Source organism: Apium graveolens, chromosome 3, assembly GCF_009905375.1.
Source record: "Apium graveolens cultivar Ventura chromosome 3, ASM990537v1, whole genome shotgun sequence".
Classification (NCBI taxonomy): domain Eukaryota; kingdom Viridiplantae; phylum Streptophyta; class Magnoliopsida; order Apiales; family Apiaceae; genus Apium; species Apium graveolens.
Genome location: NC_133649.1, coordinates 32835915 through 32908003, shown reverse-complemented (window position 1 = coordinate 32908003; position 72089 = coordinate 32835915). Strand labels below are relative to the sequence as shown.

The window sequence follows — 72089 nt, the reverse complement described above, 5'->3', positions numbered from 1 at the left end:
AACCATCTGTTCCCAAGCCTAGGCATGAATGGTCAGATCCTGACATTGAGCAAGTCAGGAAAGACAAGAAGGCCATGAATATATTATTTAATGGAGTTGATGGTGATATGTTTGACAACATCATTAACTGCAAAATAGCCAAGGAGCTTTGGGACACAATTCAGATTATCTGTGATGGTACTGAGCAAGTAAGGGAGAATAAGATGCAGCTGCTAATTCAGCAATATGAGCACTTTCATTGTGAAGATAGTGAGTCTCTCACTGACATTTTTAGTAGATTTTAAAAAATGATAAATGCTCTGAAGTTGGATGGAAGAGTCTATCAGACAAAAGACTCCAATCTCAAGTTCCTTAGATATCTTCCAAATGAATGGAAACCAAAGACAATCTCATTGAGAAACTCTCAAGATTACAAGGAATTTATTTTGGAGAGACTGTATGGCATCTTGAAAACTTATGAGCTTGAAATAGAGCAAGATGAGAGGATGGAGAAAGGAAGGAAGAAAGGAGGGTCCATAGCACTGGTTGCTGAGTTGGAGAAAGAGAAAGAAGTGAAGGTAGAAGCTGTTGAGTCTACTACAAAGGTCTGTGAAAATAAGGGCAAGGGGCTGGTAGCTGATAAAGAAGATTCTTTGAGCCAAGATGACATGGATGATATTGATGAACATCTTGCATTCCTTTACAGAAGATTTTACAAGCTCAAGTTCAAGAAGAACTTTGGAGCAGCTAAGCCAAATAGAAACATGGTGGATAAATCAAAATTCAAATGTTTCAAATGTGGTTTGGTAGGACATTTTGCCAGTGAGTGTAGAAAGTCAGATTCCAGCAAGAAGAAGTTTGAGCCTGTGGATTATAAACAGAAGTATATTGAATTGCTTAAATAAAAGGAAAGGGCTTTTATTACACAAGAAAATGACTGGGCGGGAGATGGTTTGGATGAGGATGAAGATGTCAGCTATGTAAATCTAGCCCTAATGGCCAAATCTGATGAAACAGAAATAAGTTCTTCAAGTAATCAGGAAAACAGAAAGAATTTGTGGTACTTGGATAGTGGTTGTTCAAGACACATGACTGGAGATTCTACCCTGCTCACAGAGTTCAAGGAGAGAGCTGGCCCAAGTATTACTTTTGGAGATGAGAGCAAGGGTTATACTGTGGGATATGGCTTGATTTCTAAAGACAATGTCATCATTGAAGAGGTTGCCTTAGTGGATGGTCTCAAGCACAATTTGTTGAATATCAGCCAGCTTTGTGATAAAGACAATTCAGTAACCTTCAATTCAGAAGCCTGTGTTATGACAAACAAAAGGAGCAACAAAGTGGTTCTCACTAGAGTGAGAAAAGTAAATGTGTACCTAGATGACTTCAACTCATCAAATACATAATCTGTTACTTGTCTTCTCAGTAAAGCAAGTCAAGATGAAAGTTAGCTGTGGCACAAAGAAGCTGTCCCATCTAAACTTCAAGACCATGAATGAGCTTGTCAAGAAAGAACTGGTTATAGGTATTCCTCAAGTGGAGTTTTCTAAGGATGGACTGTGTGATGCCTGCCAGAAAGGAAAGTAGATTAAAGCATCATTCAAGAAGAAGCTTGATTCAACAATTGAAGAACCTCTGCAATTGCTACACATGGATTTGTTTGGACTAGTCAATGTGTTGTCTATCTCAAGGAAAAGATTTTTCCTAGTAATTATAGATGATTTCTCAAAGTTCTCTTGGATATATTTCCTAAAGTCTAAAGATGAGGCTAGTGAAATCATTATCAATCACATAAGGCAAGTCAACAATCATCCATATTTTAAAGTTAGAAGAATCAGGAGTGACAATAGAACTGAGTTCAAGAATTCTGTTATGAAAGTATTTTGTGAAGAGAATGGAATTATGCATGAGTTTTCAGCAGCAAGAACTCCACAACAAAATGGAGTAGTGGAAAGAAAGAACAGATCACTTATTGAAGCTGCAAGGACAATGCTTGAAGAATCAAAGTTACCAACATACTTCTGGGCTGAAGCTGTAAATACTGCATGTTACACTCAGAATATTTCTTTGGTTAATCAAGCAAAGTGTATGGCACCCTACCAATTGTTCAAGAACAAGAAGCCAACTCTAAATTTTCTTCATGTCTTTGGCTGCAAATGTTATATCTTGAGAAATTAAACTGATCAAAATGGAAAGTTTGATGCTAAAGTAGATGAAGGAATTTTTGTTGGATATGCTGTTGGTAAATCATATAGACTCTACAATATAAGAACCAAAATTGTTATGGAATCAATACATGTTGTGTTTGATGATAAGAAGATTGAAGGACTACAAGATGGAGATTACCATGAGAGCCTCAAATTTGATAATGTAGAGATGGTTAGTAATAATAGTGATGATGAAAGTAATCAGAAAATAATGATAAAGGATATTACAGAAAAATCTACTACTAATGAAGCACAAAATTCAACATCTGTCGAGTTGCAAAATACTTCATCCATCGGGAGACAATCTGTTTTATCCGTCGGGAGACAATCAGCTTCATCCGTCGGAACTTAAAATGCACCATCCATCGGGTCATCAAAAGAAGCTGAAAGTCAGAATAGATCACTTATATAAAGTTCCCCTTTCTCAAATCAAAGATCCATAAACTCAGGGGGAGTTTCTACTAATCAAAACTCAGTTACACATCAAGACAACAATAAGGCCTCTTCATCTAGAGCTAATCTACCTCAACAAATAAAATAGACAAAAGATCACCCTTTTGAGCTCATCATTGGTGATGTATCTTCTAGAGTTCAAACAAGGAGAGAAACTCAAGAAAAATGTCTATATAGGAGCTTCCTATCTAAGGAAGAACCAAAGAAGGTAAAAGAAGCTTTGTTGGATCCTGATTGGATTTTAGCTATGTAGGAGGAGCTAAACCAATTTGAAAGGAATAATGTATGGAAGCTGGTACCTAAGCCTAAAGGAAAGAATCCAATAGACACCAAGTGGGTATTCAGAAACAAGATGGATGAAAATGAAATAGTAATCAGGAATAAAGCTAGATTGGTTGCTAAGGGCTATTGTCAACAAGAAGGAATAAATTTTGATGAAACTTTTGCTCCTGTTGCAAGACTTGAAGCCATCAGAATTTTCTTAGCCTATGCAGCCCATGCCAATTTCAAGGTCTATCAAATGGATGTCAAGAGTGCTTTTCTAAATGGAGATTTGGAGGAGGAAGTCTATGTCAGTCATCCTCATGGTTTTGAAGATCCAAATTTCCCAAATTATGTCTACTATCTTTTGAAAGCACTCTATGGACTAAAGCAAGCACCTAGAGCCTGGTATGACACTTTATCAAAGTTCCTTTTGGAAAATCACTTCACAAGAGGTAGTGTGGATAAAACTTTATTATTTAGAAATATTAATGGCTCTAGTATACTTATTCAAATTTATGTAGATGATATTATATTTGGCTCTACAGATGAAAAACTTTGCAAAAAGTTTGCCAAATTGATGCAAATTAAGTATGAAATGAGCATGATGGGAGAACTAACTTACTTTCTTGGTTTACAAGTTAAGCAAGTTAGTGATGGAATATTCATTAGTCAAACTAAATACATTCATGATCTTTTAAAGAAGTTTGATCTAATGGATTGCACATCTGCAAAAATTCCCATGGCCACTGTAACCAAGCTTGAATTAAACACTACTGAAAAGTCTGTGGATATTTCAAGTTATAGGGGCATGGTTGGCTCACTTCTTCACTTAACATCTAGTAGGCCAGATATAATGTTTGCTACTTGTCTTTGTGCTAGATTTCAGGATGATCCTAGAGAATCTCACCTAGTGGCTATTAAGAGAATTTTCAGATATCTCAAGGGAACACCAAAACTTGGCATTTGTTACCCTAGAGATTCTGGTTTTGATCTAACTGGTTATTCAGATGCAGATTATGCAGGTTGTAAAATAGACAAAAAAAATACAACAGAAACCCGTCAATTTCTAGAAAAAAAGCTTGTGTCTTGGTTCAGTAAAAAATAAAATTCAGTTTTTACTTCTACAGCTGAAGCTGAATATATTGCTGCTGGTAGCTGTTGTGCACAAATTTTGTGGATGAAAAACCAATTGTTGGACTATGGTCTACAAGTGGATAGGATTCCTATTTTCTGTGATAACACAAGTGCAATTGCCATCACTGAAAATCCAGTACAGTATTCAAGAACAAAGCACATAGACATCAAGTACCACTTCATAAGGGAACATGTGATGAATGGTACTGTGGAACTGCATTTTATTCCAAGTGAAAAGCAGCTTGCAGATATATTTACCAAACCACTTGATGAATCCACCTTTTCAAGGTTGGTAAGTGAATTAGGTATGCTTAATTTCTCTTGAATTATTTCAGATATCTTTACAAGTGGTTATGTAGTCAGAAATTTAATTGATTTTTCTGTTTTGGATGAAATTTTGGCCAAGTCAAAATTTACATCCCGACGGATGATCATTATCCATCGAGTTTGATCATCCATCAGAATACAATCTGTCAATAAAATTAATTATTTTTCTGGAATATTTTATAACTCGACGGATAACTGATTTATCCTCATCCGTCGAATTGTTTCAATCCTAGCCGTTAATTCCCTGAACATTATCCATCGAGTATACTTACAGCTTGTAAGCATGACACGGCGGATAAGTGACGGAATATTTACTGTTTATTTATTTTTAAACGGCTATTTTGGGTAATTTTTATTGGTTACTTTATTTTACTTTATTATTTTTTACAGTTATTTTCTGATATAGTATATAAGCAAATTCACTATTATTCATTTCTTTTATCATTCTCAAGATTCAATTGCTCTAATTTCCTTCTTCTCAAAAGCAAACTCTCTCTCTCTGTAAATTCCAAATCTTTAACAATGGCACCTGTAGTGAAAATCATGTCTCAAACCGGGTATATCTATGAGAAAAACAACTTCTCAGCTTTGGTGAACAAGGAGATTCAACAGTCTGGTGACTATCACAAAATGATGGATTTTGTGTAGAACTGCAAACTCAACTATGCCATGCTGGAATCACCCACCATTTATTGTGAGGTTGTTGAAGAGATATGGACAACTGCAGTGTACAACTCGACAGACAAGACCATCATATTCACTCTGAAAGGTAAGCAGTTTTGCATAAATAGTGATATTGTTAAAGCATGCTTCAAGATTCCTGATAATACTGTAACTGCTCCACACACAGACACTGACATTGTTAATATGCATAATTCCATGGGCTATGCACTCACTACTTCTAAATTAAGTGAAATTAGAAGGTTGGGTCTTATGAAGGAATGAAGTTATCTGTGTGATGAAGTAACTAAGGTATTTTCTGGTAAAATTAGTAATTTTGACTCTATAAACATCTCTATGCTTAACATGCTCTAGTTACTGATAAGTACTTCCATTTCAGTGATTTGGTTTTGTTTGAGTTAGGCTTTAAGTTAGGAGAGATCAATCAGAGAGGTAAAAATGTCTATTATGCTAGATTCTTTATGATGCTTGCTAACCATCTTATTGAAGATATTGTGATTGAAAACCCAACCAACAAGTTAAATTATTGGGTTCAAGAAAGAAGGATCATTGCATATTTAAACAGAGCAAACCATCACAAGGAGGGTCCCTTATACTACTTTCCAGTAATGGAGGGACCTCAGGTAAGTGAGGTAATTTCTTCTGTCTCCACTCTTTCAACCTCACAAATTTCTTTGCTTTCTAGTGTAGCTATTGCAACTGTGTCAATGACCCAACAGTTGCCTACCCAAGCTACCAAACCAACAAAATTTCCTAAATTCAAAGCTAAGAAAGCCCCTCTGATTTCTTTCAAAAGAAATCAGTTGTAAAATCCACCAAACCTAAAGAGGGGAGTGTGAAGGTGGGCAAGAAAGGTGAGGGACAGGGTGAAAATCAAAGAAGCCCTAAGGATAAGGTTGGAGAGGTGAGTGTTTCCCAGCCTAGCCACACTGCAGTTTCTCAACAAACTGCAGTGCTTAATTAGGATATTAGCTCATTACTGGTTTCATCCTCCCAAAAGGATGTTACCCTTGAAACAAGCTCCCAACCAGGAGCACAGGCCAAAAGGGTAAGGGACACAAGATCACCCCAAACTTATACCAGAAAGAAGAAACCAAAAACCCTTGGGGATGTACAGGGCTCACACACTGTGTAAACTGGTGCAAAAGACCCGGTCACTGTACCTTCTCAAAGTCCAGGTTGATGTGGCTCCAATAAATATGGAGTCACAGCCAAAATCTCTCATAATTGAAGCACCTGAAACACCAAATTCTCCCGCACACTCATTGGATGTTGATATGATTCATACATCTCAACTAAATTCTCCATCTTTAACTCTGTTGGAGAAGCCAAAAATCTATGCAAGTGAGCATCATCTTCTAGATGATTTGTTGGCTCACTTGCCATTTCTTTCTGAGACTGTTGAGACATCTGTGCCAAAATTTTCATCAATCAACACAAAGTCTACAATAGTCTCCACTCCAAACTCAATTATTTATTCTATCTCGATGGATATTCATCATCCGTAGAGTAGTGATTGTATCCCGACGGATAAGCTTAACAGCAGTCATCCGTCGGATAGTCAAACTGCTAACCCGATGGATATTCCTCATCCGTCGGGTGTCTCTGCACAGCTTCAAATGTCATCAATCATTACAAGTGCATACGATTTAGTAGTAGTGCAATCACTCTTAGGACTGAGGGAAGGGAGTGATTTGAATGAGAGTCTGGGTTGCTCCCAGGAAAAAGGAGAGGAAAAGAGTGATCTAATGCAGTCCATTTCTTCAGGACTGGAAAAAGTGAGTGAGAGGAGTCTCACCTTAGATGGTGAAGGTGAGGGTGTGAAGGTGGGAAGCCAATGTGAGAACTTGATGAAAGAAAAGAGAGATAATAAGAGAAATGCAGGTACAGGAGAAATAAGGGTGGATGTCTTTGCAAGTGAGTTAATGAATGTCCAGGATGCAGACAGGGAGGGACTATCTCAGCAAAGTCAAGCTGTTATAGATTTTACCTCCTTGGATGCTGAAACATTTACTCACCATGTCCCAACATATCAACTTCTAGCTGGACATGGCAATGATAATGCAGAAAGAATGCTAAATTTGGTGCACACCATACATTCTATGCAAAGAGCAAAGGATGCAACTCTACAACTAGTGATATTGACTATGAGACTGGTGGTTCAGAAGATTTCTTTGGTGGTAAGGATGAATAAAGTGAAGAAGAGCCATTGGACATAGGGGGAGAAGTAGGCCCTAGTTCTAGATCAGGCATGCCATCGTGGGCCTTCTCCAAGAAATGTGATGAACATCATTTCAAGACCACACTCATCCAACTTATCAGTCAAACACGCTATGCTCTTCAATCTACAACAAATGCCAGCACCAAGAAGCTCCTGCAAGCACATCTTGCTTCTCTCCAACTACAGCAAATCCAAGGCTTCCAACACAATCAGGATATCACTTCTATTCAAACAGAGATCACTCAAGTGATGAAGGATATAGATGATAGATTAGATGCTAAACTTCCAGAAGCTACAATGCTTGACATTAAGAGACAACTCAGAAAGAATTATGATCTTGACACAAAGATAGATTCCTTGGATACCAGAATGACAACAATGGAAGCCTCTCTAACAGCTATACATTTACATCAGGAACAACAAACAGACTTGATTCAAAGGTTAGTGGTAGCACAAATCCCTTCTTCTACTCAACTTACTGATAACAAAAAGGGGGAGAAGGAAACCTCTTCTAAGGGGGAGAAAGCAAGCTCAATTGTCTTATTCAGTCAAGGGGAATCAAGAAGTGAGGGGAAGCAAAAAGTGCTAAACATACAAGTCAGCAAAGTGATTATGCCAACAATTGCTTTCACAAAGCCACCAGTATTGGATAACATTGATCTTATCCAAAGAGCAGCTGAAAAGCTTGAGTTGAAATCAAATCCCAAGATGTTTGATGTTACAGCTCTAGAGAAGGAAATAAAAGAAAAACGGAGAAAAATAGATGCAGATATTCAACAAAAGTTTGGGCCAATTCAAAAGCCAGACAAAGTCTTCAATCATCATTCTAAAGTCATGAAAATTTCTGTGAATGAGATAAGTATGAACTATCTGGAAAGAGGTCAAACTTTCTATATCAAATCTCCAAAGAAAGATCTCATCACGAAGGCCAAAAGGAACTACTCTAAGTTTTTAGACAAGAATCCAATGGATACAGTGTTTGAAACACCTAGGTCAGATGAGAAGAAGCTGTTGGCTATGTCTACTGCATTCTACAAGGATCCAACTGATTAAGCATTGAAAAGAAGAATTGCCAAAATTTACAGAAATGGTAAGGAGATTTGTGTGGTAAATGGACACCCACTGTTTGTGGAAGCTAAGAAGGAAGAGAAAGAAAGAATCAGGCTAGAAAAGAAGCAAGCTGCTTTGGATGCTAAGAAGCAAAAGCAAAAGAAAGAACAAGTTGCTATCTTGGCCAATATTCAAGCTGTAAAAACCACAACCGAACTTCCTGTACAACCAACTGTAATTACTAAACCTAAGGATCTGAAAATGCAAGAAGAATCACAGCAGAAAAGAAGATTTAGATACAAACTTCATTCCAAGAGGAAAATGAACTTTAATGATGAGGAATTGAAAGACCAATTTCCCAAAAAGCCTACAACTACAACTCAGACATCAAAACCCTCAGTGGTATTTGAAGAATTCAAAGTGGTTGATCTAACAAGAAATATTCATGGTGAACCAATTTTTCCTAAGGATGAGCCAGTAGACTGGGATAGTTTACCAATTCCTGAGCTAAATTTACCCATCTTAGAGACAAAGAAGACAAATACTAGAGCTAGCAAGAAAGTGAAGCCTGTATCTCTCAAATTCAAAGCTCTAACCAAATCCCAACCCACAGTCAACATGAGAGATCCCATATACATTTGTGATATCAAGAAATTTTCAGACTTGAATCTCTACTTGGATGAACTGGAAGAAGTAAGAGGAATTGATGCTTACAGACATCTTCCTGAAAGACTGGTATTTAGATACAAGGGAGGGAAAGAGATGACATGGCCTCTTCACAGGATTCTCCAAGAAAGCCAATCTGTTCTGATTAAAGTCTACTCATACTTCAAAAAGAACTTTGGATACAATGTGACTGCAAGAAGAATAGTTCTAAAGAGGATTGAGGAACTAAGGAGTATTAGAGCCAAAGATGTACTTCCAAAAACTCTAATTATTCCCTTTACCGGAAAAAGAGTGCATCTAAGGCCCCATTGGTTGATGGAATTCATGGATGACAAAGGTGTTAGAAGATTCTTCATATTTGAGGACCAATTGAGTATCTCTAGCAATGAGACTCTTTTGGAAATGCAGGAAATGGAGTCATTGTGAAAGAAGATTCTTTCTTTAAACAAAAGAAATAGCAGATTGCTATCTTGGCCAAACTACATGCTGTGAATTCATCTCAACAAATCCCCTCTCAACCATCTGAAGCTGCTGAATCAAAGAAGAAAATTGAAGAACAGAAGAAATCTCCAAGAAAGAAAGAATTGGCTAGAAGAACAAAAAGGAAACTGGATATTGTTGACAAAGGATTGGAAGATCAATTTCCTAAGGTACCCACACCAGTTACAACTCAAGCATTAAAGCCCTCTGTGGTATTTGAAGATATAAGGGTGGTGGATCCCTACAGGAATATTCATGGTGAACCTATTGTGCCCAAGGATGAGCCAATAGAGTGGGATAAAATACCAATTCCTGACTTCAGTTTACCAATCCTTAGCAAACCAAAAAGAACAAAGTCAAGGGCAGTCAAGAAAGTGAAGCTGTCACCTCTCAAATCCAAATCAGTAGTTAAAGTTCAACCCAAAGTCAACAGGGGAGACTACTTGTACTTGTGTGACATCAAGGAATTTTCTGATCTAAACCTCTATCTGGATGAACTAGATGAAGTGAGGGGAATTGATGCATACAGAAACCTACCTGAAAGGTTAGTGTTCAAGTACAAAGGAGGAAAGGAGATTGTGTGGCCACTTCACAGGATTCTTCAAGAAGGCCAAGCTATACTGATTAAAGTTTATTCATCCTTCAAGAAGAACTTTGGGTTCAATGTAACTGCAAGAAGTCTAGTATTGAAGAAGATTGAAGAACTAAGGAGTATTAGAGCTAAAGATGCACTCCCAAAGACTCTAATCATCCCATACACAGGGAGAAGAGTGCATCTAAGGCTCTACTGGCTGATGGAGTTCATAGATGACAAAGGTGTGAGAAGATTCTTCAGGTTAGAAGACCAGTTGAGTATCTCTAGCAATGAGACTCTCTTGGAAATGCAAGAAAAGCTAGATCTCTCAGAATCTGATGAACTGGAATTCCACAGGCAGCTCCGAAATCAGATTGATGAAAACAACAGGAAGCTTGGAAGAAGATCCAAACCTTTAAGAAACTAGAAAAATCTGCTTAGGCTTGAAGAGCATCTTGAAATGACGGTGAGCCAAACTTTGTATATTTTGATTAATTGAAGCACTTTTAGTATTATCTGCTTATCTTTAAAGTTGTATGTTTAGGATGTTTTGTTATCATCAAGTATCTCTTAATTTATGGATACAATTCCAGTAGACATAAATTGGGGGAGATTGTTGTGCATATGTTGTGTACTTGATGATTTCATAAACAAAACATCTAAGTAGATTTTACTTAGTGAAATAATGTAGCACTCGACGGATAAGAATTATAGTCCCGACGGATAACTCATTATAGTCCCGACGGATGTTAACTTATTATCCATCGAGTGAGTAGCTTATATAATAATAAGTCTGTAGCACAGTTCTGTATACATCTTTGTATAGATTCTGTAGTAGCCTATAAGTCATGTTGACTTTAACTAGATATGCAGAATAGGTTGATTAATTGTATATAAATGATGTCTTGTAATTCTGCATAAGTGAAATGAAGTCAAGTGCCAAAATAGCTACCGGCGGATGATTAACAAAGCCATCGACGGATGATCAAATGACTATTAACGGATGTTTAATATAGCAGTCGACAGATGATCAATGAAGCCATCAACGGATGTTCAGAAAGTCGACGGATGATCATATATCCAACGGATATTCATAAAGTCCAACGGATGATCATATAAAGAATTCAAACAACAGTTGAACAGTGAAAACTGAGCACAGCCGTCGAGATGTATACAAATCTACTGTGGAAGCCCATTAACTGGGTAATAGAGGATGAAAAGTAGCAAAGCTTAAGACTGATAGTTTTTATATTTATTTAGTCTTTTTGACTTTGTAATCTTGGTAATATATAAACCAATAACGTAGCAAATAAAAATATAGAGCTGAGATACAAAAATAGAGAAATCTTTGTAAGCAGAATCTTTAGCATTTCCCTGTATTTCTCAGTAGTTCGATTTGTAAGCAGCTGTGAGCATTCTTGCACATAGAGTCTTCTCGATATATAATATATATCTCTGGTGGAATTGTTTAAATCCACCAGAAAGTTTTTAAAGACTCTTGTTTTTAATTACTTATGTTTTGATTCAATTATGTTTCTATTCCGCATTGTGCTAATCAAAACACTTATATCTATATTCAAGTTGAACATTTTTATTTTGGGAAAAAGGTTCAAGAATTCCATTCAACCCCCCTTCTGTAATTCTTGCTATATTGTTAGGGACTAACAAAGTAAACTGATTAATTATTAACTAATTAATCAGTTTAAATAAATAATCACCAAATAAGAAATAAATAAATAAATAAATTTTCGAACTTCTAAAATAAGAAAACAATTTAGATTTATTTACCAAATAAATCAGATAATTAATCAAATTATTTATTTGAGTTTACTAAATAATAAAAATTGATTTTCTGATTTTTATAAAATAAAATAAATTAGAAAATACAGAAACAAGTTTTTAGAATTTAATTCGGCAAAATAGGATCAAAACCGGGTCGACTACCGGGTTGAAACCGGGTCGACTCCGGGTCTTCAAGAACACCGCCGGCTACCGCCTAGAGTCCGGTGCCGGTGGGTTTTCCGGCGAGAGCGAAATGACGACTAAACAACACGATTTTAGGCTGATTTTCCTTCTTTTCAATCAACAACATCAAAGAAACAACACTCCTTCCTTCCCTCGTCGATTCGAAGCCGGAAAATGCAGAAACGCCGCCGGTAACGGCGACTTTCCGGTGAGCTTAAAACCGAAACGAAAATTAACAAAACTAGTACCAAACGACTGCAAACTCGACGATCTACAACCCTATGGTACTCAAAATCATCTCAGCAACATCAATCAAAAACACCCAAATCAAAATTTAAACCCGAAATTACAATTTCAAAATCGAATCATCTAAATACAAAATTGATAACAGGAATATATCGTAGATTTAAAGAGTTTCAGTTTGATTACTTACATGATTGATTTGGTTAACAGAAACACGATAAAACTGCAGATTGATTCCAAGGACTCCAAACCCTAATTGTAGAGAAATTGGGGAATTTCTTGATTTTTCTGATTTTTTTTATAATTTTAATTAATAATTTACTAGAAAATCAGTTATTTATATTTGTAATAAAAATACCCCTAATAAAAATTAAGACCCTAATTATACATCTAATAAATTAACCGGCCCTTAAAATTTATAATTTTTTGGTATTGATTTTGAATTTTTAAATATCCAATAAATATAAAATATATGCCAAAAATTTCCAAAAATTGTGAATAATATAAAAATGCAAAGAAAAATAATATTTGATAATTTCATGATCCTATAAAAATAAAATTGTTATTTTTGTGGGTCTTTTGATACCCGAAGGGGCCTGGAAAAGTCATTTTTCTCGAAACGAGAAAATTTGTAAAACGACTAGATGTTCAAAATATCGCTATGGTATAGGTCATACTAGGAAAAATAGGGCCAATGATTTTGTATGAAGTATCAGCTATTAAAACATTGTTTGGACCTTACAACTTTTGATTTAAAAACATTTAACTTATAATAAAACACCCGATAATTATGTAAAACACATTCTGACCAAAACAGAATACACGCAGCATATAACAGCTAGGGTTTTAAAACCCAACACACTTAATGACATATTAAAACACATAAATCATATTTATTAAAATATAATACAAACGTAATTTCTCAGTCGTTACATGTATGAGGATGGAGAATGATTCCTGATATTATGTGTTTGGTTCAGTGCTGGAATGAATCTGTTTTATTTTAAATATAATCGACATTTTAATTTTGATTTTAATATTATGTGCAAGTATACATTGTACATTGAAATAAATTCTTACACAATTTATAAATAAAAATTTACTAAAAAAGTATATGAATAGTAAAATATAATTTAACCAATTAAATAATAATTTAATATTTTTTAAAAATTTGAATCTTACAAATTGGCATAGATAAATATTATTATAATTTTATTTGAAATTAAATAATATATCAAATTTAAAATATGTGTACATAAATTGTATTTAATCGTAGAAATAAAGATGAATAATAAAAGTAAATCTGATACCTGATACCACTTCTTCATACTCACCTCTCCCCTAAGGTATCAAATCTAATTTCAAGTGGGTTTTAGGCATGAGTTTCAGTGAATACAAATCGTGAACCAAATATGAGGCATGGGTTTGGAATGGACAAAACTCTTGTAGACCCAATACCCAAAATTTTTCAACCAAACGACCCCTAAATTATATCTTGACAGGGTTCTTGGTTTCACCCCTAGATTTTTATTTTAGTTAAAGTTGTATATTGCTTTTTAACAAAATATAGATTATTGGTTAAATGCGGTTTACCTTGGTTTACGTGGTTTGCAGGCCCTTGCTTGAATCCGTGGCGTTTACTCAATGCGCACCCGAAGGGTAGCGGCTGCGGGTTCCCTACAATAAAAAAATATAGATTATTGGAATTGTATTATAATTACGATATCTTTATTTTCTGTAGAATCTTTTTTTAATTTTTTATTAAAATAATAAAATGGAATCATTTATACATTAATAACCTTTATTAATAAGCGAAACTCTTCTTGAGTGGTACTTTGCTTATTTTTTTGTTCTACCACATTTTGGTTTCACCTTGTATGATTCATGTTATAACTCTTTTTTTTTGTTCAACCACCTTTTGATTTCACCTTTAATGATTGATGTTATAACTCTAAGTGTATTATTTTTATTTTTTTTAATTCCTATATGACTTATAATTCTATATGTATTATTTTTACCCGTTTTTTGAATTTTATAAGCAATATTTTTTTTTATTTTTATAGGTTTGAATCATATTTTTAATTATGTTTTAAAACTGAAACCTCTTTTTAAGTGGTATTTTAATTTCACTTATTTTTTGGTGTCACCACCTTTTGGTTTCACCTTTTATGATTATATTATTTTTCTCCTTTTTGATTCCTATATTACTTATAATTTTGTATGTATTATTTTTACCCATTTTTTTGAATTTTATAAGCCTTACTTTTTTATTTTTTTATAGGTTTGAATCCTATTTTTAATTATGTTTTAAAGTAAATAGGTTCATAAATTAGCCCAACTAAATAGGTTCCGAAAAATATAAGCTAGGACCAAGTAAATAGGTCATGTGTTTAAATTCAAATATTTTATTTTTTTTAATTTGTTGGTGCAATTCCATTTTAATAAAATGATATGGATATTATAAATACTGTATTTTGGTTTCACCTCTAGAAAATAATAAAATTGTTCAAACTTTATTATGATTGCAATTCTATTTCCATTGAACTCTGAATTATTTTTTGACAGGGTACTTGGTTTAATCTTAGTACGTTAAGCAGTATTTTGGTTTACCCCTCGATTTCTATTTTATGAAGAATTCCATGTTGTATTTTAAAGAAATACAGATTATTGGAATTATATTATAATTATGATATTTCTCTTTTTTGTGGAATTCTTTTTTATTTTTTTATTAAAATAATAAAATGGAATCATTTATACATCTATACTATATTATAATAACTAGAATGAGTATAATTTCTAGTTTGGTTAACCCTCATTTTGGTTATCCATTTCCATCACGACCGTCAGATATTCTTCATCAAATAATCAGAGCCGTTACATTCAAATACTAAAAAATACACTACACAAGGGGCTTTCAAACGGATAATTCGGATAAAGATATGTCTGTATCCGTATCCGCATCTGCAATCGTCGGATTCGAATACGGATAGGCATATATGTATCCACATCTGCAATCGTCGGATTCGAATACGGATAATATCCGCTTTATTTCGGATACAGATATTATTCTCAGATATGAATGCAAATATTTCGGACGGATATCGGATTTTTAGAATTTTTTGACGGCCCTATCGTATTGACGATAATTTTAGAACATTTTTTACAATTAAACTCAAATGATATATTTATATATATATATATAAAGTATGTGTACAACCATGTAAAATTTGTATAAATGTATTTTTTAATGCATATACACACACTATAAACTAATAAAATAAATTTTCAATTAAATATAATTTATATATTTATATAATTTAAATATCATATACGTATTTGATTTCGGATTCGAATATCCCGGATTCGGATACAGATAATATCCGTTTTATTTCGAATACGGATAATATCCGCTTTTTGTCGAATACGAATGTGAATTTTTTGGACAGATATCGAATTTTTCGAATTTTTTTGACAGCCCTATAATCCCATGTTCGAATCTCGTTAACAACAAACATTTATATTATTATTTATAAAGATAAATATAAGTTATCAGGTTCAAATCTTACAAACAACAAATATTTATATTATTTTTTATAAATAAGATCTCATCAATCATATATTATTTATACTATTTGAACCTAACTTGAAATTATGCACAATGAAATTATAATTATATAATTATTATTTAGTATTTAATTATTTATGTAGAATTTTAATAAAATTATAAAAAATAGAAATGAAAATATATAAATATTAATCAAGACTTGTGCATCCGTAAGCTCGTTGTTACTCCCTCCGTTCCACTGGGATGTTTACGTTAATATTCGGCCGGCACCCATTTCGAGACTTCTATAAAGTATAGTTTCATAATGTTTTTTTTAATTTTTTTTTGAATAAAAGTTTAAAAATAAAACTTTTATTCAAAAAAAATTTTAAAAAAATATTATGAAACTATACCTTATAGAAGTCTTAAAATGCGTGCCGAATAGTAACGTAAACAATCCATGAGACGGATGGAGTATTAATAAGGGAAATATTTTGAGGGATACTTTGGTTTCACCCAATGACTTTTTGTTTCATCTCTTTTTAAATCTTACTACACTTGTATCTTTTTTTTTACTATATGACTTATAATTGTATATGTAATATTTTACCTGTTTTTTTATTCTTATATACCACGTATATATATTATTTTTATATAAATAAAATCGTATATACATTATAATTTCTAAATTCATACCTATAAAATTCTATTTTAGCACCAAATATCAATTTATACATACAAAAATAATATTTTATTAAAAAAAATATGCGATCACAAACTATATAAAAACACAAATCCAGCTAATAATAAGAATCTAATATGTAATTACTTAGTAATGTTGATTTAATATTTTATTAAATTATCCGTTAATCGTGTTGCTGAAATGACAAAAATTTTGATGTAAAATATTAGTTGTCTTTTTAGACTATGAAACATAATAATGTTAAATTTGTTATTCTAATAAAATTTGAGTTAATGAAAACTATATATAATTTCAAAATAATAATTGCAATAGTAGTACAATTTTATTTATTATATTATATATATATATATTTTAATTATAATTTAAAATTATTATTTAATATTAATATCTTAATTTCTAGTCACCGGTTATCAACCGGTAACCCTCCAGTAACACAATCAACTTTGCTCTATAGTCTATTCTTCTATACAATTTTCTTTTAAGGTTTCTAAATTATACACTAACTTAACACATGTTGCGTTGGCGTTGATGCACAAGTTCTGTACAAGATAGTATTATCAGTTTTACAACCTGTTCACTTTCTTATCAGTGACAACTCATAACTAGAAGAATTTGTAGAACTATAAGAATTGTCATTTTCGTTTTTCATTAATGCACTTGAGATCAAGGTGTTAGTGTCAATGTTATAAGAACTTCCAGAGCCAGTGGAGCCTTCCATTTTTGCACTCAGAAAAGGAGGCTGGTTAGGAATTGGAACTTCACAATCTTTACTAATCAGCATATGAACCACTTCATTCATGGACGGCCTTAGAATAGCCGAAGCTTGTGCACATAGAAGCCCAATTTGCAGAATCTTTAATGCATTCCTTACTGGAAATTCATCATGAAGACGGCCATCCACAACTTCAGTCAATTTATCGGCCTTGTAGAGCTTCCAAATCTGATTCCAAACGGAGACACGTCAAGAACAAGTAATTTATTTTCCGTTTTCTAGTCATGTATAAAGATAATGCACTGGGGAAGAAATTGTGGTACAAACTCACAGTATGAATAAGGGAGCCTGCATCATCTGCGAAAGCTGTACTTTTTCTGCCACAGACAATTTCAAAAACTAGCACACCGAAGCTATAAACATCAGCCTTCTCAGTAAGTTGTCCACGTACAAGATATTCAGGGGCCATATAACCTCTGTACCCCGAAATATAGTTCATCAATCATTAATGACTAGTGAGTACGTTTTTTTATGTGTTCAAATTTACGGTCAATTTACAAAGGCAATTGACCTGATAGTGAGAAAACATGCAGGAAGTTTAAAAAAATTTAACAACAAAGAAAAAAGAAAGGAGAATCCTTACAGTGTTCCGGCAATTCCAGTGCTCAGATGAGTCTTATCAGCTCCAAAGCAACGAACAAGTCCAAAATCAGCAATCTTTGGAGTGAAATTCTCGTCGACAAGAACATTGCTACTCTTGATATCTCTGTGAATTATCCTTGTATCAGAACCTTCATGAAGATGTGCGAGCCCTTCAGCAGTTCCAACTATAATGTCAAATCTTTCTTTCCAGCTCAAAACTCGAAAGCCACTCCTATCTGGCGTAGGGAAAGTAAAATAGAACAGTCAACATGACTTCATAGTTCACCAATCTATGTATATTTTACTGAATATCAGAAAAGCATACCAAAAAGGAATTGGTCAAGGCTCCTGTTAGGAACATATTCATAAACTAAAAGGCTCTCAGGACCTTCAATGCTGCAACCCAAAAGTTTCACGAGGTTCTTGTGATGGATTCCACTTATCAAATCAACCTCGTTGAAGACCTCATCTGCCCATGCTCTATTAGTATTGAAAAATAATCTCTTAACTGCGACAATATATCCATCAGGCAGTGTTCCTTTGTAAACAGTACCAGATGCTCCTTCACCTAGTTTCATTGATTGACTAAAATAATCTGTTGCCTTCTCAAGGATGTCGTATTTGTACATTAAACTGGCCTTGCTAAATGTCATTCTATGGTCAAGACTTCTCCTTCCTGCACAAATGCAAATAGAATGGTGTTTATAAACACATTACACTTGCAGCATTGACTTATTGATTTTTTGGAACATGCAGAATTCTACCTCTTTTCAGTGATCTTGTATAGAATAAATAGGCTGCAACAAGTAACAAGATAATGAATGCAGCTGCAGATATAGCAATCCCGGTAATAGCTCCTGTGCTAAGAGCTCCTAAGAGAACAACAAAGACAAACAATGTTTGTTAGAGAGCCTATTTCCGACTCCGTGACAGCAAAGTAACGAACACATGAGGAGAGCTGGAGTCATAGAAAATTTGGCTACATTAAAGAACATAAAAATGCGGGGGGTGGGGGGGGGGGGCAATAAACTATAAAATAAATGGTAATCTGTGGTTGATTAAGTCTTTATATTATTGTAGAAGCATTAAGGCACAATTGAACCTCCCACCAAGAGCCTCAATATCACCAAAGAGCTTGTTGATTCTTCTAGATTTGAGCTGATACCATGTTAGATAACCAACACATCTAAAACCTTGAAGACTCTATAGAGCTTTAAACTTTTTATTATGTACCAAAGAACTGAATCAACATTAAAGAACACAAAGGCAAAGGCAGCATCACAGTCCCAGTCGGAAGGATTACTATTGAATGAGATTAAAGTTCACACCCAGTAAGACAATTTGGAGATCGAGGCTGAATATGAACTCGTAGTGATATAATCATTCTTTTATCTACTTTAAAGGGATGGTAATCGGTAAGTTAACACTAAGTGTCACAATTAACAAATGAAGTAATCAACATAACATTGACAAGAAATTATAAATTGAAACTAACTTACTAGAACTTCCATTGCTATCATTATCACCGTCCTCATTAAAAAACTTATAATCCGAATACCTCAAGTAACAACCAGCATTCATCCCTCTTCCTTCTCTACTTGGCAAACATCCTCTGACCTTTTCTCCAGCATTCTCCAAACACTCCCTACATTTCTCCTTACTCAAACTCTTCCAACACTGAGCCAAACCAAACACGCCCTCAATTTCCGCGACTCTAAAGCCTCTCTTCCAAGTATCAACTCCAACAATCTTATCAATCAACAGTCCAACACTCTCATTAAACTTCACCAACTTTTTTTCATCCTTTACTATATTACCACTACAATTCACTGAGTCTTTAGTATTGTCCAAACTTTCATCATAAAATTCATAAGTATCGTAACGCATGAAACATCCATCAAGGTACAATCTACCTGACAAAGACTGAAGACAACTTGGTAGTCGTGTTCGAATGGCAGCGTAGCAGGACAAACAATCCGACTTAGAAAGATCATGATAACATTGAGCTAAACCATACATCGGTACATTATCAGAAGTGTTCACTGAATAATGTCCCCAGTTGTCATCCTCTATCAGCCTTAAAAGATGTCGTGTTTCTTCTACAAAAATAGGAACGATAGAAACGTTAGGTGTTAATATTTCTCCACACTTCAAAGCTGCCTCTGTGATCCGAGGATCGCAAAAACATAGCGCCGGAAGATTTAAGAAAAAGATTAGGACGAGCCACGTGAGATACCGGAAGTGCATGGTGCATCAGTGCATGTGAGTTGAATTTTCTTGAAAAATCGGTGATAAATTTAGGTTGAGAAATGTGAAACAAGATAGACTTATCTGTTTCTTGAAGGTTAATGTTTCAACTAAGGTAAAACGCTTACTTATTCAAACTTAATGCACTGAAAAAACAATGCAGATAGACTGGTTGAAGCCTACTACTCTATGAATTTTTATATACGATTGCAAGGTCTTTGCAGTATTTTTGAATATGCGGTTTGACAAAATTGTATTATATATTATAGAATAATAATATTCACCGGAGTTGAAACTGGATAAATAAATATTGGATAAATAACTTGATTTGACAGATTAACAAATTTGTGATTATAACGACTTAACATAGACAAAGCATTCTTTAATTAATTTCTAGAATATGGTTTCGAAATTTCAAGAGAAGTATTAATTTATCAAAGTTTAGTTGTTGCTTGTTAAGGAATACTCCCTCTGTCCTATCAAATAATTCATATTTTGACTTTTAATACTGTTCATGTAAACGATTGACTACTAATTTACGTCTAATCTATAAGATCAAACCTAGTCATGAGTGATTTTGTTGGATCCGTATTTATGAGTACTTTAATACAATGAAATTTTTATATTTAATACTTATACGGAATTAAAGATATTAACGATTAAAAGTGTGCATTCGCAAACGTGTCCAACACAAAAATGAAACTAAAGTTTTTAGGGACGGAGGGAATATTGAAGATAGTTTGTTCCAGGTACTTTTCTTCTAATTATTTTTACTATTAGTTTATAGAGTTTTTTAATGTGTAGTTGGATACTACGTTTCTTGGTGAAATCAGGTTACGGGTCCGGTTGGTTAATTATTATATATTAAAAGTTTGGTCCACCAAACCCTCTTAATCTCGTATTATTAAAAGGTTTTTTGATTTAGCATCTATATTTATTATAATATAATAGCCGAAATACTTATTATACTATAATATCCGGTATAATTTGTAATTTGGTTAACTTCTCTTTTTGGTTATGCCTTTTTATCACCACCGTCAGATCTTCTTCATTAAATAATCAGAGCTGTTAGATCTAAATACTAAAAAAATACACTCCAAAAGTTCTCATGTTCGAATTCTATCAACAACAAACATTTATATTATTATTTATAAATATACATATAAGTTCTTATGTTCGAGTCCCATTAATAACAAATATTTATATTATTTATAAAAATACATATAAGTTTTCATATTCGAATCTCACTCACCATCAATAAACATTTACATTATTATATACGAATAAGATCTTATCAATCATATACTATTTATACTATTTGAACCTAAATTGAAATTATAACTATATAACCATTATATATTATTTAATTATTTATATTTAATTTTAAATAAAATTATATAAAAAAATTTAAAATATATAAATACTGACCAAGACCCGTGCATCGCACGGGCCGTAAGCTAGTATTAATAAAGGTTTTCTGATATATATATAGGGCACACAATAAGCTCTTAGTGTATTTCAATTGGACTTCTAGACCCAATAATTTAATCAACGAAAATGTTATAAAAAAATTAGTGATTATTTTGTACTTTTGGCGCACATTAGAAATATTTATTAATGTAAACGTATAAGTTAATTACAAATGTAAATCTAAAGTCAATTAACAAATTTGAAAAAAATAATAATATCACAACTCAACACGTTAGCCAAAATATAAGTAAACAATAATTTATATATTTACAAATCAGAAATAGAAGTCCAACAAACAAACAATTTTCACTGATGATAATCTAATATAAACAGTCGTATACAAAATTAGGAAGCAATTTGTAATGGGTGAGTGAAGCTCGGCGAACAAGCACTTTCTCGTAACAAGTAAACGTTAATTCTGAACGTGTATTTGTTTGCTTTTACATCTAACTTATCATTGCCTTCTTGAAACTTAAAATGACTTGAAAGAAAGGCCGCTTTGAATTTCACATTAGTTAATCGTAAAGTAGAATAATTAGTAAATAATATCACCTAGGCTACACCATTCGTTATGTGCATGTGTTACAACTCACAAATCACATTTCAAAACTGCTCCTGTTAAAAATGTAGAAACAATGAAATTTAGTTGATCATTGTTGTTAAAATGCTGAAAAAAATAAAATTTAGTTGATCATTGTTTATTTCATTCGCAAGTATACTTTCATAGATTTCGAAAATTTGATTCAATTTTATGATATCTGCCGATGATTTATCGAAAATTGAAAATTTATCTCAATAATAGATCAAAATAAAAATCGGATAAAAATAATATATTAATAATTTTAATATATTAATCGTATATATAATAGAATTTATTATGCACATATTTTTCATATCGATAAATTGGATTTTAAAATTTGAATAGATTAAATACTTTTGAAAGTAAATCAAAATTTTATCAGACCCAAAATATCAGACAATATAGCTAATCTTAGAAACTAAAACGTTGATATAACCTTATTTCCTGGGGATATAAAATGTTACGAGAGATTTGACATAATGAGCGTTCATTCTGTTCTATGACACTTAGAGAACAATGACAACAAATTTTGTAGCATCATCGGAATCCACAACATAAAAAAAATGTTAATTTATGTTACTCCTCCATCCCATTTTAATTATTAAATTTTATTTTTCCAAAAATTAAATTAACCAATTTTTGATTAAATATTAAACATTACTCTCATATTATGTCGAAAAATTAAAAATTATATATTAAAAGTAGATTAAATCTACTTTCTGGTGATGTAATTTTTTTATTTTGTTCAATTATAAATTATTAATAAATTTCTCTTAAATTTAAGTCAATTTAACCGACACAAATCCAAACATGACAATTAAAATAGGATTAACTTCAACTTTCAAAACACAAAATGCAATACAAGAAAAACCTTAGAATACGATGATACGGTTTTTCAACATCACTAGCATCATTCACCCAAAAATAATGAATGATAATATATTAATTTTACTTCCTTGTCTATATCAAGAATAACATTTGTTCCACCAGACCTTGATATCATAAATAGCTAATCATCATCCTTACAATTACCGGCGATTCATTCAGATTCAGCATCCGAAAAGAAAATTTTCTTATGCCCCGTTTGGAAAACTGAAATTCACTAAAAATTCTGGATTTGATCAAATAAGTTGTTTAAAAATTTGGATTTGGATTTCATTTGAAATCTAGAACATTCAAATATTAGTATAAACATGAGAATTTGAAATGACAACTCAAATCCTGGCATTTAAAATCTCTCATTTGAAATTAAATATAAGTTTCCAAAAGTGGATTTAATAGCGATAAAATTAACCTTGATTATGTCATAAATATCGCATTTATTACATTTGATTTGGGTTACGAATAAGGCCCATTAGAAGAAGGCCATATGTATGGCATTCAAATCAAGAAAGGTTAGCACATTGATCAGGCCCAAGAATGTTAACACATTGATCAGGTCCGATGGAACAAAGAAGACACAATAACCCTGAATATTAATTAATTTCGTAATTAATTAATAAGGGATAAATCAGCTGATCAGTAAAGTCCAAACAAGGACATAATTCCTTGGAGATTGGCCTCCAAGAAATCCCATGGGATAAAGAATCAACTTCCTACATTATAGTACTCCAAAGTTCATCCTAATTCTGAGACTTGCCCACCAAGTCTCCTAACCCTATTCCAATTCAAGAATTCCCAACATCTATATAAGGGGCCTCACCCCACAAATTAGAACTACGTTTTTTGACTTGATCGTTGGCAATCAGTAAGATACGTAGGCATCTTGTTAAGGCAGATCGAGTCACGGGACACAAAAGCAGTCAAATCGAGTCTCAAAGCTCACGAACACTAGTAGTAAATACAACAATTAATACACCCTAGTTTTCAATCCATAATAGGAATCCAAATATGAAGTATTATAATTACCGTCACTAAGCAATTCTTTTGGTTTAGAAGAAGAAGAAATGTCATTCAATCCATTCTGGAAGGCATATTTATTATGTTTACCATTAAGTTCTAACCCAACAACTGTAGCATACACGATAAATATTCCGCTCTTCTCATCTTTGATAGTTACTTTTTTCACATAGTCTTCAAATACTGTACTGGGCAAATGGAATTGAGGCACCTTTTCTTGGTTGAATTCCATTTATCTTTAATGTCATTTTCGCTTTGTCCCGGGAGCACATTAGCAATTTCGGCCCACTTAATACCCAATTTTCATGGGCTTTCATCATAACTATTTCTTCTTCTTCACTCCATGCTCCTCTCTACATTAATACAATATATTATAATATATATATATATATATATATTATAATATCAACATATAATATAATATATATTGTTAGGATCTAGCGGTAACCAGTTGTTCCAAAAGCAGCTACTTGTGGAGAAGGCGCAACTATAACCTTTATAGTGTAACAGCCAGCGTGTTAGGATCTACCAGCACTACCAAGTCCCCATCTGAGAAATGGCTGTCCCGTCTGAGACCATGGCTGCGCAGCATGCCTTTGGCATAAATCCACACCGCGACAGTGGGGAATCGAACCCATGACCTGCTCTGATACCACTGTTATAATCTAGCGCTAACCAGTTGTTCCAAAAGCAGCTACTTGTGGAGAAGGCGCAACTATAACATTTATAATGTAGCAGCCAACGCCATGTTTTGATATAAGGAGATGCTGGACACACCAACATATATATATATATATATATATTGTAAATTTGTCGTGCTAGGTGCGCTTTAATTTTTTCTTCTAAACAGGATTTAACATTTGTTTTTATCTTGCTAAATTTATATTTTTTATGTTAATAAAACATGCATTTTTATATTTAAAGATGTTGCTTAGAGCATCTACAACTGTTAGCTAAAATGTCTGGGTGTCAGCCTAATATACATATTAGGTAAAAATTATGTGTCTCCAACCATGACACATGTTAGCAATAATTATAAATATCATCTATTTCATCTTCTATATTTGTTGATCCTGGAGTCATTAGCTAAAATATTTGTGTCATGTCCACATTAACTTTGTACACTATACATGTATGCATACTTATATTAATATTATATTTAATACATATGGACTAATTTTTTTATTTTTTATTTAATATTTAAAGGTTATACAATATTAAGTATAAAAATATTATATTCTTATTAACCCAATTTATTATTATTTTATATTTATAAAAAAGAGTAATAAATCCAATATCATAAAATACAATATAATTATATATTTTATAATATGTAACAAATTTTATCAATTATCTTTTTGTCATATTTAAATGTGTTATATATTTTGAGCTTTAATACTTATTAAATTGCAATTATATTCAACATATTTTCATTAAATTTATATTTTATTTACACTTTTATTAGATTAATTATTTAATAATTTATTTTTTCATTTAAAATATGTATATGAGAACTTAAAAAATATGAATAAAATACCATTTTTGAATATAGCTAATCCTTATAACTAATACCATTGGAGTACATTCCCTTAGAGGTTCAACAAAATTTTAGATAATCATGATTTGGCTAACCATTTTAGCTAATGTGATTGGAGATACTCTTATCCAAACATTATTATATTATCTAAAGAGTAAATCGCACTTTGCACCCCTCAGAAATTTTTACTTTCGCACTTTGGTCCCAAATTATTAATTTGAACAGAATGCATCCCTCAGCTATTAATTTTAATTCAAAATGCACCCTTTTGGCTAACTACCGTTAACTGTTAACAGTCAACGTTAGTCAACCAAGGGTAATAATGAACTAAAATTTGTAAACGGCTATAAAGTCTATGATATATACAGGGGGTATTATATAAACACTCATATACATCCTCTTCTTCCTTCTTTCATTTTCGTTCTTCTACCTCTTCATTTTAATGGCTGCCAAGTGCTATTGTGGTGCCTGGTCTGTGCAGTAAACCGCATGGACATCAGCAAATGCTGGTCATCGATTTCTGGCTTGCCCATATAGAAAATGCAGCTTTTTTAATTGGATTAACCCTCCGATGTGCGATAGAGCTCGTGTAATTATCCCAGGCCTAATACGGAGGATTAATGAGCTTGAAGCGGAGCTTAAAAATATCCGGCAAACAGAAATGATTAGTAACCCGATGGATGAATGCAGTGCAATGGATGAAATAGCTGTTTGGGAGGAGGCAAAAACAAAAAGAGGGAGTTGTAGTAAAACGTTGTTATTGTTGTTGTTCACTTGGTTTTTTATTTTGTTAAGTTACGTATTGTCTGAATGATGTACTGGTGATGTAATAATTGTAATTGTATGAGTTTGAATAAAATTGTAACATCATTGAATATAATTGTTGTTGGTTGTGATTGAATGTTGTAGTAGTTGGTGGTTGCAGTGAATCAATTCGTGTGTATGCAAAAGAATGAAAGTAGATACCAAAGTGCAGTTTCATTAATTCCACAAAATGACCGGTAGTAAATAGTACTAACAAAATAAGGTTTTGGTACCAATAACTACTACCAAAATAACAATATGGATAAGTGTATTTTCCAGCCAAAGATTTCCATCCATACTAATAATAAAACATAAGTTGGTTGAAACAACCATGTCAAACTTTCTTCTTCCCCATCTGCTTCTGCATATTAAACCTAGTTGCTTCCAAGTTTTTGAGAGATGTAAACTTTTGTCCCTCAACTGGATCAACACCATTCCAATTTGGTCCCTTCTTCTGACTGGGTGGCTTGAAAGGTCTGATTATACCACCATGAGTTGAAGTAGCAGCAACAACAACATTGGACCTCAAAGCTTTCTTCAGTGGACTTTTGTTGACCTTTGATGGTTGGCCTTTCTCTTTCACTTCAGATTTGGTCTTTGTCCCAAGTTGGTTATCAGATTTTCCTTTTTTTTGTAAATGGTTTAGTATTACATTTCTGCATCAAGGTAATCCATATAATTGTCACATAATTTTCATTAAAATACTCCATTATAATAGTAGTGATAGACTATGATTTACCTTCACTGAGCAAGTTCTTTTATTATGTCCTACTTGGTTGTAGTTGGTGCAAGTCCTTGGTTTAGAAGTTTCTTCAGGTGGTATAGCTCCTTCTTCTTGCTGTCTCTTTTCTTGGTCAATTCTCTACACATGAATGAAGTGACAAATGTAGCAGTAAAGGTGGTTAATTTTTATTAACAGAAATAAGGAGATAAATGTAGAAGAAATGGAAAATTTTACCTTTGTCTGGAATGTCCTAGTGTTGTGTCCCCATGCTCCACACCAAGTGCATTGAACTGAAGTACCAATCCTCTTTAACATAGTTGGATCATTTGTTCTTGTTTGGATAATGTCATTAGTTTTGTCCCTTTTTTTCTTAGGCCTTCCTGGAGCAATTCTTGGCAGTGGAGGTAATATATGTGTCTCATTTGTTTCCTCCCAGAATTCTTCTCCATTTAAAGGTTCAAGTATATGATTGTACACTCTCAAATACCACTCTTTCTTGTGGCACTCATGCATGTAATCTAAGGGACTTTGTTTTTGGAAAAAAATACAAGCACATGCATGAAAACAGGGAATACCTGTCAATTGCCATTTCCTACAGGCACAAGTATGGTTTTGTAGGTCACAGACTATTTGATGGCCTCCTTCAGTCATAGTTACTAGATATTTACTCCCACCATTCCAAGATGGTCTTGCCCTAGCAGCCATTTCCATTGACCTACTAATTTTACAAATATTAAATTACCTAGCAGAAAATTAGCAGTCAAAATATGGAATGAAAAGTGTTGAAATTACCTCTGTAGCTTTTTAAGAGGTTTGTTGCAGAAAACTATATCCTTCTGCTCCATTCTGGTGAGCCTTTTACATATTCTTTCCATGCAAGTAATTTGAATTGACTTCATCATTGTCACTATGCTCATATCTCTGAACTTGTTAATAGCATGGTTGAACACCTCACATTTATTATTGACAAACATGTCACTTTTGCATACTTCTCTGAAGGCTGACCTGGTCCATTGGGACTTTGGCTTAGCAGCCAACCAGTCATATGCCCTTGGTGCAAGCTGATATTATAGTCACAGTTGATGTCAAGAACATAAAATGATTTACATAATTGATATACATTGTGAATTAAATGTAGAAGTCTTACCTTTTTCAGTGCACCCATATTCATGTTGTAGTGATAATCTGTAGTGGATTTAGTTGCACTCCATAATAACCTTCTCACACCAATACCCTTGTGCTTCTTCCATAAATTCTTGTACAGGTGCATCACACAGAAGCGATGCTCAGCTGCAGGTACTTAGGATTCAAGTGCATTGACAAGGCCTTTCTGCCTATCTGAAATGAAGGTATAAAATCCTTCATTCTCCATTCTTAAATCATCTTTCAGCAGCCTAATAAACCATTCCTAAGAGTCATTGTTTTCAGCCTCCACTTGTGCCAAGAAAGGGGATACATCCCATCATTGGGATCAGTTGCAACTGCTGTTAGTAGTATACCACCAAGGGGACCTTTTGGATGACATCCATCTAAACCTATCAAGGGCCTGCAACCATCAAGAAATCTTTCTTTCAAGGGGCCAATGCATACATAAAACCTCTTGAACCTCATATCAGTCACTCCTGGTTCAGCTTGCTCAGACATTATTTTCACAGTTGAGGTAGGCATCTGCTTCTTTATCTCATTAGCATATGCAAACACCTTGGCATACTCCATTTCATGCTTCCCACGAATGTTGTCTTTTGCTTTTTTCAATGCTCTGTAAATCATAGCTAGGGAGATTTTACACTTTAAGTCATTGACAACTCTAGAATGAATTGCTTGTGTTGGCCATGTGGGGTTCATTCTGATTTCATCCTCATATTCAGCAGCTATCCATGTAGAATTAACACACTTTTGTTCCCATGTTGGATTGCAGGTGTGTTGACCAAGAAATGTTTTGATTTGAATGGACTCTGACCTTTGCTGTTTTTCCCATAGCATTTCCATTCACAACCCCTACTGCAAATCCATTTTATTTTGTTTGCCAAATTCTTCTTCAGTCTTATAGGCCTTTGTTGAACAATAGCATGCTTTCGAACTGCTGCTCTGAAAATGGTGCCACTACTAAATAACATTTCAAGTTCAAACTGAGGATTACCCATATCTATCATTTCATTGAATTCTGGAAACTGGAACTCCTCTTCATCACAGCTAGATATGGCCATTCTTTCATCAGAACTATTGTAGCTGCCCTCTGAACTAGAATCATCAGCTACCTTTTCAAACTTGGAATCATCAGCTACCTCTACCTCTTGAATTGGATCACCTACAATTGGATCACCTTGCCCATCTTCTTCAAGTGGATCACCATGCTCACCCTGCTCATTGTGTCTTACTTCTTTACAAATACCCTTAACTCTCTTCCTTGCCTTAACTTTCTTAGCATGTGCTTGCCTCTTTCCTTTATCAGGTATAACTTCTTCTTGACTAGGATGACTAGCATCAGGACCATTGTCTTCCAAGATTACTGGGGTTTCTTCAGTATTTTTGAATAATCCCTAATAAATGATGAACAGAAAAAGGTCAGAAAAAAAACAATCTTATCAGAAACAACTTAAACTTTCAAACACAAATACTTACCCTCAACATTGAATATCTTCCTTTTCTTCTGGTCCTATAAGGAGGGTTTGGAGGAGAAATTCTTTTCTTCTTCTTTGGTAGTATGTCTACCTCACTATCACTGGAATCAACATTTGAACTATCCCCTTCAAAACTAAGCTTATCATCCTCTTTTCCTTCCTCTCCATTTTCACAGTCCTCAACCCTATCCTTCTCTCTATATTCACATTCCTCCCTAATATCCTCAATTCTCTCTACTCTGCCATCCTCTTCCAACTGAGTGAATGAGAAATCATACAAATCTCCCCCAAAATCAATAACTGAATCAGTGGTGTACAAATTCAAACATCTACTATATCAAATAAAATCACTTAGTGCTTCCACATCTACAGTTGTAACAACTGGAAGCAATCCTTTCAGTAATTCACTGTATATATATCATAGAGGCAACTACACATATAAACAAATACTAACTCATGCATGCAAAATCAAAACAAACTATACTTGAAATATAATCCAGGTCATAGAAATGTACCCTCAAAAGAATAATCAGGTATGTCAGACCCATTCGCCAGTTTGGGTTCTTCGATCACCGGAACTTCTTCACCTTCCTCCAACACTTTCACCCAATATTCAGCAGGAACTTTCGCCCAAGTCGTATTATCTCCATCAACTATCCTTAATCGTCCTCGCATGCTGTGTCAATTTCGTGATCCAATCGTTGTATTTTTAGGATTTCCAATCGTCGACGGGTTAGGGGTTTAGAAGAAAAGGGGGAAATGAAAAAAGAACAATTGAGGGGACAATTTTTAGAATCGTGTCTTTACTTTATTTCATTTCTCTTTTATTTGAATTATATATTAAGTAAAATTACAGAATTAACCCTCTGTCTAACCGTTGACTGTTAAATATTCACGGCAGTTAGTCAAACGGGTGCATATTGAATTAAAATTAATAGCTGAGGGATGCATTCTGTATAAATTAATAATTTGGGACCAAAGTGCGAAAATGAAAATTTCTGAGGGGTGCAAAGTGCGATTTACTCTTATCTAAATTATTTTATCATCTTAAATATCATGATAGTTTTTTCTCGTCACTTCACTAAATGACTATGCGCCTTAAACAATTATGAAATACTAATATATTTTTTTAAACCTAATCAAATGATAGTGCATGCGCACCTTAAATAAGTGGGTATCTTTGTAGTAATGACATTTAGTATAATTTTCTCAAAAGAATCGGTTATGTAAAATTTATGCAAACCATAAAAACATTAAAAAAAGGACGTAGTAAATATAAGTTAGGGATACTCAAAAAATTGAATTAGAATCGAAACTGAAGCGAGAAAGATAAAAAATAATTGATTTAAATTGATCGAAAACATAACCAATTTGAGTTATTGGGTTCCGGTTGCATGTTTCAATCAAACCGATATAAATAAAACTAAACTGATTATTAATATAAATAAATAAATATTATATTATATATAATTATATATAGTAAAATTTAAAATTTTACAAATAGATTGTAATAAATGAGCGCGATAACTTGTATACAAATGGGGTTTTGTTATAATAATGATTGTCAAATCTTCCTAAGAAAGACTCGCGATACTTATCAAGAAAGACTTAATTTAATATTGAAAATTTATCATGAAAATCAAGATTTTGTTAACCTGATGTAAGTTTTCTTAATACAGTTGATAAAGCTCTACTATAAATAGAAGTTTTTCCTAGTCATTTGTACTGGAACGATCACAGAAGAAGCAATAATACTTGTGAGATCTCTCTCTTTCTTTTCTACTTTATAGTTTATAGTTTATTTATATCACGTTATCAACACGAGTCTCTGCCAACTGAAGTTTGATTCTCGAAAGAGGTACGACTTATTCTGACCCACGAGTCTCTATCAACTAAAACTATTTCATAAAAGAGGTACAATTTCTTTTACTCATTTTATTCTAATTATTGTTACATATTTATTTATATTATTGATTGAAATCTATAAAGATAGCTATGCCGTCAAGTAATACTATAAAGATGGCTCTGCCATCAAGTAATACTATAAAGATGGCTCTTCCGTCAAGTAATACTACTATAAAGATGGCGCTGCCGTCAAGTAATAATCAAAAGTTTTCTGGCCGGCTATGCCATCGTAACTTTTGTATTAAGTTATTATTTCAACTTGCCTGTTTAAATATTATGTGACATATTATATCTTGTTTAAAATCTATTCAGAATGGCGAATCTTGCAAAATTAGAGTTTGTTGCCTTGGATGTATCTAGGGATAATTATCTATCTTGGGTATTCGATGCTGAATTACACCTTAGTGCTAACGGGTTAAAAGACACCATAGAATCGGGAAAAACTCCAAGCGTCAAACAAAATGCCAAGGTTATCATTTTTCTTAGGCATCATATTCATGAAAATTTAAAATCTGAATACCTAAAAAACCCACTCACCCTTTGGAATAATCTTAAAGATAGATTTGATCACCAAAAACTTGTTCATCTACCTCATGCCCGATATGACTGGCTTAACATAAGGTTACAAGATTTCAAATCTGTTGCTGAGTATAATTCTACCTTATTCAAAATAAGCTCAAAACTGACCTAGTGTGCTGAGAATATTACTGATGCTGACATGATTGAAAAGACGCTCTCAACCTTTCACCCTAACACTATGATTCAGGCGCAACAATATCGGTAGCGCAACTTTCAAAAATATAGTGAGCTGATATCTCTCCTTCTTGTAGCTGAAAAGAACAACGAGTTGTTATTGAAAAATCATCAGATACGTCCCACAGGCTCTTCCCAGTTACCTGAAGTACATAACACGTCATTCCAGAAGAATGGACGTGGGAAAGGGCATAGAGGAGGACGAGATTACGGATGAAATCATGGACGCGGAAATTTTCGTGGCCGGTTTCGTAATCAGTATAACTCTGGTCACCTGAAGTGGCAGCGTGATGGATACAACAACTCTGGCCACCAGAAGTGGCATAATGAGATGCCAAATAAATGGAAGGCACCACCAGAATGGGATATCAGAGATATCTTCATTAGATGTGGGGCTCATGGGCATTGGATTCGTACTTTTCGTACACCCAAACATCTTGTAGAACTTTACGAGTCATCTAAAAGGCAGAATGGACAAAGGATGGAAACAAACTTGTCTAGCTATAATGATGAACCGATGATTAAGACCACAAATGAACTAGAAAATGGTGTTAATATCTAATACGGCTTAGATGACTAGTTTTCATAGACACTTCTTCTATGTCATGTGCTGCATCTACTTGTTTCGACATCTACTTCCATGTACTTGTTTTATGTTCTTGTCCTATGTTCTAGTTTTATGTACTTTTTTTAATCTTAATAAAGCCGTTTTTCACTTATATATGTACACAACACAAATATGGGAGACATATGTATTGCTGACTGCGCAACTACTCACACAATTCTACAAAACTAGAAGTATTTTTTTCAGTTAACTAAAACCAACTCACAAGTATGGACAATTTCGGGTACGTCTAATATAATCAAAGGTTTTGGAAAGGCTAATTTTTCTCTACCGAATGAGACATAGGTTCATATACCAATTGCCCTATACTCTAGCAAGTCAACTAGGAACCTTTTAAGTTTTAAGGATATTCGTCTTAATGATTTTCACGTGGAAATTACTAATGAGGGTGGAAAAGAATATCTCCTAATCACTTCAACTGCCTCAGGCTATAAGAAAATCTTGGAGAAATTACCATCAGTCTCTTCTGGGTTGTATACCACACAAATAAAGGTCATTGAATCTTAAAATGTCACTATTCCCAAAATCGTTGATCCAAAATCCCTTATTTTGTGGCATTATAGACTTGGTCATCCAGGAGTTTATATGATGAATCATGTTATAGGAAATTCTACGGGACATCCTCTTAGACACCATATGATCATACCACAAGATGAACTTCCTTGTTCAGCTTGTTCTCTAGGAAAATTAATTATTCGACCATCTCCAATTAAACTTCAAACTGAATCCCCCAAGTTCTTAGAACGGATTCAAGGTGACATTTGTGGTCCCATTCATCCATCTTCAGGCCCATTTAGATATTTAATGGTTTTAATTGATGCATCAACCAGATGGTCTCATGTATGTCTACTTTTTACCCGAAATTTAGCCTTTTCCAAACTTCTTGCCCAAATAATAAAGTTATGAGCCCAATTCCCTGACCATCCTATTAAATCAATTCGTTTAGATAATACTGCTGAATTTACATCCTAAACTTCCAATGATTATTATATGGTGATAGGAATCTCAGTCGGACATTCAGTAGCGTCCGTACATACCCAAAATAGTTTGGCAGAATCTTTGATTAAAAGACTTCAACTTATCGCTCTTCCCTTACTTCTTAGAGCCAACTTACCTACATCTGTTTGGGGTCATGCTATATTACATGTTGCGAAACTAATAAAGATTAGGCCATCCTCCTATCATAAACAATCTCCCCATCAACTAGCACTTGGTCAAATTCCTTATGTCTCTCATTTTAGGATTTTTGGTTGTGCCATATATGTTCCCATTACCCCACCTCAAAGGTCAAAGATGGGACCGTAAAGAAGGATGGGTATATATGTCAGTTTTGATTCACCATCTATTATAAGATATCTTGAACCGCTAACTGGGGATGTTTTTATTGCTCGCTATGCTGATTGTCATTTTGATGAGTCAATATTTCTGACATTAGTGGGAGATAAATTATTGCATAAGATAAACCCTGACTTGACATGGAATACATCTGGATTAAATGCTTTAGATCCGTGAAATAATCAATGCGAATCTGAAGTTCAAAGAATTATTCATATGTAAGATATTGCTAATCAAATGCCAGATGCTTTTAGTGATTCTAGACATATTGTTAAATCACATATACCTGCCATTAGTGCCCCAACAAGGGTTGAAATACCTATTCATAAATCAGTTTCCAAAGAATTAACTAGTAATTCAAAACTACGCCAGAAGCGCGGTAGACCAGTTGGTGCAAAAGATATTGTACCACAAAAACGGAAAATGATTGGACATGCCTCTGAAGTGGCAAATGTTCCAGACAATTCCCCAGAAGTGGTATCCCCTCCTGAAGAGGTTAAAACCCCTGAAGTGGCAGTGACAAAACCGCCAGAAGTGGTATTGCCTCTAGAAGAGGATATTGCCCTTGAAGTGGCACATGCTTTTGTAAAAGTAAAGGTACCTGAAAGTTATAAGATCTCGTTGAGTTATGTACATAACGGAAAATTATTGGATCATGGGAGTATTGAAGTTGATGTATATGCTTTTTCCACGGCATGTGATATTATTATGAACTCTGATCCAGAACCACAAAATGTGGAAGAATGTCGACAAAGAGATGATTGGCCAAAATAGAAAGTTGCAATCGAGAAAGTATTGCAATCCTTACGCAAGAGAAATGTATTTGGACCTGCAGTCCAAACACCAACTGGTGTGGTCCCCGTTGGGAACAAATGGGTATTTGTACGAAAATGAAATAAGAGAAATAAAAGTGTAAGATATAAAGCCCGACTCATAACCCGGGGATTCTCTCAAAGGCCTGGATTTGATTACCAGGAAACTTACTCTCCTGTTATGGATGGAGTTACTTTTCATTTTCTTATGGTTATGGCTTGTATGGAAAAATTGGAAATATGTCTGATGGACGTTGTGACAACCTACCTATATGGATCACTTGATAGTGATATCTATATGAAAATCCCTGAAGGATTAAAATTGGATGAGACTAAGACTCGTCATTTATACTCAGTTAAATTACAACGATCAATATATGGACTGAAATAATCTGGTCGTATGTGGTACAACAGGCTTAGTGAATACCTATTGAATGATGGGTATGTTAATGATAAAGTATGTCCATGTGTGTTTATTAAAAGATCTCAAACTAATTTCGTTATTACTGATGTATATGTGGATGATTTGAATATTGTAGGTACTTCTGAAGATATTACTAATGCTGCTAATTATTTGAAAAATGAGTTTGAGATGAAAGATCTTGGAAAGACAAAGTTCTGTTTAGGTTTACAGGTGGAACACTTATCTTCAGGAATATTTGTTCATCAATCAATCTACACAGAAAAAGAATCCATTTCATCCCAGAAAAGAAGATGAAGATCCACTTGGACCAGAAGTTCCATTTCTCAGTGCAATTGGCGCTCTTACGTACCTCGCAAACAACACACGACCTGATATTGCTTTTGCTGTGAATCTATTAGCAAGATTCAGTTCAGATCCAACTAAAAGACATTGGGATGAAATCACGCATATATTGAGATATCTCCGCGGGACAATTGATCTTGGATTATTCTTTCCCAATAATTTGAAATCACAGCTGGTTGGATATGCAAATGTTGGATACTTGTCAGATCCTCATGTTGGACGATCACAGACAGGTTACTTATTCACATATTGCGAAACTGCTATCTCTTGGAAATCTACAAAATAGACCATGGCTGCAACTTCATCAAATCACGCATAATTACTAACAATCCATGAAGCAAGTAGGGAATGTGTCTGGCTACGATCCATAATCCAACATATTCGGCATTCATGTGGATTATCAAATGTTACAGACGACCCCACTATTTTGTTTGAAGATAATTCAGCTTGCATTAAAGGAAGGATATATCAAGGGAGATCGAACAAAACACATCTTAACAAAATTCTTCTACATTCACGAATTACAAGAGAATGGAGATATTGAGGTACAACAAGTTCGATCATATGATAATCTGGCGGATATACTTACAAAGTCACTACCGACATCAACATTTGAAAAGCTACGAAATAACATCAGAATGCGAAGATTAAAGAACATATTACATCAAGATGTCAATATGTGAGATATTTTATTCAGGGGGAGACTGTACTCTTTTTCCTTCGTCAAGGTTTTTATCCCACCGGATTTTTCCTTGCAAGGTTTTAACGAGGCAGTCAATCTTTGAGATACTCACATTTGACAATCGAGGGGGAGTATTATAATAATGATTGTCAAATCTTACTAAGGAAGACTCGTGATACTTACTAAGAAAGACTCGCGATACTTATCAAGAAAGACTTAATTTGATATTGGAAGCTTATCACGAAAATCAAGATTTTGTTAACCTGACTAAGAAAACTTACCTATTAAGTTTTCTTACCTATTAAGTTTTCTTAGTATAGTTGATAAAGCTCTACTATAAATAGAAGCTTTTCCTAGTCATTTGTACTGGAACGATCACAGAAGAAGTAATAATACTTTTGAGATCTCTCTCTTTCTTTCTTACTCTATAGTTTATAGTTTATTTATATAAGGTTTTGGGTTTTTGCTATGATATTCTTGTTCAGGAGTCCTTATGTTTTGAAATTGAACCGGAGCAAAACACATTGCTATGAACTATATGAACTCTTGAAATGATCAGTCCTTTAATACTCCATTTTGGTGAATGTCGTCTTCTTGATGAGTTTTTTCAAGACATACACACTCGTCGTCAGTAATAAAGGCCATCAATGGATGCAATTGCAAAAATTTACTAAACCTTCATTCTTTAATTTTATAAATTCAGTTATTATTTCTTAGCTAGCAGAAAATTTTCTCATTTTTTATGTTTGTTGGTTTTCAAAATAAAATCGGACTGAATATAGTGGATCCGATGACTTTTAAATTAAAACTAAGTCGTACCTTATAGTTGCGAGTTTTGATTTTAGAACCAAATATACTTGGACCTGGTTCTGATTCCGGATTAAAATAAAAACTAAGCCCAACCGATTCATCCTCTTTTTATGAAATTAATGATTTAATTTAAAGTAACTTATTACGCATAGAATCTGATTTAAATTAGAATTCTAAATCATATGATCAACATCTCCATTTCTACATAAACTTTTAACTTGTCGAGCTCTCCAGTTCTCTATAAGTAGAAATGACTTATCGATATCTCTAGTTCTCTACATAAGCTTTTGACTTGTCGATATATTTAATTCTCTACATATGATTTTGACTTGTCGATATCTCTAGTTCTCTACATGGACTTTTTGACTAGTCGATATCTCCAGTTCTCTACATGTAGATTTACTTGTCGATATCTCACGGGAGTTATCTATAAGTCATTTTAGACTTCTTGACATACTTCTCTATATTCTCTGATCTGTGACTCGTCGATAACATTTTTCCTAGAACAACATTATTCAACTCCAAGTTTCTACACTTCTCTCTGAGGCATGATCATGATTGATCTTCTTCTAGAGTTTATTCCTTAGCTTGATGGGTGTTCGTAGAAAAATCCTCCAGTCTAATCAACTTAGCATTTTTACCGACTCACAAAATATAATTACAGAATACAATTGAATTATTATACAACTTATCATTAGGGTTGTCAAGATTACTTAGTCTTGTTATGTACATGTATGTCTTGCACAACAAGGGCTATGTTGCATGCAAAATAGATTCACATAAAGTGGTTAGCTCCTGGTACTCAGTGAAGACCTATAAATAATCATACAATTTGAGCATCAACCCTATCCTTGACAAAGAACAGTGACCTGCATATGAAAATATTCCAGTCAATAATCCACCAATAGTGAGAAGAAGTGTTGGTAGACCTTGCAGAAACAGAAAGTGAGAAGAATGTGAAGACCTTAAAGAAAAGAGGCCAAACATTGTTAAATATACTAAATATCAATGTTGGCACAACACAAGGACTTATAAGGGAGGGTTAACTGCAAAAGAAATGAAGGTTAATGGTCAACCTGTAATCATTCGAAATTCAAAAGTACGAGACCAATCAAATGCAGGTAAAGCATCTAAAATATCATCAAAAGAAGCACAAAAAAAGAATTGTTCATCTCAACCTATATATAAAGTTGAAAAGGAGAAGAATATGAAGAAATTGAAGACTAGACAGAGCAATGCATCATAATAACGAGCTACTAATATTAATATATCTTAGATTGGTCCATCTCAGCCTTAGTAATTTCAATCATGTTTGTTTTTTAGAATAGTTTATTTTTGATATTACCTAAACTTGAACTTATCTTGGAATTTTTTATAATTCAAATGCAAACTTTTGAAAATATGTTATTTATCATGATTGGAATTCATTTTGAATGATTTTATTTATAATATCCCGTAATTTTTAGAGTAACAATAATAAAAGAATAATAGAAAAAAATAAAATTTGATAAAGATTAGGATTTAAAAATTGAATTAGACCAATGAGTCTAGAATTTGGATCGGTTTTTAAAATGGATAACCTGTAGGTTAAGAAACAGGGGATTTGTAACATTATAAATACATCATATATGTATTCCTCGCTTTTAATATCAAAATTCGTACGACTCTTTTACATAAAAATCAACAATATTGTAAAATTCGTAGAAAATTCATCGTAAGTCAGAATTCATTGATCCTGGACTTTTCGGAAATCTCTCTTCATTCTCTTCCAATTTTGTGATTTGAGTTTTTCAAGAAAATGTCGTTTAGACAGTACAAAAAAAGTAAATTTCAGATCCGATCAGGTTTTGAGGTAAGTTTTTGATCGATTTTGCTAGTATTTTCTAAACAATGTGTTACGTGTGTATTCGATTATCAAAATATAGGCTAAGTGATAATATTTTTTGAAGTGATATGTATTATCATATATATGTGTGGTTTGCCAACAATAATTTCGGATCTTTGATTTGTGTCATGGTTTGTGAAAATATCGAATAAGAACTTAGGACCATAGTCACCGGATTGTAATGACAATTTTCTGAAAATTTAGGACCGTTATCAACAGGTTGTAGTGGTCGTGGCATGAGTTATTGATTTTAAATTATTGTTGTCTATGTGCTATGTGTATCGAATAAGAATAAGAATATTTATCGAAAGTTTTTGTTTCGTATAGATTATCGTATTTTGTTATATGTGTATATGTTGTTTTGCCTACTTGTTGGATCGATTGTTTTCTTGCTGGGCTGTATACCTCATTACTTATAAATTTCAGGTTTCGCCTAAGATTTGAGTTGGATAACATTGAAGTTTGAGGACTTGAGATTTGAGTAAATTGACTTTTGGACTTCCGTTAGCTGCTCTTTTGTAATAGTCTCCTTCGTAATAGAATTTTCGATCAAGAAATTGTATTTATTTTATTTTTATATTGAATTAATAGTCCAGAAGTGTGGGCTATTACAGTTGTTATCAAGAGCAGACTGTCTTTCAGAGTGTGTTAGGTATTAGACTAGTACATTCCCTAGCTTCGATCTTTTGGACCATAGTTTAAGTTTGACTTATAGGAGATTGATGGGTGTAGACGTATAGGTTTGTTGTGAATTTGGGGACAAATTCTTTTAAGGAGGGTAATATGTGATATCCCGTAATTTTTAGAGTAATAGTAATAAAAGAATAATAGAAAAAAATAAAATTTGATAAAGATTAGGATTTAAAAATTGAATTAGACTAATGGGCCTAGAATTTTGACCAATTTTTAAATTGGATAACTTGTAGGTTAAGAAAGAAAAATGGAACTAAATGTCTTTATTTCAGTAAAAAAATTGCCAAAATGTCACTTTTGAGAATTATACGCAAAATGTCATTTTAAGACGAGGTATCGTGTAGCGTTTTGGAAATAGGACAAAACGCTACACGAAGTAGCGTTACAGCCCATTGTATTTTTTTAAAATATACATCCCACGCTACTTCAAGTAGCGTTAATGTGTTGGTTTCTTTTTTTTTTCTTTTTATCTTTAAAGCTTTATTTGTGTGTTGTTTTGGGGTCGAAAACACTACTTAATGTTACTTTTTAACAATCAATTTTAAATTAATATTTTTAAATTAAATGATGTACCATAATTTAACAATTTTTTAACATTTTAAGATTCACCAATCCCCTTTTGGGTTTTAGAAGTATTAAAAAAAATTAATAAAACGTACACAATTTTAGGGAGTTTAGGGCCTAACCCTATACTCTAGAGCCTAAACCCTAATTTAATCTAGGGTTTAGGGGATTTAGGCCCTAAATCCTAGGAACAAAAAATGTTAATTTCAAATTATATAATTTTAAAATTTAGGGGTATAACTCAATTTAATAATTTTTAATATTTAAGGATTTACCATTCCCCTTTTGGGTTTTAGAAATATTTTAAATTTTTTTTCATTAATTTAGGATTTAACAATTTTTTTTGGGTTTGGAAAATTTTATTTTGAAAAAAATAATTTGTGTAAAACGCTAGATGAAGTAGTGTTTGGGGGCCAAAACGCTACATGGTGTAGTGTTTTGGTGCCAAAACACTACATCATATAGCGTTTAAACACTAACGCTACTCAATCTAGCGCGCGGCCTTGAAATCTTAAAAAAAAAGAATACAAAACCAAATAAAGTATAGTTCCTACTGCCTAATTTGTACAGTGACTTAAGCCAAGAAAACCAAATAAATCTCTAAGTTGTAAAATATTACAATAAGGCCACTGCCATTAATATATTTATAGTAGCTTATTACAGGGTCATTACGTGGTTTTCGGTTTTTGTGCTGCTGCTTTAACCTGTAAAGTAGAGGGCTAGAGGCTTAAATTGAGTTGAAGCTTCTAATAGAAGTTTAATGAAATAATTTTAAATTGAAAATTCAAATGACATAGAAAGTAATCCCAAATCCCAATACAGCCTCTTTCTCATTAGGCTTTGAAAGTATTAGTGATTCATTACAGCTTGGTTAGTTGAGGGTTTTTTACTAATTAAAGAAGAAAAAGGTAATGGCTGATAAAAGGCCTGACCATCTTTTTTCTAACGAAGATTTGATGGCAGATTATGGCAGGAAGTATAAGAGAAAGAAAGTCTGGCAAAAATATCAAGAGAATGTTAATGTAAATAGGAATGTTGTTGATAGTCATAGATTGTCTTCTCCGTCTACCATTAATATGAATTATGGTAATTTACTTCCAACATCCTTTCTATTTTTTTTATATTTCTTACTGTATATTATTTTTATACATGACTAACAGCTTAATTTCTTACTCATATATTTTTGTATGTGTGTATTTGTGTGGCAGGTGTTTTGAATGATTCTAGGCCAAGTTCTGTTCATTCGTCCCAAACTAACTACCGATCACCTCTGTCAACGATAACGAATTTATGTACCCGAACCAGCGTGACGGACATTAGAAAAACACCTAAAGATGATGTTCTTATCTCATACATTTGTAAATTTGTATTAAATTTGTCAAATGTTACGTACTAATTTTTGAATGTGTAGTACTTATTGACAGGAATTACTATTCCTGTGTTTAGGCCTAGATTCGATACCAGAAGCACATTTGGTAGTACTGTGCTGGGAAGTTCTTTATCTAATGTTACAAACTTTGATAGCTCTTCACATTATACCGCAAATCAGACGGAAGATGGAGGTCAGTACAGTACTCATTATTCGTTATATGTTGTGAATTTTCTTTTTTTACTTTCGATATGAGTATATGAATGAAGCATGTTATGGTACTCAGTTTGTTCACTTAACTGGACGATCAAATATGACTGCAAAGAATAAAGTTGTGTCCTTAAACCGACACAAACCTCTGCCAAGAAAATCCAAGGAGGTGAATCCTGGGTTTGGTAGAACATTATTTGAAGAAGAGATTGTTACCGATGATGAAGAACTAGGTAATGATTTCAACGAATGTCCTCATGTTGTTTCTCAACCTTTGTGGTCTGATGATTCCGATGGTTCTGATTATGAAAATAACGGTTCTGGATGCAGTGGTTAGTTCTACTAATATTAGTAGTAATGTGAACTTGGAGGGAACATAGGTTTTGAAAATCAATTTTCTGAAATGGCATTTTTATGTTACAGATGATAGTGGAAGTGGGAGTATATATGGTCATGTTGGTGATGAAGACCATGATATTGACGACCCTCTATTTCCTCCTCAGCAAACAAACCCACGTGTCCGTAGACGTGTGGTTCCGGAAGAGTATTAGTCTCTGGGTGGGCCTATTGCCATATGTACAAAATGCAATGCTCGGATGTGGAATGAGGAAAGGGTTAATAAAAATGTCACGAAATGCACGCCAATATTTTCTCTTTGTTGTCTGAAAGGTGCAGTGAAGTTGCCTCCAATCCTTCCTACTCCTCCTTAATTGCTAGTTTGTATAATGATCCCATTAAAGGTCCAAATTTCCATAGATTGAGTCATCTATACAATGCCATGTTTTCCTTCACGTTTACCGGTGGTAACATAGATCACTCCATAAACAATGGCAAAGCACCTTACGTGTACAGATTAAACGGTCAAAATCACCATATTTTCGGATCTTTAATACCGAATAACAAAGAAACCCTCAAAATTTTACACGCTTTATATATATGACACTATTAATGAGGTTGATAACCGTCTTCGTTGGGTGAATGTTCAAGATAGGGAGAGTGTTGATAGAGAGGTTGTGTAGGGTCTTATAACCATGCTAGATGAAATTAATCAGTTGGTGGATGAGTTTAGGCAGCAACGTGATCTGTATGAAAGCAAAGAAGTTGTTGATCTTGAGATTACATTGAAAGTAATTAGATCTTAAAGCGGTAGAGATTGTCATATATCCAGCACCGATGAGGTTGTTGGGATTATGGTTGGCGACACTGAAGATACGTGCGGGGAACATGATATTGTTGTTCATAATGAAATTAAAGGTTTGGTTCGTGTATCTTATGCACAACCAAAGTTGATGGATCTACTGTATCCTTTACTTTTCCCTCGAGGAGAAGATGGATTTCACCCTAAAATCAAATTCCAGAAGAATGATGAAAGTAAAGGTAAAACCCTTGGATTTTTGTCAATGAAGGAATACTACACGTATTTTTTCCAAGTCAGAGACACTGATGGTAAACCATTTATATTATTACTAGCATTTCATGTCTTATTGAAATTTTCTTAACATATGATATTCTATATTTATATTTAAATTCCCCCCTCCCCCATAGGTTTGACTCCGAGGCTTGGTGGAAGACTGTTCCAACAGTACTTTGTAGATGCATTTTATTCTATTGAGCAGACACGACTATGGTGGTTCCGTACTTATCAAACTACCTTACGGAATGAATAATACAACAACATATGTGATTCCTTAAGTAGAGGTGATGTTGATACCTCCAATACCGGAAAAGGTATCATATTGCCTGCTGGGTTTGTTGGTTCAAAACGATACATGCAACAAAATTTCCAAGACGCCTTAGCTGTATGTCGTTTCATTGGCCACCCGGACATATTTTTAACAATAACGTGTAATCCATTATGGGATGAGATACAGAAGATGATGGAGTATCTTCCAGGTTGTATTGCTCCTAATTGTCCTGACATAATTTCCCGTGTTTTTAAATTGAAGCTTGATCAACTGTTGGCAGATATTAAGACCAAAAAATATTTTGGTGTTTATAATGGAGGTAACGATACTAAATTCATATATTTGTCTACTTAAAGTATATACTAACCAATGTCAATTGATGTTCAACACCATTATCAACTAAACTAATTTAGATATGCAGTGATGTATGTAGTTGAGTTTCAAAAATGAGGATTCCCACATGTCCACATGTTAATATGGCTTGACGCAGATTCAAAGAAAAAACTAAAGCAGAATGTGGATAAATATGTCTCATCGAAAATACCAGACCTGTTATTAGATCCGGTTGGTTATGCAATAATGAAGGAATTTATGATCCACGGACCATGTGGTTTGTAAAATGAAATCTCCATGCATGAAAGGTTTTAATTGTATACGTCATTTCCCAAAGAAGTGAGCCAATTTTATTTTAGTATGTTCAATATACCTATGAATACATAATCAATGTAATTACCTAATTACACTAACGTGATTTAGGTACTGTGCACGAACTACTTTTGATGATAGTGGGTTCCCGATTTACATGCGACGCATACAAGACATTGCAGTTGAGGTGCGGAAGACTGACTTGAACAACCAATGGGTTGTGCCATACAACCGTGATTTGTTGGTTAAGTATCAATGCCATATGAATGTGGAGATATGTTGTCATGAGTGAAGTGTCAAATATTTATTCAAATATTGTCTCAAAGGCCATGATCGTGCCACTGTATATATCAATAAGAAAAAAAACAAAGCAAAAATGATAATGATGATCAGGTCATTGATGTGATAAATGCATATTTTGATGGAAGATACTTATGTGGTGCTGAAGCAATGTATAGGATTTTTGGATTTCCTATTCATCATAGAAGTTTGTCAGTTGAAAGGCTTCCATTTCACTTACCAGGTGCCAAGAATTGGACTTTCCATTCTACTGAGCTTTTGGGAAAGGTTGCTGCCCGAGAGAATGATAAGCTAAGCAAACTTGAAGCTTTTTTTCCTCAACTCTATTGATATCAATGCACATAAGTACACATATGATGAAATCCCAAGATTTTATGTGTGGAATGATGGTCTAAGGAGATGGACTTCTAGGAAACGTGGTTTGCAAATTGGGAGACTGTGTTACGCACATCACAATAGCGGGGAATCTTAGTTTCTTCGGTTGTTGCTGAGCAAGGTACGTGGTGCCACCTCCTTTCAGTCTTTAAGGACTTTGAATGGTGTAATACACAGTTCTTTTCGTGAATCCTGTAAAGAGTATGGTTTGTTAGATGACGATAAAGAATGGCATGAAGTATTGTCTCAAGCATGTACCTGTTGCTTACCTCCCCAAATTCGTCAACTCTTTGTCCATATCATTGTTAATTGCAAAGTAACTGATTTGAAGAGTTTGTAGTTATCCCACTGGAGAAGCATGGTTGAAGACATTTTATTAAAGCGACGCCAAGTTTCCGGGAATAGCAAATTAACCCTTAAAGAAATGCAATTGCAATTCTATGCTCTGGAAGGTATCATAAAATAATGAGAAGTATATGTTAGGGTTTTCGCAAGGTTTATTAATGTTTATGAAATCCTATTCAAATGAATATGGCATATAAGTTCCTGAAAAAAATGAAATGTATGTTTTATTGCAGAAATAGATGACTTGCTTAGGTCAATAGGGAAGTATTTGAAGAAATGTTTTATTGCAGAAATAGATGACTTGCTTAGGTCAATAGGGAAGTATTTGAAGAAATATGACCAGTTCCAGCAACCTCCCAGCAACTATTTGAATAATGGAGAAACTATTTAAATAGATGACATTAGCGAGATGGAGTCTGAACATCGCAAATTACTGCGTGATTGTACAGAAGAGCAGAGGAAAGTGTATGATGCAGTCTTGGAATCTGTTCAAAGTGGTTCAGGCGGTTTATTTTTTGTTTATGGGAGCGGAGGCTGTGGGAAGACATTTTTGTGGCGAACTCTTATATGTAAGTTATGTTCCTAAGATAAAATTGTTCTCCCTGTTGCTTCCTCTAGCATAGCTGCTACATTGATGTCTGGTGGTCGGACTGCGCACTCACGTTTTAAAGTCCCAATAGTTCTGGATGAATTTTCAACTTGTAATATTTCTCATGATTCAGACATTGCTCAACTTATCAAGCAAACAAACCTTATTATCTGGGATGAGGCACCTATGCGACAGAGATATGCTTTTGAGTGTTTAGACTGATCATTAAAGGATATTATGAAAACTATTGATCCAACATGCTATGAAATGCCATTTGGAGGCACAACTATTGTACTCGGTGGTGATTTTCGCCAAATTCTACTTGTCATAACATATGGCGATCGTGCATACATTGTAGCAGCATGCATCACTAGGTCCAAGCTTTGGTTAATATGTCATATTTTCCTGCTGACATAAAATATGCACGTAAGACAAGGTCAATCTGATCATGACAGTGAGGATTTCAAACTGTTTGCTCAATGGGTACTTGACATTGGTAATGGTCAAGTACCTCCACATCCTGATTTGAATCCTCTGATTGAAAGTCAAATTTTAGTTCCTTCAAGATTCTGTGATTTGGCGACTGAAAATACTGTTGAGAATATGATAGCAAGCACGTTTCCTAATTTCTCTCATAATGGCAACAATTCACAGTATTTAAGTGAGAGCAATTCTGACTCCAACCAACCAAACTGTTGGGAAAGTCAATTCAGTTATTGTAGACATGCTTCCAGGTGATTCGGTGTGCTACCTCAGTGTAGATTCTGCTGAGGAATTTGGTGGGACGGATGAGGATTTGAATCAAGCATTCCCAGTGGAGTATTTGAACTCTTTAAATGTTGCAGGATTGCCACATCATAATTTGAAGCTGAAAGTTGGGGGTGTTGTTATGCTTATGCGAAATTTGAACCAAATATTAGGTTTATGTAATTGAGGAACAAGGATGATAATTACCAAGTGTTTGAAATTTTTTGTAGAGTGTGAGGTGATATATGGGACATTTGCTGGCACCAAGCATTTCATTCCACGAATGGAGTTATCTTCAAAAGATATGAAGATGCCATTCAAACTGGTAAGGAAACAAATGCCTTTACAATTATGCTACGCAATGACAATTAACAAATCGCAAGGTCAATCCCTTAAAAAAGTTGAATTGTACCTGTCTAAGTCAGTTTTCACTCATGGCCAATACTATGTAGCTGTTAGTCGGGTTACATCCCCAAGCAGGCTGACTATTTTTGTGGATGATGAATCTGGCGTAGCTATAAATGTTACCCAAAATTTTGTGTACAAAGAGGTGTTTTATTCTTTACCACACGGTTAGTTGGCTAATGGTTTGTAACTTTTGTTCTATTAGGCTTATATGGTATGTTTATGAAAAGTCTAAGTTCTGTTCTAGTACTATAATATTCACAAGGTATTGGGCATGATCAAATATGTCCAAAAAAATACAGTCTTATATATATATTTTTTCTCAGTGTTATTGTATTTGGTTTTTTTTCATTCACCTTCAAAAATAGCTAGGTTCAGGCATGTTGGAAAACTTATGTATTTAGTAAATTGCTGAAATTAAATAAATGGGAAAAACTAATAGGCTATTCATAGTTATAAATATTTAAAAGTACATAAGCGTAAAGAACCATTACAACTGAAAGTGCAGATTCAGTTAAGTTTCACAAAACATACATGGCAGAGATAAATTATCTAATTTAGAGAAACAACTTTGAAAGTTAAGTTGTTTTGGTAGATGAAGTGTAATATCTGGGATATATCGTGTAATTATTTTTGTCAATAAATAAATATTCTGTATTTATCATGTGATTATTCTGTGAATTATTTGTTAAGTGGTATATGTGTTTGAATATTTAAATATGATAAAATTTGAGTATTTTAATTTTTATATGTCCAAAATAAAGTGTAGATAATTACCATATTTTTCTATTAATTTTTATGTTGTTATATGATTTTATAAAAGATTTATGGATTTAATAAATTATTTTTCCGAGTATTTATAAACTATTTTGTATAATCGGGAACCAACCGACTTCAACCGTTTTTACGTTTTTATAACCCGGAAGTCTCGGGAAAACTCTTTCCTAACCTAATTGCAATATTCCGAGCATTTTTCATGTTTTGACTTTTTCGATCCGGAGTATGGTTTTCCCCATGCGGGTCCCGGCGTAAAATTTTTGATACAATATTCGTTTCGGTAAATCGATAAAACCCGTACTTTCAAGAAACATGATCTTTTGATTAAACTATTATATTATCTTCTCGTAATACATGTAATCAAAGCACTGAAACCAAGTTTGTAGTTACAAAATGTAGAGATTTGGATAATTATCCTAAAACCGGTACCGATTTGGATATGTTTTCTCAAATAAACGTAATATTTTATATCCGGTATGATCCAACGGGGTACCAATATTTCGTAAATATAAATAGCATTTATCGTATTTTATTTTGTACAGAAAATCATTTGCAGTCAATAAATTATATAATTTTCAGAGAAAACAGTATATTCATAATAGTTTCTGAGAATTAAACCTAGATTTGAAGGCGTTACCGATATCCGATTGTGAAGCTCAAGTAACCAAATCGAAGCCCTTGAAACCTACTTTCAGATTCCAGACCTTGTTTTACTGCAGAATCAAAGGTTATTTTTCTATATTTTTATTTAATTTTGAATTATTTTGAATTAAAATATGATTTTTTGTTCGAGATGTTGTTTGTATGATTTGATGCTTACATGTTGTAGATCTTTTCTTCCTGATCATTTTGGTATATTATATGACTGATTTGGAGTTCAATAACATGTTCAAATTTGTGTTTTAATTTCGAATTATAAAGTTAGGGTTTATAGTTCGTATGAATGTTTTCAATTGAATTTGAGGGTTTCTATTCTTGGGGGTTTCTGTTCTAGGGTTTATTAGATTGATTGGTTGGTATGGTTGTGTAGAGCTTGAAAAGAGGAATCGATTGGTGGTGGTCTGGTCAACAGAAAATACCGGAATTAAGTTGGCCGAAGAAAAGAAGAACTCGCCATCCAACGAGTGTTCTTCGAGTTATTCCAGCCAACTCTGGGGTTATTTGGTTGATTAAGTTATATGGTTGAATTCCTGGTGAAGAGTAGATCATATCTGGAGCTCCTGGTGGTGTGACGATTCCGGGAACGCTATCTCCGGTGAACCCCGATCGTTTTCCGGCGAGCCCCTATGAAATTACAGTTTAATACCTGTATTATTAAAGATGATTGTTAGGAATATGTGGTGAACTTGATGATAAATTAAACAAAACATCTTAGTAGATTTAACTTAGTGAATTTTGTAGCACTCGACGGATGATCAAATACACACCTGACGGATGATTCAATATAGTCCTGACGGATGATGATTTGACATCCACCGGGTGAGTAGCTTATGTAATAATAAGTTTTGTAGCACATTTCTATAAACAACTTTGTGTAGATTCTGTAGTAGCATATGAGTCATGTTGACTACTAGTAGATATGCAGAATAGGTTGATTAATTGTAAATATAAGATGTCTTGTAATTCTGCATAAGTGAAATGGAGTCAAGTGTCAAATAGCTACCCGATGGATGATCAACAAAGCTACGTGACGGATGAGCAACAAAGATACCCGACAGATATCAAGATAGTACCCGATGGATGATCAATTCAAATATCGGTTGACAGTGACAACACAGGCACATGCGTTGGGTGTTTGCAAAAGGAATGTGGTAGCTTGTTTAGCAGGAAATTGAGAACAAAGAAGCATTACCATTTCCATGCAAGTTATGAAGATTTTCAAAGATGCTGGAATAGAGTAGTGAAGTAGCATGGAGTTAGATTTGATAGGTTTTGTTTTATTATCCTGTTTCTTTACCATGTAAACTTGGTGATATATAAACCAAGTGTAACTAGTTGAACAAATAACTAAGCAAACACATTTTAGAAGAGAAATAGAAAAAGATGTAACTGTTTAGAATTTCTCTGCAGTTTGTTTGTTCACTTGTAAAAGCAGCTGTGAGCTATTCAAGCTTCACAGGGTTCTCTCGATATATATATATATATATATATATATATATATATATATATCTAGTGGATACATTCAAATCCACCAGAAAGTTTTAAAGACCTGTGTTTTTATTACTTGTGTTTTGATTCATATAATTCTTTCATTCCGCACTTTGTAAATTAAACACTTATATATTATTGAGTTAGAACAGTTTTAAAAATCTCAAAAAGAAGCCAGAATTACATTCAACCCCCCCTTCTATAATTCTTGTTGTATTGTTAGGGAATAACAATTGGTATCAGAGCAAGCTCTTGAAGTACAAAGAGTTTAAAGATCACAACAAACAGTAAGATGAACAAGAAGGATGTTGGAGTTAAGATTCCATTTATGGACAAAGACAATTATCACCACTGAAAGGTGAAGATGCACCTACATCTTCTTTCTCAAGATGGCCTATGTGGATTGCATAGAGAGAGGTCCTCATGTACCAGTGAGAGCTGCAACAGGGCATGAATGGTCAGATCCAGATATTGAGCAAGTCAGGAAGTACAAGAAGGCCATGCACATATTATTCAATGGAGTTGATGGTGATATGTTTGATAACATCATTAACTGCAAAACGGCCAAGGAGGTTTGGGACACAATTCAGATTATTTGTGATGGTACTGAGCAAGTAAGGGAGAATAAGATGTAGCTACTAATTCAGCAATGTGAGCACTTTCATTGTGAAGATTGTGAGTCTCTCAATGACATTTTTAGTAGATTTCAAAAACTACTAAATGCTCTGAAGTTGCATGGAAGAGTCTATCAGACAAAAGACTCCAATCTCAAGTTCCTTAGATCTCTTCCAAAGGAATGGAAACCAATGACAGTCTCATTGAGAAACTCTCAAGATTACAAGGAGTTTACTTTGGAGAGATTGTATGGAATCCTAAAAACTTATGAGCTTGAAATAGAGCAAGATGAGAGGATGAAGAAAAGAAGGAAGAAAGGAGGGTCCATAGCACTGGTTGCTGAGTTAGATAAAGAGAAAGAGATGAAGGTAGAAGCTGTTGAGTCTACTTCAAAGGCCTGTGAGAACAAGGGTAAAGGGCTGGTAGCTGAAAGTGAAGATCATTTGAGCCAAGATGACATGGATGATATTGATGAGCACTTAGCATTTCTTTCCAGAAGATTTGCCAAGATCAAGTTCAAAAAGAACTTTGGAGCAGCAAAGCCAAATAGAAACATGGTGGATAAATCCAAATTCAAGTGTTTCAAATGTGGCTTGGCAGGGTATTTTGCCAGTGCGTGTAGAAAGTCAGATTCCAGCAAAAAGAAGTTTGAGCCTGTTGATTACAAACAGAAATATTTTGAGTTGCTCAAGCAAAAGGAAATGGCTTTTATTATACAGGAAAATGACTGGGCAGCTGATGGTTTGGATGAAGATGAGGATGTCAGCTATGTCAATCTAGCCCTAATGTCCAAGTCTGATGAAACAGAAACTAGTTCTTCAAGTAATTAGGTAATCACCACTAACCTAGCACATTTATCTAAAGCTGAGTATAATGATGCAATTAATGACATGTCTACAGAATTATATCATTTACGTGTTACACTTAATTCACTCACTAAAGAAAATGCTAAACTTAAAGAAAACAATTTGTTTTTAAGTGAGAGGAATAATGTGCTAGAATCTCAGTTTATTGAATTTGAAAAATTGAGAATTGAGTGTAAGATTGCTAAGGATGAATTAACCGAGTCCTTGAAGAAAGAAGAGATTTTGAAGAAGCAACTTGAACGAGAACAAAAGGTGATTAAGGCATGAAAATCATCCAGAGATGTTCATGCTCAAATCACTAAAGTTCAAGGTATTGAGTCCTTTTGTGATGTATCCTGGAAAAAGAGTAAGGAGAAGCTGGAATCCAATTTGGTTGAAGGATTGCTAACAGATGTGGACTCGACGGATGGTGAGAGTCATCCGTCGGATAATCAAAAGGATTATCCGTCGAGTGACACAAATCCTCATCCGTCGGCTGTAAGCAAACCTGTGAGCAAAGCAAAACTTGCCAAGCTGAATGAGAAATATGGATCAGTTTCCAAAAACATTGTTCCAGGAGAATCTAGTCAAGTGAAGAAGGAGAAGAAAGTTAATGTCGATCATATCTCTATCAAGCAATTGAATGACAGATTGGAGAAGATTGAGATTAAAATAGAAGCTAAAAGGAAAAATAATAAAAATGGGAAAGTAGGGATTAACAAACATAACAACTACACACCTGATAAATATGCTCCAAGAAAAATCTGTGCTAAGTGTGGTAGTGTTAACCATTTGTCTGTTAATTATAAACTTGCCATGCCAACTCCCATATATGTACCCTCCTCTTTTCCCAACATGACTGTCATGCCTTCTATGCCTATGAATGTTATGTCTGCTCAGAATATGAATGCACAATTTGCTAATATGCCATTTGCACCTAATTCTTATTATGATGCATTTAGTATGCCTCAAATGCCATTTAGTATACCTTACTAGAATAACATGATTGCAAACAGCATGCCTTTTCCTGTTAATCAAAGTGTACATGATAATTCTGTAATAATGACTGGTTTCAAAGGTCCAACTCAAATGACTGAGGATGAATCAGAAATTCCCAAGTCAAATGAGATCAAACCTAAGAAACCAAGGGAGAAAGCTAACAAGGCAGGACCCAAGGAAACTTGGGTACCAAAATCAACTTGATTTGGTTTTGATGTGTGTAGGGAAACATAAAGAATCTTTGGTACTTGGATAGTGGTTGTTCAAGGCACATGACTGGAGATTCTACCCTGCTCACAGAGTTCAAGAAGAGAGCTGGCCCAAGTATTACCTTTGGAGATGACAACAAGGGTTATACTGTGGGATATGGCTTGATTTCAAAAGACAATGTCATCATTGAAGAGGTTGTCCTAGAGGATGGTCTCAAGCATAATTTGTTGAGTATCATCCAACTTTGTGATAAGGGCAATTCAGTAACCTTCAACTCAGAAGCCTATGATGTGACAAATAAAAGAAGCAACAAAGTGGTTCTCACTAGTGTGAGAAGAGGAAATGTGTATCTAGCTGACTTTAACTCATCTAATGCAGAATCTGTCACTTGTCTTCTTAGTAAAGCAAGTCAAGATGAAAGTTGGCTATGGCACAAGAAGCTGTCCCATCTAAACTTCAAGACCATGAATGAGCTTGTCAAATAAGAACTGGTTAGAGGTATTCCTCAAGTAGAGTTTTCAAATGATGGATTGTGTGATGCCTGCCAAAAGGGAAAGCAGATCAAAGTATCATTCAGAAAGAAGTTTGATTCAACAATTGAAGAACCTTTACAATTGCTTCACATGGATTTATTTGGACCAGTCAATGTGTTGTCCAACTCAAGAAAAAGATTTTGCCTTGTAATTGTGGATTATTTCTCAAACTTCTCTTGGACATATTTTCTAAAGTCTAAAGATGAAGCTCATGAAATCATCATTAATCACATAAGGCAAGTGAACAATCATCATGATTTTAAAGTAAGGAGAATCAGGAGTGACAATGGAACTGAGTTCAAGAATTTTGTGATGAGATCATTTTGTGAAGAGAATGGGATAATGCATGAGTTTTCTGCAGCAAGAACTCCACAACAAAATGGAGTAGTGGAAAGAAAGAACAGATCTCTTATTGAAGCTGTAAGGACAATGCTTGAAAAATCAAAGTTACCAACATATTTCCGGGCTGAAGCTGTGAATACTGCCTGCTACACTCAGAACATTTCTTTGATTAATCAAGCAAAATGTATGACACCCTATGTGGCGCCCTCCAAACCCGTGTCAAAAGTTTGGGGTCCACACACACACACCTTATTAATAACCCGCTTATAGTAATAATAAAGATAATAATATGCAGTGACCCTACTTACCAACTATCACGGACCGCAACAGGTTAAAGTATGCACACAAGCCAAACACACTTACTTATATTACAAACCGTTCAAATCCCAACTATCCAAACTCAGAACTGAGTATTAAACATTATTACAAACTTTTACAAACTTAAATTATTCCAAAAGAAGCCTACTAGCTCAACTCGATCAACCTGAACCCCTAGCTCTCGCGCTGGACTGGGGATCCTCGATACCAACCGGTTCCTTCTTAACTGAAAAAGAACATAAACAACATCGCACAAATGAGCTAACTAGCTCAGCAAGTCACAATGACAAAATTAAGAATAATGATCATCAGGTGAATATGGTTATGATATCAAGTGAACAATGGATTATGATTTAGAATTGGATATTATATTTTCATTTTAAAAACCAAGGTTAGGTTGCTGATCAGTCACGCACCAACCCCGAGCAAAGCAAACAACACTGCTCTAATTACTGGATCCAAGGCACACATTGGCCTAACTTGACCATTATATGGTCTGACCACGAATCTGGTCCACAATTTTATAAAAACAATCCAATTCTACTATAATAACAGAATAAACAGTAATAAACAATAAATAGGATCATTAACAACATTGGACGTTCAATAATGAAAATGGTTTCAATCTGCATAAAGATCAATATGGCATTTCCAAAGCTTGGCTGTTAGGTAGTGAAATAATTGGATAACAAAAGAATCAGTATTTCAGGGTTTCAAGGATTTGGCCTTTCAAAGCATAAGATACAATGGTTTGAGTGTGTAAGCAATCTGGTTCAGTGTTTGATAATTAGTTTGTATGTATTTGTGGAGTAGTATCGTATATTTGAGGTTCGTATTTGGGTATACAACAATCAGTGGTCTAGAAAGAATCAGGTTTACGGCTAAAGATCAATAACTGGAATCAGGGTTTTGGGTTCAGTGCTTCAAAGCACTTGCAATATAAAATAAGATTATCAATCAATACAACATCTCGAGAAAGTTCAGAATACTTGCTTGGTACTAGCTTACTACACTGCACTTGCTCTCAATCATCACTGTCTTACTCCTTAACTACCTGTTTCCCTTTCCTACGCCTTACCTCTTCTGCTCACATATCATAAGCATCTATCAATATTCAACTCATACGATTCTATTCGACACATACTTCTATCTACCCTTCGTTTCACCCAAATTTGATTAACGGAATGAAAGTTACGCAATAAACAAGTAAACATCGAATATACAGACCGACAGTTAACCAACAAGTCACATATAACACATAACATGTCACATAATTAATGATATATCATTTATAAAGAATTTCGGGTCATAAATAGGCTTTCGGATATTTAAAATGATTTTTTAAACATTTTTCAGAATTAAAACGGGTCGTTGGATCAATTTCGGAGTAATAAACAGGGTTCGGTTGGCCCATTTTGGCTTCAAAACAATTTTATAATAATTATCGAGCCTTGAAAATAATTTAGAATAATATTTTAAAGCTCGAAACTATTTTTCAGCATTTTTAAATCATTATTAAATAATTAAATATAATTAAATAATTAATTAAAATCAATTAATAATTAATTAAAATCAATTAATAATTAATTAAATCAATTAATCAATTAATTTTCGAATTAATTGACCAATTAATCGATTAAAAATTAACTGAAATTAATTAACTAATTAATTCAGATTTATTTTTGAATTAAAAATAATTTTTGGAATTAAAATAATAATTTTTGGAATTTTCAGAAATTAAAATCGAATTTTTATTAGAAAATAAATAGGAAATATGATTTTGAATAATTTTAAAACAGGAATCCTATTTTTGAAAACTCTGGAAAGTTCAGGGACTGAACTTCATCGTTTTCAAAAGATAAGGTACTAAACTGCATTTTTGACAGGGGTCGCGGGGAAAACGTCGGGGGTGGCCGGAGAACACGTTCCCGACATCCTCACCCCACCACAAGCTCCAGATCACATCTACAGACAACCAGGAATCGATTCATGCAATCAAAACATATCAATAACCCCAGACTTGGCCGGAAATTGGCCAAGAACATCGCCGGTTTCCGGCGAAACATCGAAAACTTAAAAAGACAACTCCCTACGATTCAAGCATCCTCTGTTAACGAGCTATATACCAATCGATTACAAATTTCATAAGGAACATAATCCACTATAAATCAACAGCTAATAACCCCTAAATCAAAAAGCCCCAAATTTCAATTGAAAACATTCATACGGGTTATAAACCCTAATTTTAAAATTCGAGAATTAAACCCACTTTTGAGCATGTTATTGAACTCCAAATCAGACGTATGACATATGAAAATCATCAGAAAAACAAGCTCTACAACATGCAATCATCAAATCATACAAACAATCATCCGAACAAAAATTCATATTTTTAATAAAAATAATTCGAAATTAAATAAAATATAGAAAAATAACCTTGATTTCTGCAGTTCTGAAACTTGAAGAAACTGAAAGAACACCTTAAAACCTCTGTTTTGGTTACTCGAGCGTTCCAAACGGAGATCAATAACACCTTCAATTTGTGGTTTGATTTTCAGAAAGGTTTATGAATATAAGGATTTTCTCTGGAAATTTATATAATTACTGACTGCAAATGATTTTGATACGAAATAAAATACGGTAAAAGGCTATTTATAATTACGGAAAATTAGTATCTCGTTGGATCATTCCGGATATAAAACGACATGTTTATTTGTAAAAACTGATCCAAACGGTATCGGTTTTCGGGATAATTATCCAAATCAGTACAATTTATACTGCGGTCTTGGTCTCAGCGCCTGGTTACACGTACTACGAGGTGATAATTTGGATCGTTTCATAAAAAGCTCCCGTTTATCGAAAATACGAGTTTTATTGATTTAACGAAATGAATATTGTATCGAAAATATTACGCCGGGACCCGCGCAGGACAAACCGTACGCCGGATCGGAAAAGTCAAAACATGGAATATGCTCGGAATATTACAATTAGGTTAGGAAGGAGTTCTCGGAAGAGTTTCGGGTTCCAAAAACGTAACAACGGATGACGTCGGTTGGTTCCCGTTTTTATAAAATAGATTTTAAATACCCGGAAAAAGATTTTATAAATTTCATATGATTCTTATAAATTCATAAATCAACATAAAAATAATTAGGAAGATATGACAATTATCTATATTTTATTTTGGACATAAAAATTAAAATACTCAATTAATAATATTTTTAAACATCCAAACACATTTAACACTTAACAAATAATTCACATAATAGATACTGAACACATATAATAATTATTTATTAGCAAAAATAATTACACGATATATCCCAGATATTACATCCTTCCCCCCGGAAAAGGATTTTGTCCTCAGAATCTCCTAAGAAAACAAATGAGGGTACTTTTCTCTCATATCACTTTCTAACTCCCAGGTTGACTCTTCAACCTTTGGGTTTCTCCATAATACTCTTACTAGCTTTACCACCTTATTTCTCAATACCTTCTCTCTTTCCTCTAGAATCTCTATCGGACTCTCTACATATGTCAAATCTGCCTGAAGCTCTATTGACTCATATTCTATTACATGCCTGGAGTCTGGATTATACTTCTTAAGCATCGATATGTGAAAAAAATTGTGAATGTGCTCCATGTGCGGAGGTAACGCCAATTCGTAAGCTACTTTGCCAACGCGCTTTAGAATCTCAAAAGGTCCGACATATCTTGGGCTCAGCTTTCCTTTCTTTCCAAACCTCGTTAGTCCCTTCCACGGTGATACTTTCAGTAATACCAAGCTTCCTTCTTCGAATTCCATGTCTTTCCTTGACTGGTCTGCATATTTCCTTTGACGGTCCTGTGCGGCTATCAATCTCTTTTGGATAATTTCAACCACTTCTTTTATCTGTTGCACTAGTTCAGGTCCAAGTATTTTGCGTTCTCCTACTTCGTCCCAATACACTGGAGATCTGCATTTGCGTCCATAAAGGGCTTCATAGGGTGGCATCCCAATACTGGCATAATAACTGTTATTATAAGCAAATTCTATCAGAGGTAAATGCTCGTCCCAACTTCCTTTGAAATCAATAGCACAAACACGTAACATGTCCTCGATTGTCTGGATCATTCTTTCACTTTGGCCATCCGTCTGTGGGTGGTAAGATGTACTCATATTTAGTCTTGTTCCAAAATATTCTTGAAAACTTTTCCAAAATCTTGAATTAAATCTTGGATCTCGATCAGATACGATAGACACCGGGACTCCGTGACGAACTACAATTTCCTTCAGGTACATATGGACCAACTTGTCTAGTGAAAATCTCTCATTTATAGGCAGAAAATGAGCTGACTTGGTAAGTCTATCCACTATAACCCAAATGGCATCATGATTAGCCCTGGTCCTTGGTAATCCAACTATGAAATCCATGGGAATATGTTCCCACTTCCACTCTGGAATCTCCAATTTTTGTAGCAATCCACTTGGTCTTTGATGTTCGGCTTTAACTCTCTGACATGTATAACATCTGCTAACCCATTCCGCAATTTCCCTCTTCATATCTGGCCACCAATAATTTTCCTTTAAGTCTCTGTACATTTTGGTACTCCCTGGATGGATTGAATATCTTGAATTATGTGCTTCCTGTAAAATTTCATTTTCAGCTCCGTCACCGGTGGAATCCAAATTCTTGAAGAAAACCTAAGAATACCTTGATCATCCTTCTGCGTGCACAATTCCTCACCTACCAAATGATTTATATCTTGATCCATTACATCTTCCTGACACTTCTTTATTTTCCCTAGCAACTCCGGCTGAAAAGTCATATTGTACACTTTTGCTTCATTAGGCCTGCAAACTTTAATCTCCAATTCCAGTTTCTGAAATTCCTTATATATCTCTTCAGGTACTGATAACATATTTAACTTTTCCTCCCGACTCAACGCGTCTGCTACAACGTTCGTTTTACCGGGATGATAATTAATCAAGCAGTCGTAATCCTTGATCAATTCTAACCATCTCCTTTGCCTCATATTAAGCTCCTTCTGTGTGAATATGTACTTTAAGCTTTTATGATCCATGTAAATCTCGCACTTTTCTCCATACAGATAATGTCTCCAAATTTTCAAAGCAAAAACTATGGCTGCTAGCTCCAAATCATGAGTAGGATATTTCTGTTCGTGTGGTTTCAATTGCCTTGACGCATACGCAATCACTTTATCGTGCTGCATTAGAATGCATCCTAGTCCTTTATGAGAAGCAACGCTATAAATTACAAAATTCCCTTGATCGTCTGGAAGTGACAAAACAGGTGCTGTGATTAATCGTTGCTTCAATTTCTGAAAACTTTCTTCGCACTTGTCGTTCCATATAAACTTTTCATTCTTCCGTGTAAGCTTTGTCAATGGTATTACAATCCTTGAAAATTTTTGAACGAATCGACGATAATATCCCGCTAATCCCAAGAAACTTCTTACCTCGGTGGGTGTTCTCGGTTTTTCCCAATTTGTAATTGCCTCAATCTTTGCTGGGTCCACTTTGATCCCTTCATTACTGACTATGTGTCCTAAGAACTGAACTTCCTGTAGCCAAAACTCACACTTCGAGAATTTAGCATATAACTTCTTTTTCCTTAAAATCTCCAAAACTGTTCTCAAATGTTCCGCATGATCCCCTTCTGCCTTTGAATAAATCAAAATATCATCTATAAACACAATAACGAACTTGTCCAAGTATTCCTTGAAAATTCTATTCATCAGGTCTGCAAACGCTGATCGGGCATTGGTCAATCCAAAAGACATCACTAAAAATTCGTAATGTCCATACCTTGTTCTGAAAGGTGTCTTTGGTATATCTTCTGGCTTAATCTTTAGTTGATGATATCCCGATCTTAATTCAATTTTGGAGAAAAACTTGGCTCCCTTCAGTTGATCAAACGAATCGTCAATTCTGGGTAACGGATACTTGTTCTTGATTGTAAGCTTGTTGAGCTCCCTATAGTCGATGCACAGTCTCATGCTTCCATCTTTCTTCTTGAAAAATAATACCGGGGCTCCCCACGGAGACACACTGGGACTCATTACTCCTTTTTCTAACAGCTCTTACAATTGCTTCGCTAGCTCTTTCATCTCAACGGGCGCCATTCTATACGGGGCCTTGGATACCGGTTCTGTTCCAGGTGCTAAGTCGATTGCAAACTCAATTTCTCTATCTGGAGGAAGTTCTGGTAACTCGTCAGGAAACACATCTAGAAATTTATTCACTACTGGAATATCTTCAAGTTTCGCTGGTTCCTGACTCCTATCAATCACATATGCCACGAAATGCTCGCATCCTTGCCGTAGTAACTTCTTGGCTTGAATCATCGTTAAGAACTTTTTTACTAGTTTTTGGCCCTTGAACGTTACTATTCTTTCATCTGGCGTCTTCATCATTATCTTCTTATTTCGACAATCTATCTGGACATCGTGCTTAGATAACCAATCCATTCCTAAGATAACGTCAAATTCTCCTAACTTAAATGATATCAAATCTACACAAAACTTACTACCAGAAATCTCAATCTCACAATTCCCACAAACTTGATTAACAGATACTCGTTCTTGATTTGCTATTTCCACAGTCATTATTTCATTTAAATATTCAACCAGGCAATTTAGCTTACTAACAAAATCTTGTGAAACAAACGATCGAGTTGCTCCCGAATCTATTAACACTTTGGCACATAAAGAATTCACATTAAGTGTACACTAGGCAAAATCTTGTGATACCATTTCTGTAACACCCCCAAATCCGGGGTCGGGGATCCGGGTTGTCACGAGTTCCATTTCCCTTAATAACACCCAATCTTAATAAACGATCAACTACTCCGTACTGTGACCCCACAATATACACACACACGCCACAAGTTATTGTCTCAGAGATGAATACCAAAAATAACACAAGTCATTTTATTCCACATTATAAGCCATTACACCTCAAGAGGGTTTCTGAATAAATTTACATTTCTTTGCCATTATTACAATTCATATAGATACATAAGTCCGGTACAACAAAAGTTGAAAGCCTAGCCTACTGGTAGTTCCTACCTCAGCTACAACGACATCAACGCCTACAGGAAACTGCGGAACGTTTCCTAACCGCTCACGAATTGGGAGCTTGATCCTGTTCATCATGTCTATCTGTTGTTGTGTGATGAAAGAAGAAAGCAAGGGTGAGCAACAAGCCCACCGAAATAATATGTATAATAATTAACAATATATGAGCATTCTCATAGTACTCATGAAAGTCTTGGTCAAGAATAAATGAACCAAGTTTGATATCTTAACGTGACCAAGTCGCAAAATATTCAGTATATAAGTATATATACTTTTTAAAATCTTAGAATCCTCTTCCATGCATAATATACATAGAGTTCCAGTTTATAACTTGTATAAAAATATCGTTGCAAGGTGATCTCATATATCTAACCTTGTCTCAATATTTTTCTGAATATATTTGTCATGCTTAAGATAATCATTAACTAGATATAAGTTAAAAAGATGAAGTCACAAGATACTCCAATATACTTATATCTTTTCTGAATACTACTTGAACTACCACCGTTCAAGGTATAATCAGTTTCAAAAGTTCATTATATAGATGAGACTACAAGATAAGATTTTTATAGATTCAATCTTTGAAAATATCATTCAAAAGAAATGAAGTTACGTGATACTTCATTAAGTCCCGATATATATATCCATATATATCTCTCATACATTTCCTGAAAACCTCTGTCATGTAAAGTATGAACAGAGTTGTAATATCCAATGAATTTGGAAAGAAAGAATTTTGGCATAAACCCGATATCTTGCTGATCAGGCAAAGATACCAATAAGTAATCTTTTCTACTGTAGATGGATGAATTCCTCGCCGGTCATCACCCTGGCCGCATTAGGACCTTGCGCTAGACCGTTACCCGGCCACTCACGCGTGGATGCTGTCACCCAGCCTCTTACACCTTCATAGACCGTACCCCGGCCTGTCGCTTATGCCGACTCAATTAGATGGACTTACTTCCCGAATGTTGGGCAAGTAATCAAATTGTTTTCTCAAAACAGCAACCTCGTTGCGAATATAAAATACACCACAGAGCCGAATCCCCAAGATTTTTGAGCGAATATTCAAGTCTCCTTCGAAAGGAAGACCTTAAATCTGAAAACGAGTTTTGGGATCCGCTCTAACTTTTAAAATCATTTTGAAGACTCGAAAACATTTTTAAGAATGTTTGGAGTAAAGCTGATTTAATGAAATAAATCAGTCCCGATATATTAGAAAATATCTGAATATTATTATTTAAATAATATTCCCATAAGGATAATCCTTATAAAAATAATTGAAGTAAAAGTTTTAAAACTTATACTTGAAATGAATAATAAATAACCAAAGATATACTTATACGAAAGTACGATCTTTATTTGAATAATCGAAAATAAGTTTGATTATCGAAACATTATTCTTTAATAAAATAAAGAATATTATTTAATAATTAGGCGGAGTCATAAGTCCTCAAATGAATATTCAAAATAATATTCATTAAATAAAATAAACGGAGTCTTAAGTCCTCGAATGAATATTCAAAATAATATTCATTAAATAAAGTAAGCGGAGTCATAAGTCCTCGAATGAATATTCAGAATAATATTCATTAAATAAAATAAAGTTATCGAATAAACTTTATTCGATTAATAGTTTTGAAAACTATATCAATATATATATATATATATATATATATATATTATACTCGGGAACATCGACTTCCGGTTTAGAAAAATGTTCACCTTTGGGTCCACTATACTAAGGGTATACGCAACTACTGCTTATCTCTAGCATAGGTATTATGCAACTTATAAGCAATTGAATCAACAATATATATCAAGATTACGAAACAGACATGCATATATACCATATCACATGCTCCAATATATCGCAAGATTTGCTAATAACAAACATGCACTTATCACAAGATAATGCATATACATATATTTACATCACAACAACAGTATAACGGGTAGAAAACTTGCCTGAGTGCTCCGGGGTAGACTTAAGCTTAGAGTGGGTCCGGTAACCTATGAACAACAACATAAGCCGGAATTAAACCACGGTCGCTTAAGAAACTAGACTTTAACCAATTGAACCATAATGTTTGGTTATGGTCATTTCTAAGCTTAACAAATCACATAAGTCGCTCGAGTACCCTCGGCTCCATCATTTTTAATAAATTAACCATTAAGAATTTTAAGGTGATTCTTTCACGAGTACCCTACCAACTGCTTAATCCACTTTACATAATTGTTTCATAGTCCAATTAGTCATTTAAGGGCCTTAACCAAGGTTTCAAAGTAAGGCGAGGGGTAAAGGTTCGTTCGCGAAACGCCGTTACTTAAAACGGTCGTTTCTCCTAAACCGTACATCGGAGTTAAGCGAACCACATATCAAAACGAAACTCGTAACATGAACTATCTAAACATGGCAAAGGTTAGAATCTTTCAGTGAGTTCACGGGTCCTAAAGTTAAGAACAGAACAGTTAAGAAAAATCGGGCATTATGACGTTTATGTTTACGCGATTTCCAATTTTTAAACCACTCCAAACAACCACCATTCAACTCACAACCAATAATACAACCAACCCTCATCCAAACCTTACTACATCAGTCCCCAAACCTCAAGATTTTCCAATTTATACAACCCCACACATGAACTACTAGCTATACTTAAGTTTCATTAACTATAAACAAGATTTCAACATCCAAATCACTACAAATCCAATCCAAACTCTAAACACACAAGCATCATGCTTCTCATTTACTATAACCATCAAAACCATCATAATACTCAAAGTAAAGTTAGGGTTTGGAGGTGTTATACCTTCCTTGGAGTGATTAGAGTAGCTAGGAAGTCTTAGGGAGCATCCTACAAGCTTGATCTTTCCAAAGAAATCAAGAACACAAAGTTAGGTTTTGAAGTTTCTAAAAGTCAGATTGAAATAACTGTCAAAACGAGGGTCTTACCATGCTTATTTGGACGAGACTTGTGAACAAGAGTTGTAGGCCATCTCAATACATTTCCAAAGAGCTATAGAACATACTATTTGAGTGAGTATTGAAGGAGATATGGTAGTTTGAAGTTGCTGCTCTGGTGTTGGCCGAGAGCTTTTGTTCTTGGAAAGCAAAAGTCAACTTCTAATTTGTGTTTTGTGATTTGTTTTGCCTTGTCTTGGTTGTTTTGCTTTTGTTTTGATTAATTACCTTTTAACCATGGTGAAATTTGTGTGGTTTATAATCAACCAACACTTCCTTCCCTTTTGGTCATGCTTATGTCATCCTCCCATGTCATCTTCCCACACTTGTCCTCTTCTTGTTGGTGTGATGACATCATCATCCACTAACTCTTTGATTAACTCCTAATTACTTGGCTAATGATCGCTGATCTGTTATACGGTTCGCTTAACTTTCGTTCTCATTTATCGTTTGAGGGATCATACCCGGGATCTTATTACTTGGGTTCCCTTAACCTTTCTCAATACATTATATTCCTTTTATGATCCTCTCTTATAATCCTTGAATTTAAATCCTTTTAATCATGTTACCTTATACTCAATTCTTTCGGTATCTGGTGGATTTTCGGAAAAAATCAAAGTGTTCGAATTTGGATTCTGACAATCTTTACATACACTTATTTACTTTATGAAATACTAATACGATCTTAGAATTTCCATAACAGTACTCTTATATAGCGTGGTCTGATAATTTTCCTTAATCAGCATCATCAGTAAAAGTTACTATTCATCCGTGTTTCAAAAATTCCAAAAATTGGGGTTATTACAGTCTCCCCACCTTAAAAGGATTCCGTCCCGGAATCGGATAGAAAATGAATAGGGATGCTCTCTTAGCATTGCACTTTCTAACTCTCAAGTAAATTTTCCCACATTGTGGTTCTGCCACAACACCCTGACTAGCACGATAACCTTTCTCCTAAGCACTTGTTCCTTTTCAATCTATAATCCTTCCTGGTTGCTCTATACAGGTTACGTCTGGTTGCATGTCTATGCGCTCATATGCCCCTATTTGTCTGGCATCCGAATTACACTTCCTTAACATTGATACGTGGAACATGTTATGAATTTGCTACATGTTCGGGGGTAGGGCTAGCTCATATGCTAACTTCCCAATACGTCTTAATATATCCAAGGGTCCAACAATTCGTGGGCTTAGCTTTCCTTCCTTTCCGAACCTCATCCATCCTTTCCCAGGGAATACCTGTAACAACACTAGGTCCCCTACTTCCTATTCTTTGTCCTTTCGTGTCGAATCCACATACTTCTTATGTCCATCTCGGGCTACTACCAGTCGTCCTCTGATTAGATCTATTATATCCTTGGTCCTTTGGACTACTGTGGGTCCGAGCATCTTGCGCTCTACAACTTCATCCTAACATAAGGGAGATCGACATTTTCTTCCCTCAAGGATCTCATAAGGCAATATCCCGATACTGACATACGATCTATTGTCATAAGAAAACTCAATCCGTGCTAAGTGACCATTCCAAATTCTTTCAAGTCTATTGCACAGACTCTCATCATAGCTTCTAGCATTATAGCTTTTGCTTCTCAATACCCATTCTTTTCCAGTTCGTAGTCGTTACTATCTTCCGTACTGAATACTATTATAGATATACCTTTACTTGCTAGAGTTTTATAACCTTTTAATAAATGCGTCAACCTTAGTATCACGAATGTGTTTCCATTCCGAATACCACCATACTTGGTACCACTTCATCTCTAGCTGCCTCCATCTTCGAAAGCTTGGTCCTTCGTGTAGAAGTAAAATAATTTATTGAGAGATCACATTGATCATGAACACTTGTTACATTGCATAGTTAGTACAGAAGGTGGCCAGTCTTTAGTACTTGACAAACAATTAAACAATAGATGGTATCCTACTAGGCTTCTATCACACAGATAGATAGTCATTCGGAAATACCTCCCCTTCTGGAAGGGTTGTTCTTCTCAGCTTATATGAAATGAAAAGGAGAGAAAAGAAAGAATTGAAGAGAATTGTATATATATAAAATATACTGCCACAAAATATCTGGCTTGGAATCTACCTCTGAACTATAGAGGTTTGTCATAGGAGAACAAAACATATACGTATATATCTCAATATCAAGTATTATAGCATCGCATTTCACATGCCTAAATATTTTTGCTATCCGTCCATCATTCTATGGACCCATGCTCTTGCTCGAGCTTATAAACAATCATCTTTGAAACTCCCTCGACATCGAAAATCGAATCTGGGATTTCATTCTAGACATCATCGTTACTAGAATTCTATGCTTGCACTGCAACCTTCCCGTATAGTAATACGACTCTCTATTGATAAGAAGAAATAAGTATTCAATAGGTAGATAATCGACTTAATTAGTCTATCAATGATAACTTATACATCACCACGACCCGATTAGTGGTACTTAATCTCAACATCCATTACCATACAACTCTCGCGGTTGTAATCGGCTCATTATTCAAAGAATCGTTAATGCATTACTATAGTCCACCACAGACCTACTATAGTCATTCGTTTTCCTTGGATCTTAATAGTTAATCATACGGAGTCCATTCCTGCCGTATCGAATTCTTCTAAGGAGGTAACATGATCACCGCTCATAATTCATGAAGAACACTCCTGAACTTGACGCACATATGACATGAAGCAGATAAAATTTCAGAAGAGTTTCAATGAAAGCAACGATAGCAGGTTAATACCATTATTTACCATATGTCTTTATTAGTAGACATGAAGCTCAAAGGTTCATTTAGTCCTCTCGTAACATGGTCCTGGTTTATCTCAAGATAGGACCTTCTAAAATAGATAGCCCGCTCACAGTGCTAACATGAATTAAATCTTTACCAAACTACTATTACGGTTGAGTATCGTACAATCATCAGAAGAAATCTCAATCTTTCAAACCATAATACAACCTTCACGGCTTTAACCATCGTCACTGTATTCCTCTGGCACGTGTGCTTATAATTGTCCTCTTACACTTAAAGTGTCGGCCACCTCTTTGACCTTTCCTGATAGTAAAATTTCCTTACAATCAATGTCATTTTTTAACCACCTCCAAATAAATTTTCTACCTCATTTCAATAACTGCTTATGTGAAAATGCTTTTCTTAAGTCCTGGTGAGAAGAAAAAAAATCACCATTTTTTTCCATAAGTCATTGCCTTAGTCTTTAGATGTGAACATTGCCACGACTGACTCTCGATCATACTTAGGACGTCTCTTATCTTGGGTCCTTCTTGTTTTCACGAATCTCGACCCTCATTGGGTCGATCTATACTTTCTTATGGTTCAACACGTGCCCCACCTGGCATTATTATAATTACGTCATATTTCCTTTATCAAAATTTCTATTCTGGAGAACTTTGAATATTATCTTTCTCCTTGTAAAACCTCTAAGGTTATCCTTGAATCGTCCCTCCTGTATTCCCTAGATACAGGGCATATCAAAATACCATTTACTAATATTAGAACCATTATCTATGTATTTTTGAAAAATTTCTCCACTAATCCTTAAAGGTTGTTGTTGCCTTAATCTTTTATTCCGTATTACCCAAACTCATAATGTCCCTATTTGATAAGTGGCATTTTATACCACTTAGAACGTCTTAAAATGGCTTAAATTGGTATCTTGAAGTCAAGTATTTTGTGTATTTGATGCGTTTTTCTAGTGTTTATGCATTTCAGGGTATTAGTTGCATTTCGGAGGAGGAATCATCAAGAATAAGCCTTGGCATGTGTTCACCATTGTGAGAGGAAAAGAACGGGCAGATTACGGCGAAGAAACGGAGCAAACCTGGAATTTTTCCAGTAGGGTCCTGCACGCCCGCGCAACAATGCTGAGCGGCCGCGCAGCAGCCTTGCGCGCCCGCGCAGAAATGCTGAGCGGCCGCGCAGGGTCGGGGAAAAAGCTGAATTATTTTAGACTTCTACTTCTGTTTGGCTTCCAACTTCTATGTAATCTGAGTTTTATGGGACTATTATATAAGTAGATTTGAGACGTTTTCATAGGGAATATGAAGGAGATTATGTTTTAGATTGTGTTTGGCGCAAGAAGCGAAGGAGATAAGGAAGAAGACCGATTTAGCACACTGCAACGAAGAGGAAGCATATTTTCTTGTGATTCTTGTTTCGTTGTAACGTTGGATGCTAGTTTTCTTGCTTTGACTTATTTACTCTTGTGACATACTCTGTTTTAATATAATTAGTTTAGTTATTATTTTCTTGTGTTGTTTATCATGATTTCATATGAACCCATGATGGAGATAAGTTCTATTATGGGCTAATCGTGATCATGGGGTTGCAACGGATTTATTATGGAATTCTTTAGTTAATTGTTTAATACTTTAATGTGTGATGATTGCATGATATCTAGTATTGGTTGTGCGTATTCGTCTTATGTGCGTCGCGAACATATAAGATAGGGTGTTAATCTCTTGTGAAGCGACGGTGGATCTTGAGATTTAGAACTTGCCATGCTAGCATAGGTTCATGTACGTTGTGCATGATTAGTGGGTAACTCTAACAGTTTTATTTGCCCTATGTAATCAAAAGGGATAACTTGTGCTTAAATCGTTGTGTTGTCAATTTCTGTAGACATATAGGAACTCAACATGATTGATGACTATTCAACTTCTATCTTAATTGTGGATGTTTGGTAGAATGGTATTAGTACAATGAAAGTTGGCTTTTATCAGTTTCGTGTTATTCGATTAATGTCATCACTGTCACATGCTAAAGGTAATAACAATGGCTATAGAAGGAAGTAATAATGAAGTTGTGATCTCATGAGTGTTTTATTATTAATAAATTGAAGTGTTAGTTAAGTGGTTAATTAAGTAGTTAATTATAATTAATATTTAATCAACAATTTTAAGTGTTATTATCTTAACATTGAGAAGTAGTCATACATTGGTGAGTGAGTTTAATTAGACAATAACTTAGTCTGAGTCTCTGAGGGAACGAACTAGAAAGTATTCTATATTACTTGCGAACGCGTATACTTGCGTGAATTTTAGTGCATGTTTTCGCCCTAACAAGTTTTTGGCACCGCTGCCGGGGACTCGGCGTATTTGTTTAGTTTATGTACTTACCATCATTGGTCATTAGGACTCAGTGATTAGGACGTAGTAGTTAATTACTCTTTTCGGTTGTGTTTCAGGTACTTTAGCAAGCGTTTATGCAAACTCGTTCTCGTGCTCGCAAGAGGACCTTAGATACAGCTGAGGAGAAAGACTAAGTTCTTGATACTCCGGAGAAGTTAGATTTTGAGGATTCGGATTCAGGAACTGAGCAGAAAGAACCAGTAAACATGGGAGATCGTATTGTTCAAGCTGATCCAGCTCTTATGGATTTTTCTCGGCCTAAAATTGATGACATTCAGTCAAGCATCCTTCATCCGGCTATTCAAGCTAACACCTTTGAAATCAAGCCGGGCACTATTCAGATGGTGCAGAATTCTGTTTCTTTTGGAGGAGCGGCAACTGAAGACCCCAACATGCACATAAGGAATTTTGTCGAGATCTGCAGCACTTTTAAGTATAATGGCGTGACTGATGAGGCTATCAAGTTGAGGCTTTTCCCATTCTCACTGAGGGATAAAGCTAAAGACTGGTTACATTCTGAACCAGCTGGGTCCATCACTACGTGGCAAGATCTTGCGCAAAAGTTTCTGGTGAAGTTTTATCCAATGGCAAAGACTGCTGCTATGAGGAGTGCTCTTACTCAGTTTGCGCAACAACCTACAGAATCTATGTGCGAGGCTTGGGAACGCTACAAGGAAATGTTGAGAAAATGTCCACATCATGGAATGCCGGATTGAATGGTAATCACTGGTTTTTATAATGGTTTGGGGGCCCAATCTCGGCCCATGCTCGATGCAGCAGCTGGAGCCGCCTTATGGGCTAAAAGCTATACTGAGGCGTATAATCTTATCGAGACGATGGCTGCAAATGAGCATCAAAACCCAACTCAGAGGATGACGTCAGGCAAGGTAGCAGGTATTCTGGAAGTTGATGCAGCCACCGCTATTGCAGCCCAGCTCCAAGCGCTATCAATGAAGGTTGATTCTTTGGCTACGTATGGAGTTAATCAAATAGCTATGGTTTGTGAGCTTTGTGCAGGTTCTCATGCTACGGATCAGTGTTCTCTTGTCAACGAATCTGTTCAGTATGTGAATAATTATCAGCGACAACAGCAGCCTGTGCCAGCGACCTATCATCCTAACAACAGAAATCATCCAAATTTCAGCTGGGGGAATAATCAGAATGCTATTCAGCCAACATATCTGCAAGGAGTAAGTAAACAGTTTAACCCACCTGGATTCCAGCAACCACAGCAGTATGCTACAAGGTAATCATATCCTCAACAGGGAAGTGCAGCTGCACCTAGTAGTGCTGATTTTGAGGAACTTAAGCTGTTGTGCAAGAGTCAGGCGGTTTCTATCAAGACCTTGGAAAATCAAATCGGTCAATTAGCCAATGCAGTGCTCAATCGTCAACCTGGCACTCTTCCCAGTGACACGGAAGTACCAGGCAGGAAGGAAGCTAAAGAGCAAGTCAAGGCTATTACCTTAAGGTCTGGAAAAGTAGCTGATGCTGAAAAGGCAAAAGAAGTCGAAGCTGAAGTTAGAGATGAAGAATCTAAGCAAAAGGAGAAAGTGGCGGAACCAAAGAAGACTACTGTTGAACACACTCTGCCTGAGGCTAATACAGGGGAGAAACAGCTCTATCCTCCACCACCTTTTCCTAAGAGATTGCAGCAACAAAAGCTGGATAGACAGTTCCGGAAGTTTCTGGAGGTGTTCAAGAAACTTCACATCAATATACCTTTCGCTGAGGCGCTGGAACAAATGCCTAGTTATGCGAAGTTTATGAAGACTATTCTTTCAAGGAAGGTGAAACTGGATGACCTTGAAACCGTTGCTCTCACGGAAGAATGCAGCGCGGTTCTGCAACAAAAGTTACCACCAAAACTGAAAGATCCAGGAAGCTTCACCATTCCTTGCACCATTGGCAATCTAACTTTTGACAAGTGCCTTTGTGATTTGGGAGCAAGCATTAATCTGATGCCGTTGTCGATCTTTAAAAAGCTGGATCTGCCTGATCCAAAACCCACATACATGTCGCTACAATTGGCGGACCGTTCCATTACTTACCCAAGGGGCATAGTTGAGGATGTGCTCGTCAAGGTGGATAAGCTCTTCTTTCCTGCTGATTTTGTTATTCTGGATTTTGAGGAAGATAAGAAGATTCCCATAATCTTGGGGAGGCCTTTCTTGGCTACTGGCTGTACCTTGATAGATGTGCAAAAAGGGGAACTTACTATGCGGGTCCAAGATCAGGATGTGACCTTCAACGTATTCAAGGCAATGAAATTCCCTACAGAAGATGAGGAGTGCTTAAAAGTGGATGTGATTGATTCTGCGGTTACTTCGGAACTCGATCACATGCTAATGTCTGATGCATTGGAAAAGGCCTTAGTGGGGGATTTTGACATCGATGATGAAGATAGCAACGAGCAATTACAATATCTGAACGCTTCTCCATGGAAGCGAAAGCTCGACATACCATTTGAATCTCTTGGTACTTCTGACCTTAAGAATGCTGAAGGGAAGCTCAAACCATCAATAGAGGAAGCACCTACCTTGGAGCTCAAACCATTACCTGAACACTTGAGGTATGCTTTTTTAGGTGATTCATCTACGTTACCTGTTATTATTTCAGCTGACCTTTCAGGTAGTGAGGAAGACAAGCTCTTAAGGATTTTGAGAGAATTCAAATCGGCTATAGGATGGACCATAGCAGACATCAAGGGGATAAGTCCTTCATATTATATGCATAAAATTCTGTTAGAGGAAGGTAGTAAGTCAACTGTGGAACAGCAGCGAAGACTGAACCCGATCATGAAGGAGGTGGTGAAGAAAGAAATTCTGAAATGGCTAGATGCAGGCATCATTTATCCTATTTCTGACAGCTCGTGGGT

General features: G+C 34.7%; 3 protein-coding genes and 1 non-coding gene across 4 annotated transcripts; 2 read left to right on the top strand and 2 right to left on the bottom strand.

Moving 5' to 3' along the window:
* Positions 1-17013: 17013 nt before the first annotated feature.
* LOC141710662 (cysteine-rich receptor-like protein kinase 42) lies at positions 17014-20249 on the bottom strand. Its single transcript, XM_074513211.1, has 6 exons — positions 19345-20249; positions 18610-18717; positions 18171-18521; positions 17847-18081; positions 17535-17679; positions 17014-17431 (listed from the first exon to the last, which is right to left on the bottom strand). The coding sequence occupies exons 1-6, from the start codon at positions 20090-20092 to the stop codon at positions 17066-17068; spliced, it is 1953 nt and encodes a 650-aa protein (XP_074369312.1). The 5' UTR covers positions 20093-20249; the 3' UTR covers positions 17014-17065.
* Positions 20250-35594: 15345 nt separating this feature from the next.
* LOC141714079 (secreted RxLR effector protein 161-like) lies at positions 35595-36209 on the top strand. Its single transcript, XM_074517620.1, has 3 exons — positions 35595-35598; positions 35697-35791; positions 35841-36209. The coding sequence occupies exons 1-3, from the start codon at positions 35595-35597 to the stop codon at positions 36207-36209; spliced, it is 468 nt and encodes a 155-aa protein (XP_074373721.1).
* Positions 36210-45895: 9686 nt separating this feature from the next.
* Positions 45896-47399, top strand: LOC141714078 (uncharacterized). The gene is made up of 3 exons (XM_074517619.1): positions 45896-46055; positions 46810-46995; positions 47053-47399. The coding sequence occupies exons 1-3, from the start codon at positions 45896-45898 to the stop codon at positions 47397-47399; spliced, it is 693 nt and encodes a 230-aa protein (XP_074373720.1).
* A 22411-nt stretch (positions 47400-69810) lies between these two features.
* Positions 69811-69917, bottom strand: LOC141715808 (small nucleolar RNA R71). Its single transcript, XR_012572557.1, has one exon. It is a non-coding gene; the product is annotated as a small nucleolar RNA R71 (small nucleolar RNA).
* Between the last annotated feature and the right edge of the window lie 2172 nt (positions 69918-72089).

Excerpts from the sequence above, each read along its gene's own strand:
- LOC141710662 (XM_074513211.1), bottom strand. The coding sequence starts at position 20,092 with ATGCACTTCCGGTATCTCACGTGGCTCGTCCTAATCTTTTTCTTAAAT. Across the intron at positions 18,718-19,344 it reads TGATAGCAATGGAAGTTCTA|GAGCTCTTAGCACAGGAGCT; the intron begins GTAAGTTAGTTT and ends TTGTTCTCTTAG. Across the intron at positions 18,082-18,170 it reads CCTTGACCAATTCCTTTTTG|ATAGGAGTGGCTTTCGAGTT; the intron begins GTATGCTTTTCT and ends TCCCTACGCCAG.
- LOC141714079 (XM_074517620.1), top strand. Across the intron at positions 35,792-35,840 it reads AGTTCTGTTTAGGTTTACAG|AAAAAGAATCCATTTCATCC; the intron begins GTGGAACACTTA and ends CAATCTACACAG.
- LOC141714078 (XM_074517619.1), top strand. The coding sequence starts at position 45,896 with ATGGAGTCTGAACATCGCAAATTACTGCGTGATTGTACAGAAGAGCAG. Across the intron at positions 46,056-46,809 it reads TTTGTGGCGAACTCTTATAT|GTGATTCGGTGTGCTACCTC; the intron begins GTAAGTTATGTT and ends ACATGCTTCCAG. Across the intron at positions 46,996-47,052 it reads AAATTTGAACCAAATATTAG|AGTGTGAGGTGATATATGGG; the intron begins GTTTATGTAATT and ends AATTTTTTGTAG.